Source organism: Enhydra lutris, unplaced genomic scaffold (genome assembly GCF_002288905.1).
Source record: "Enhydra lutris kenyoni isolate GAN:26980312 unplaced genomic scaffold, ASM228890v2 scaffoldscaffold13, whole genome shotgun sequence".
NCBI lineage: Eukaryota > Metazoa > Chordata > Mammalia > Carnivora > Mustelidae > Enhydra > Enhydra lutris.
Window position 1 is genome coordinate 27,622,731 of NW_019154097.1, and position 69,780 is coordinate 27,692,510.

At 50.6% G+C, this 69,780-nt stretch overlaps 3 protein-coding genes across 5 annotated transcripts in view; 1 reads left to right on the plus strand and 2 right to left on the minus strand.

The window, feature by feature from the left end:
- Window positions 1-15,081: 15,081 nt before the first annotated feature.
- LOC111145557 (NADH:ubiquinone oxidoreductase subunit A8) lies at window positions 15,082-29,210 on the minus strand. The gene is made up of 4 exons (XM_022500487.1): window positions 29,049-29,210; window positions 22,676-22,839; window positions 18,998-19,163; window positions 15,082-15,402 (listed from the first exon to the last, which is right to left on the minus strand). The coding sequence occupies exons 1-4, from the start codon at window positions 29,097-29,099 to the stop codon at window positions 15,265-15,267; spliced, it is 519 nt and encodes a 172-aa protein (XP_022356195.1). The 5' UTR covers window positions 29,100-29,210; the 3' UTR covers window positions 15,082-15,264.
- On the plus strand, window positions 27,779-57,158 carry LOC111145558 (MORN repeat containing 5). Of its 3 annotated transcripts, none has more exons than XM_022500488.1 (5): window positions 27,779-28,736; window positions 32,676-32,823; window positions 34,447-34,558; window positions 38,357-38,488; window positions 56,969-57,158. In XM_022500488.1, exons 1-5 carry the CDS (start codon window positions 28,690-28,692, stop codon window positions 57,046-57,048), a joined length of 519 nt encoding a protein of 172 aa, XP_022356196.1. In that variant the 5' UTR covers window positions 27,779-28,689; the 3' UTR covers window positions 57,049-57,158. The 3 variants fall into 3 exon arrangements, with proteins under 3 accessions (XP_022356196.1, XP_022356197.1, XP_022356198.1); XM_022500489.1 differs by lacking the exon at window positions 27,779-28,736 and adding an exon at window positions 29,399-29,445 and having other exon boundaries at window positions 56,969-57,048; XM_022500490.1 differs by lacking the exons at window positions 27,779-28,736; window positions 34,447-34,558; window positions 56,969-57,158 and adding an exon at window positions 29,399-29,445 and having other exon boundaries at window positions 38,357-38,452.
- A 3,318-nt stretch (window positions 57,159-60,476) lies between these two features.
- LOC111146119 (LIM homeobox 6) overlaps window positions 60,477-69,780 on the minus strand; it is a 23,257-nt gene continuing 13,953 nt past the window's right edge. Inside the window, exons 6-10 of the mRNA XM_022501517.1 lie at window positions 69,609-69,709; window positions 69,291-69,386; window positions 68,903-69,077; window positions 65,527-65,630; window positions 60,477-61,160 (exon numbers count right to left, since the gene is read on the minus strand). Coding sequence (XP_022357225.1) covers window positions 61,140-61,160; window positions 65,527-65,630; window positions 68,903-69,077; window positions 69,291-69,386; window positions 69,609-69,709 — 497 coding nt within the window. The 3' untranslated portion in view covers window positions 60,477-61,139. The remainder of the gene's footprint in view (window positions 61,161-65,526; window positions 65,631-68,902; window positions 69,078-69,290; window positions 69,387-69,608; window positions 69,710-69,780) is intronic.

Sequence of the window (69,780 nt, forward strand, 5' to 3'; positions counted from 1 at the left end):
AGGGGCACGGGAGCACGCTGCGGGGTCCCTTGGTCGGGGAAGATGGGGACTGTGTGGTGGGAGAGAGTGCGAGTTTGGGGGGACCAGCGCTCTGGGTTCGAATCTCACCTCTCACGTCTTCTGGCCCCATCTTTGGGCAATCCCCCCGCCCCCTACCCTCTATTTGCCCTCTGGGAGATGTGCTAAGTGCACTCACCCGCAGAACTAGAGGGGCATCAGCAGAAAGGATGCCTAGTGCTAGGATGCTGGGGCTGGGGGAGCCTGGGGGCTGGAGCATGGAGGGGGGTGCTAGGGGAGGGGCCCATCTAGCTTCTTTTATTAAAGGGGGCATGGGACCCCACAGAAGTCCTGTCATTACCCCGACCCCATCCAACATGGGCTGTGTGACACCACTGGCTGTGTCTATGAGGTTCTCCAAAGAGCTGGGCACAGCCCCCAGGCTCCCCCTTAAAGGGACATGCACGCATGCGTGAACTTGCGTGCTTGCTGGTGACAGGGTTTGTGTGCCCCCCGGGGCACCTAGGATTCTGCATCAGCGCATGACTGTAGAAGGGCTTTGTGCCTGTGTGGTTGTGTTCGTGTGTGTCCTGTAACATTGTGTATGCGCGCGTGCACGAGTCCATCCGTAGACACGCCTGTGTAAGTGGGGTGGGCTGTGATTGTGTGTGCAGTTTCTTGGTTCCCCATGAGCCCACGGCGCAGTGTGGCTGCCCCGTGATGGCTAGATGACAGGTACTGAGTGTTTGAGGGAAGGCTGTGAAAACAGGGCTTTGTGACTGTGTGTGTGCTGTGGTGGGCAGCGTTCTGTCTGTCTGTCTCTGGATGTGGGGCAAGATCATGTATTTGGGAGGCCCAAGCACTTGGGAGCTGTTTCTTTCAGGACAGATGACAGCTTCTGTTCTCCCCACTTCCTCCCTGGCCACCCCTCCATCAGCCTCACTCCCTGCAGAGTCAGCCAGGATGCCCAGGCTAAGGAGACGGTAGCTTTTGCCCTACTGGCAGGCCCTGTGCGGTTGGCAGTGGGGCTGAGGGTTGGGGATTGGGGGTCACCTACCCAGCCCCCTCCAATGCTTCCCTCAGACAGTTCTGAGACCCAGCCCCCACGGCCTCCTCCATCAGTAGGACCCCAAGGCCTCCAGAATTTCAGATCCAAATGTTCTAATCAGCTCAGCTTTACATAAACTGCATGTTAGGGCTGGACAGGCCCATTGTATGGATGGGGAACTAGAGGTCTGGGACACTAAACAGGAAAGAGACTTCCCTGGGGCCCCCCAACAAGTGGGGAACAGAGTCAAGATGTGTTGACGTTTCTGATCCCAAAGCAGGGAACAGGGTCCTGACTTCTTCAGACACAAACACAAATACACACACATGTGCCTACACACATATGCACACCCACACCTCCCAGACCAAGCCTCAGGGCTGGCCAAGAGCAGAGGCAGCAAGCCATGGAGCTGTCCCACTCCCTCCCACTTCGCACCCCCCCACCCCCTCCTCCTCCGCTTAAACAGTGCTCTACCTCCTCCCCCTACACAATCCCTGCTCTGCACAGAGACAAAGAATTTGAGGATGTGCCGGCAGCCAACTGAGAGGCCATCAGTCTCTGCCCAGACACCCTCTTCACAGCTCTAGACCCAGCCCGGATGCCACCCCACCCGCTGGTCACCCCCAGCACCAGGCCAGGAAGGGAGGTGGCCGGGGAAGGGGCTGCAGGGGAAGGCACGGAGTCCGGAAGGCCGGAGGAACAGTCTTCAACCTGTGAATCCGGCCGTGCCTGGCCCTGAGGCCTCCCTGCTCCTGCGTGTCTTGTTGCATGACCGGCTGGCTGGCCCTGGCCCACAAGGGACCCAGGCCGTCCGTGAGGCAGCTGCCCTGAGTGACTCCTAGAGTCACTCCTGGAGCCCCTCAGCATGTGGGCGGAGGCCAGAGGCAATGGCTTTGGATGAGGAAGCCAAGGCGTAAAGCCCAGCTCTGCTACCTCCTGGCTGGGCAACCTCGGGCAACTGGCCAGACCTTCCTGTGCCTCAGTTTCCTCATCTGTAAAGAAAGGCTATTTAACTTCCTCAGCACCCACTTGGCACTTGGTGCTTGGAAAAGTCTAGGAGGACAGAAAGCTCAAAGGAAGAGACCCCTTGGGCCAGATTTCGTCCTGGAGCCCAGAGCCGTTTGGAGCTTGCACTGGTGAGGAAGGCTGGCCAGGCTCCCAGCTCAGCTGGATCAGGGTTTCAAAGTCAAAGTCACACAAGTTTGTCTTTCTTGAAAAATGGTCCCTTTCCAAGCCCTGCATGACCCTTCTTAGGAACAATGTGTTTCGGGGCCACTGGGTCGCCTCAGCCTGGGTGGTCGGCTACACTGCTCATTTATGGAGGCAGAACCCAAAGCCTGGAGGGTCAAAGTCTCTTCTCCAAGGTCACCAGCTGGTAAAAAAAAAAAAAAAAAAAAGTTGTCAGGATTTGATCCCATGTCTTTGAGCACCAAGAACAGGGCCTTGCGCCACCCCTACTCCCAGCCCTCTGCTGCCTTGGTGAGAGATGGGCCTTCTGGTTAGGGACACCCAGACTGGCCCCAGGTCAGCCTCTGGAGCTGTCAGGTCAGCACTGGTCAGCAGTCACTGTCCCTTCTGCAGCATCACTGGACTGAATGTGATTCGGGAAGAAGAGAGCCTAAATACAGGTGCATCAGGAACTGCTGGTTTCAAGGTCCTGGGGTCACAGCTCAGGCGGCTGGGGGAAAGGAAGTTGAGGAGGAGGTGAGGAATCTTGTCTCCAGGCAGGTGTAAAGTCCAGAGGTAGGGGTTTCCTTGAGGAAGGCCTTCTGTAAACCCCTCCCGTACCCCACTCCTCTCTCCTGGGGCCTTTACTTATTTCGAGGCACCCCATGCAACACGAGGCAGGGGAAAGGGCTCAGAGGGTTAGCAGCTGAGTGACCTCCTGAAAGACCCCTGCTGCTCTGAGCATCAGCTTCCCCATCTGGGAGAAGGGAAATAGTCTTATAATTGCCCTATTTTGGCCCTACCACCTACCACAGTGCCTTATATATAATAAGTGCCCAACAAAAGGCTGTCACATGACTTAGCAAGTGACAGGGCTGAACCCGAAGAAAGCAGCAGAAAAGGGCTGGGGCTGCCCCAGGTGTTCCCTTCTCCCACCCCCACCCAACCCACTGATGTCCCCGAGACACCTTTCCAGACTCAGTCCCCCCCAGGATCTCATTACTGGGGGGGTGGGCTCACAGCCCAGAGAGCTGTGCCATCCAGCTCAGTAGCCACGGGCCACAGGTGGCTCTCGAGCACTGATAGGTGGCTGGGCCATGCTGAGGTGTGCTGTACATGTGGAATACACACCTGTTTTCCGACTTTGGACCAGAAAAAGCGGGCCAAATATCCCAGGTATCATTTTTATATTGATAACCTGTGAACTGATGGTACGGTCACCACACAGGGTAGGGGGGTGTAAGCTGTGCTCTTAAACCATCACCTATCTCTTTTTACTTTTTACTTTTGAGTTGCTAGAATGTTTCAAATCATGGAGGTGGCTTGCATTTGCGGCCTATGTTATGTTTTGATTGCAAAGCAGTGGTCCAGAAGGTGCCACAGACCCCAAGCCCCAGAGGAGTCAGGGGAAGACCTGAGACATTCAGCCAAGGTGACCTAAGGCTCCCCCCAACCCAGTGCACTTAGGCCCAATCCATGGCTCATGGAGTCTACTCAGTTTCCTTATCTGACCCTCCAATCCTTCATGGTTCCAGCATCCTGCAGCCCACTTGGAATCACCCCACAGCCTCATTCATGAGCTAGAATATCACCTATGTGGAGCCACACCCATCAACTCAGAGGGGGCTGCAGGCACATGTCCACCAACTGACCAACTCAAGCTTCATCCAACCAACCACTTTACTTTGTACATGTCTCTCAGGCCCTACATCTCTCTCCATCCCTTCTGCCACTCTTACCCAGAACTCATTCGTTTGTTCATTCATCCATCCATTCATCCACCCACCCATGCACCCACCCATCCACCCATCCATCCATCCATCCATCCATCCACCTAACCATCCAGCCAGCCAGCCAGCCATCCACCCACCCATCTATCCATCCATCCATCCCCCATCCATCCATCCATCCATCTACCCACCCACCCATCTACTCATCTGTCCATCCACCCATCCTTCCATCTACCCATCCTTCCAACCATCCATCCACCCAACCATCCATCCACCCATCCATCCATCCATCCATCCATCCATCCATCCATGCATGCAGTGAGTATTTACTGAACACCATGTACCAGACACTCATTTTGGTGCTTGATATACACCAGTGAACAAAGCAGACAAATCCTTTTGCTCCTAGTGGGGAAGACAGATAACAAGCAATAAATATTTTAAATAAGTGGTTATGTGTTAGAAAGTAAAAATGCTAATTTAAAAAAATAGAGCCATTAAGTAAGGGAGATCAGCCTCCACCCTGGTCCCCCGCCTTCATTCTCCCATCTTTGACTAAGCCTGCATGGGCCACTGATGTGATCTCAGGTCCTACCATGCTACCTCTCTGCTGCCAAGCCCACTCTGGCTCACCAGTGCCTCCAGCAGAAGGTCCACACTCCTCAGCCTGGCATGCAGACCCCCAAGTGATCCGACCCCACCCCACTTGGTCCAGCCCAGCTGTAGCCTGGCTGCTCTCGAGCGGCTCCCTTTTGTTCCCTCTGCCAAGAACACCTTCCCAGACTCCTTCTGTTCCCTCGCTGGTTCCCATCCCTAGAAGATCTGCTCACTGTCAGGAAGGTTTGCACCCAGTCCCAAGTGGATCTCTGCACCCCAGGCCCATGTGCATGCTCCAACTCCAGGCTCGCTGCTGCCAGAGCTCACTCATGTGTGTGTGGATTCCATGTGAGCCCGCCTGCCACAGACCTGCGTGTCCTCCCCCTCCGAGAGGCCGAGCCAGTGCAGGGGCTGCCCAGGTATGTCTCCACTTCCCAAAGCCTCAGCAGGAACAGTGCTGCATTCACGAAGTCGCCATGGCAACCACCTGGCCCTGGTGCCATCTCCTGCAATGAGCGCTGGGACCCAGCCACCCGCTGGGCTTCCTGGAGATTTGTTCCCTATGGTGGGAGGCTGAGGAGGGGGGGTTCTAACCCTCCCCCTCCTCTCTTCATCCTCCCCTCCCTGCCCCCAGCATAGCATGGCAAGGCTGCCAGGCCGGGACAGCAGAGTGTGGGAGAGGGCTCCCTTGGACTGGAACCAGGGACTGGAGTTCTGGTCTCCTAGAAGCCACGGGTACCTTATGTGGCCTTGGGTAGATTCTTTCTCTGCACCTTGTTTCCTTATCCATGAGATGCCTCCCTTACAGGTAGCTGTGGAGTGTGGGGCAAATGATAAGGCACAAACTAGGTGCTCAACTAATGCTATTATCCGAATGAAAGGTCCACCGCAGCCCCTCACCTGCCCGGGGCTTCAGAGCGCTTCCTCTCTGTTGCTTCACTGCAGCCCTTGAGAAGGATACTTACTGCCAGTTTAACAGAAGAGGAGCCTGAGGTCCAAGAGGTAGAGAGAAGGTTCAAAGTCCCCAGCGCCCGCTGGCTGGGGCAGGTCAGGAATGCTGGGGAGCCCAGGAGAAAAGCAATCTGGGAGGGACACGGCTTGGGGCTGTCTCTTCTCTGCGAGTACAAAAACAGGTGGCTCTGGCCCCCTTCTATTCTCTGACAAGAGACTGACTCTCATCTCCTGGACTGGAGCTGGGGAGTAAAGAGGGGCTTCTCCGATCCCAGGACCCTCCTCAAGCACAAAGAGCCTGGGATTGGGAGGCAGGGGGCTCGGTTCCAGTCCCTACTGGTGCTGTGACCACAGGAGAGGAAACCGTCCGCCATCTATCTCATGACCTCACTGAACCGGTGCTGTAGACTAGCAGGGGCACCAGGTGATCCCCCAAGGGCACAGGCCATTCATCCAGGCTGTGGTTTCCATTCTGTGTCCAAACCAGCCCATGCTACACACAATCCTGGGTGACAGTGACCCGCGAGTTTGCCAAATGCCAGGCACTGACCCCCCCACCAGCCACTGGGCCTGGCTTTCCCCAGCTCTTAGGGAGTTAGGAAACAGAACCGCGCCTTTGTTCTCCCAGCTCCCCCAGAGCTTTGGTCGCTGAACTCGGATGCTGCAGTGTCTGTTTCCCCACCTGACTCCATCTGCTGCCGGAAACGTCCCCCAAGTGAGGGGAGAGGAGCCCAACGCTTGCCTCGTGCCTCGGGCTCCTGTTGTGCCCCTGACCCCGTTTAATTCCCACAACCACTCTGCAAATGACGTCTTCCTGTGCGCATTTCACGGGTGTGAAAACAAAGGCTCAGAGAGGTAGAGTGACTTGCTCAAGGTCACACAGCCAATAAGTGGCAGAAGTCATACTGGAATACTGCTGATTCCAGAGTCCAAGAGAAAGAACCATCCCCGATTTCTGCTTTGCCCAGTCACCTTGTTCCACCCTCAGTGAGAGCTCTGCCCCCCTGAGCTCCTCTCCCTCCTCTTTCTGAGGCCCCAGGTGCCACCCATGGCGCCCCCTCCCCTCATCCAGGCGAAAAGATGCTCAGACTTAGGATTCCAGAGCATCAGAGGTGAAAGTGCCCTTTGAGTTGACCCAGACCAGCCCAACCTCACCAGTTCTGCCTTCATACGGATAAGGAAACTGAGGACCTGTGAGGCAGAGCCGCTCCTAGGGAATTAAAGGCGCAGCTTCCCATCCTGCAGGGGGTGTGGTGGGAGGTGAGTCCCAACCCACAGGACGCATAGGGCTGTGGCCCTCCGAGAGGGGCTTCAGTGGCGCCCTGGAGATGCCTCAGAGGGCAGGCAGCAGCGGGCCAGACACCAGAGTGGGGGTTGGGTGGCCCGGCTGAGCCAGCGGGGGGGAGGGGTCAGGCAGCCTTGGCCTGGCTCCCGTCTCCAGCCGCAGGGCCAGCGCGTGAGGTGGAGCTCAAACATTCAAGCGGCTTCCTCTCCTTGGTCGGGAGTGATGTCGCCCATTTCCTGGATGTCCAGGAACCGGCTTCAAACAATAGCGCTGTCAGGAAGCCAGGAAGGGGCTGCTGCCCTGGGCCTGGGCCTGGCCCATCCCTCCCCACCTCCTGAGACCTGGCCGGGCTGTCCCTTATGCTTATCTCTTGGAGTCTGATGTCTCGCTCTGTCCCCAGCAGGCCGGGTTTCGGCGGGCAGGCCATCTGACTTCTCTGGGCCTCGACTCCCCATCAGAAACTTGGGGGACGTGTCCTTACCTAACAGAACACACACATCGATCAAAGGACATAGTGACTATAGTAGTAGTAGTAGTAGTAGTAGCAGCGAGCGCCACCGCACATGGACGGGACGGGAAGGAGTGCTCAGCACTTAGTAGGCACCTAAAGAATGCGACTTGGACTCTGAAGGGAGGAAATGGTCAACTCACATTTTTCAAGCTACCACATGCCGAGCCTTTCCACACGCATGTGGGATGTGTATGGTGTGTTAAGACTGGTAAAGACTGACAGTTCGAGGGGCACCAGAGTGGCTCAGTGGGTTAAAGCCTCTGCCTTCGGCTCAGGTCATGATCCTGGGGTCCTGGGATCGAGCCCCACATCGGGCTCTCTGCTCAGTGGGGAGCCTGCTTCCCTTCCTCTCTCTCTCTGCCTGCCTCTCTGCCTACTTGTGATCTCTGTCAAATAAATAAATAAAATCTTAAAAAAAAAAAGAGAGAGAGAATACCATTAAAAAAAAAGAGAGAGAGAGAACACCATTTAAAAAAAAAAAAAGACTGACAGTTCGAGAGTCAGACACAATTGGGTTTAAATCCTAGTTCTGTCATTTAGGAGCTGTGCGACCGGGACAATGACATGGTCTTTCTGAGCTTCAGTTTCTTCTAAAATAACACAAAACAGACATCATTATGAAGAATGAATGGGCCAATAAATGTGAAATATTTAGTGTAGTGCCTGACAAAGAGCAGGCGCCCAAGAAATGTTAGCTGTTGTTGGCACTGTTTCCACGCTGGGCCTCCACAGTGCCTCCTTTGCTCACATTGTCCCCTGTCTGCAAACCCTTACCCTGCCCCCCCAGCCGTGACCCACACATCCAGCTCTGCACAACCTTCTCCCATCTGGCTGCAGCCCTTCAGGTAGCCCAGGGTGAGCAAGCCAGAAGTCTAGACTCAATTCTAATTTTGCAGTTCTTGGAGCCCTTCCCATCTGTGGCCCTCAGTTTCCCTATTTGTGAAGTAAAGGGAATTTATTGGTGCCAAAAGTCTTGCCAGTGCTGATGCTCCACGAGACACACCGGTTCCCAGCTAGATTCCTGGCACTGGACTTGGCGAGGAGTGGGAGGCCAGACCTGGCGCGAGAAGGCGTCTGCATCCCCAGTCCACCAGCAGGCTGGGACCCTCCCTGGAAGCTGAGAGCCACTCAACTGGTTCAAGCTGTCTCCGAGCTTGGGAGTTGGGTGGGTACTTTTGTCGAGGAACATGGCCTTTTCATTAGCGCCATTGTCCACCAATTAGCCCAAAGCTGACTCACAGGGAACACGGCGCTGGGGGCTGCCATTCAGGCGGGTATCATGTCCTACTTCTCTGGAAAATCTAGGCTCCGCTGCCAGTCCAGCTTCTCTCACAACCCCACTGGGTTGGGGTGCACCTGTTACCTTAAGAGGGTCACATTCACTGCACACCTACGTGGTGCCAGGTGTTGTACACACTCATCTTATTACTGAATCAGCATAACCAGCTCGGAAAGGAAGCATTGTGGTTGTCCTCATTTCTCGGAGGAGGGAGTGACATCTCAAAGACATGAGGTGTGTTTATCCAGTCCCTCAGAGGCATGAAGCCCTGCATTAGTCACCAGCCAGAGCAGTCAATGGGACCCTGTTTGCCAAGGAAGCCTAGAGCTCTGTGGTATTGAGCAAGTCATCTCCCTCCCCCTCTCCTCTCCTGTCCCTCCTCCTGCCTTCATTTCTAGTCACTCCCCAACTCTAGACTCACAGCTCCATGAGAAGCAATGACCCCAGTTTTTAGAGCTGTTTTTAGGGTTTCAACTTTGCTTCTGTCAGAGATAAAATACACATGGTTTCTGGTTTGGGGAAGCTCAAGTCAAGAAAGGAAGGTAGACCAGTAGACCGATCATCACCATGTAATCATTTGACACGCAAGGGAGCCAGATCTCCTAGAAATCTTCCTGTGGCAACGTAGAGAACCCCCTGAGGCCTTTGCCTGGCCGCCCAGGATCGCACCGTATGGTTCTGCTTCAAGTCATTCGACCCCTCTGCCACCACTGCCCGACATTTGGGTTGTCTCTCTCTCTCTCTCTGTCCATTTTTACAAATAACGTTGCAACGAACATCCCTGTATGTGTCTTAAAACACTTGAATCAGCACTTCTGTCACATACATTTTTACAGATGTGGAATGCTTCATATACTTTGTATTTTGGTAGATGCAGCAAATTGTCCTCCCAACATAACGTATCAATGAATCAGTTTGTGCTCCTGCCCCCAGGCTAGAACACCCATTCCCTCCCTCCACTCCCCTCCCCCCCCATCTGGGGCAATACTTGATTTGTCTGAACTAATAAAATGGCATCTCACTATGGCTTTAATCTGGATTGTTCTGACTACTCCTGAGGTTAATCATCTTTTCATAAGTTTGTTGGCCATTCTGATGTTCTTTTCTGCAAACTGCCTGCCCATAGTTTTTGTAGGTGACTCTATTAGGATGTTTGCCTCCCAATCACGCTGCCTTGGTTCTGTCTCAGTTTATCCCACTTGCTGGCCTTTTGGCTTCTGATGTCCAGTCCCCTCTCCTATTCTGGGTGCTGCTGCCTGTTCCCCCAGGTGACCCTCCCCACTTCCACCCTCCACTCTGCCCCAGCCTCCGCTGTCAGCCAGTCTGAACCACGAGGGCAGGGTGCTTCAGACTGGACTTAGCAATCAGAAGGCAGTCCAAATAGGGGATGGTCTCCAAAGGGTTCCTCCTTCAACTCTTAAGTGCAAAGCCTTCATAATAATCCTCGGAACAAACTCAGCCTCAAATAACAAGTTACAGGAAACGATTTCTAAATAGATGATCAACTCCCTCAGTCTCTTCTACATCATGTCCTTTAAATGCCACTGTGGGTGATTTATTTAAAACAAAGCCTGAAATGCCCTTCTCATTTTAGTGAAATTTCCAGAATGAACTGCTCAGGTGATCAGATCTAACCAATAAAACTCCATCATCTCCCCCAACAAGTTGGCTAGCAGAGAAACAGTGTTTCATATAACTCTTGGCGTGGAAAAGAGCCTGGATACCATCTTAGTCCCATACTTCACTTTACAGCTAAAGAAACTGACTCAGAGGGGAAGTGCTTTGCCAAAGCCACATAACAAGGTCAGAGATGGAGCTAGGAACGGGATCAGGGCCCTCCACCAACCCCAACTGTGCCCGCTGCCCATCACACAGTGATAGAGAAGAAAAGATGCCAAAGGCTTTACTTGAAAGTTCGTGGGGCTGACTTCACTACTGGGAACCGCAGATCCTTGGAACCCAGCAACAAAATGGTGCTGCATGGTCTGCAGACAATCGGAAGGAAGGAAGGAAGGAAGGAAGGAAGCAAGGAAGGAAGGAAGGAAGCCTTTACATCAAAATACTGTCACATCACCTAATACCATAGTTTCAGATGGCAAATGAAAGAAACATTATTATCATCCTTTATAGCTTCAACTCTTCCACCAGAGCAGCAGAATTGATTAAAACAAGGCTTCCAGAAAGGGCATGCCTGCTTAATTTGCATTCAACCCTCAAATTAAAGGAATACCAGCATGCAATTATATTTCTTATTACCATAGCCTAATCTGACCTTTTATGCATTCTCCCTTCAGTTCACAGACAGCATTTTTACTGAGACTGTGAAAGAGATTTCTGTGCTCTTTTAGGGGGGGAAAAAAGGCAAAAACCTGAGGGTTTCCTTCTTTCTCCAATGATGCTAAATCATTACAGCAGAAACCAGCACCCCTCTTTGAACAGAAAACATTCTTATGTTTATTCTGCACAAAGATACACATTTATGAGTAACTAAGCTAATCCCTTTTAGAGAGGCCAATGGGTGAATAACATTCGTCCAAAGAATAGTTATCAAGCAGTGACTATCCACCAGCTGCCGTGACACCAAGTAGATGCTGTGGAAAATGGGATGAGATTCTTGCTCACAAGGGGTACGACAGCCGTCATGGTCAAGGATGCTCTTGAATGCGGAGGAAGGGAAGGTGTGGTTCACTCTGGGGGTAGTTGAGGGATGTTTCACAAAGGAGACAAATTCGAGTTGCATCTCGAGGGGAAGACTCACCAAGAAGAGGTAGGGGAGAACTTTGGGGCAGAGGGCATATACTAGGAAGGGCACGGGAGCCTGAAATGGCAGAGAGCAGAGTCGTGTGGATTGAGTTGGGGGAACAGTGCTGGGGGAGGAAGCTGGCGGTGTCTCAGTCGGCCTCTGGAGAGAAAGAGGCTGGATTCAGATCCAGGCAGCCCAACTCCAGATCCCTTGTGCTCAACCCACGTGTTATATTGTGTCCTGGGAACAAAGGGGCAGGAAAGACCACTTCTGGCTGTAGGAAGGGGACACTTCCTGGGGAAGACAGCATTCGTGTTTGCCTTGAGAGATGGGTAGACTTTCAAGAGGCAGAGATGGGGGAAGGGTTGTTTCCCAGCAAGTGGATGACCGCATCAGTGATGATCAGGAAACCAGAGAACAGTGCTGAGGAATAGCACCTGGGAGACGGTGGGGCACATGATAAGGAGAAGATAATGGTGGGGAAATGGGTTAAGCTAAGGCCAGATTACGGAGTGTCAGAATGCCAGTAAGGATTTGGTCCCAGTCAATAGCCACTCAGCAGCCACTGACGGTTTTTGAGCAGTAAGAAGCACACGCAGCAAGTCAGAGGGTGCACTGGAGCGCGAGGTGGCCGTAGGAGACCCATCCGGAAGCGGTGTTAACAACCCAGGCAAGGGGAACAAAAACAAGCAAGGACAGTGACAGATAAAAACGGAAGTAACAAATGTGGGAGATTATGGAAGGAACTCAACAGGGCTGCGTGTTGGACTGGAACTCGGAGAGGAGTGAGCAGGAGTCAAAAGGTGCGTCTCATGTTTGACTCTGGAAGGATGGAGACACCACTCGCTCAGATAGGGAAGACAGGAACAGGCTGGGCAGAGGAAAAGGGGCAGATAAATTTCCTTTGGAAATGGGAGGAATTAGTCTCATTATTCTCCAGCCAAACCAGCAGGAAGATTCTCTTATTTGAAGCCCTGCTCGGAGATCCTTTGCTCTAACTGTTTTCAAATTGTTCTGTGACCTTTCACCTACTGAAATTGAGAGACGCGTTTGTTCTGAGAGGTTGGGGGATTCTATCTTTGCTTAGATGCTTTGGTCCTAGAAGGCTATGATGTGTAATTCCATCAAGAATACAGGAAAGCCAAATGTTAGTTTCTTTGTCTAAGGAATTCAAAGCAAGGTGGGGAGGGGGGAAAGGCAAGAACTTCTGTCCAACTTGGGCAAAAGTTAAAACATCCTACAATTGAATTTGCAGCCATTAACAGCTCGAGCCTTGTTGCTCTGATTCTAAAAAGGTGAATTATCACAGGGGACCTGGAGCTAGACCCCGCAGCAGGATGGATTCATCAGCTGAAGTTTGTCCACTCAGAAAGATGGTTTATTCCCTTGTTAACCAAAGTGTGGTCCATGTCCAGCAGCCAGCAGCCCCAACATGAAGCTTACTAGAAACCTCAGCACTTACTCCAGACCAATTGAACCAGAATCTTCATTTTAAGATCTCACATGACTTATACGCAGTAATACATACTAAGAGTACGGACTTTGGAACCAGATGTATCTGGGTTTAAATCTGTTTAGCCACTTCCAACTTAGTAGTGCTTAACCTGGGTCTGCTTTATATGTACTATCAGTGACCTATCCCCTGGCTGGACCTTGGAGTAACCTCGAGAGCTTTCAAAAACTCCAGGCCCGGGGCGCGTGGGTGGCTCAGTGGGTTAAGCCTCTGCCTTCGCTCAGGTCATGATCCCAGAGTCCTGGGATCGAGCCCCAAATCGGGCTCTCTGCTCAGCACGGAGCCTGCTTCCTCCTCTCTCTCTGCCTGCCTTTCTGCCTACTTGTGATCTTTTTTATCTAGTCAGATAAATAAAATCTTAAGAAAAAAGTAATAAAAAGAACCCAGGCCCTGGCAGATCAATTAAATCAGAATCTCTGGGGGGCAGTAACCAGACAAAGGCATTTGAGGGTCTCCAGATGACTTGAACTCGCACCCAAGGCTGAGAACCACTGTCTTCAAAGAACAAGCGTGGCCACCAGAGCCAGTCTTCATGTGGCTACCACACCTGCTATTTCTCGTCAGGACCGGGGCTTCTCCGCCGCTCCCTAAGCTAGTGTTCCTTTGTGAAATGGACTGGACAAACAGACTCTTTCAAAACCTGAGCACTGAGAGTTGGCACATGGGAAGCACTGGGCACAATGCACCGTGCTCAACAAATACTTACTCCTCATGCGGGTCCCAGCTTCTTTTGCAGAAAGAATCTAAGAAGCAACACATGGCTTGGTGTCACACAAATGCCAATCCATGAGCATGCTTGTACCTTCCCCACCCCAGCGGTGGCTTCCAACTACTTGGCCACCAACAGGTTAATAAAGGTTGCCTTAGCTGTTTTTAAAATTTAAGAATCTGGGGTGCCTGGGTGGCTCAGAGGGTTGAGCCTCTGCCTTTGGCTTGGGTCATGACCTCAGGGTCCTGGGATCGAGCTGCGCATCGGGCTCTGCTTAGTGAGGAGCCTGCTTCCCCCTCTCTCTCTGCCTGCCTTTCTGCCTATTTGTGATCTGTCAAATAAATAAATAAAATCTAAAAAAAAAATTTATTTATAAATTTTATATTATTTATATAAATAAAAATTTATTTATAAATAAAATAAAATAAAATTTAAGACTCTATTCTTTTTCTACATTAATTTCAAGAATGAGGCAAAGGCAGCCGGCCAGGAACTTTTGCAGAACAAGTGAGAGTGAGGTTCCCCCAAAGTGCTCCCAACTGTGGGGTAGGACTAGGGTAGCGGGGGGGGGGGGGTGGAGGTCAGGCCAATCACACAGGGCTTTGTCTTTGAGCTGTGCTGACACTTTGGGCAACAGGCCCTGTACCTCTCCAATGCCTCCCGGGACTCTCCCTGCCTGGGATCTCTGGAGTGGGAGTTAGAAAGGCCTTTGGAAAGACTTATAGGACAACTCTGCTTTTTAGAGTGCCAAAAAAGGAAACCAAAGCCCAGGGAGTTGCCATGGGCTTACGCAGGGCCATGTACAACTGAAGGCCACGAGCAGAAGGGTGTAGAGTGACCCAGTCAGATGTAAAGGAAATAGCCTGGTAGTGAAAAAGGAACTGAATGAAAGGGAAAATAAGGACATAATAGTGCTTTGAACCACAGCTTTATAAATACTTGTGGCTTTAACCTGCCCAGGAGGTAGATAAGCATGTTGCCTTTAGTTTGTCCTCAAATTCAACCTCTCACAAGAGGTTAAGGAACACACCCAAGGTTGGAATTGACACTCAGACCTCCCGACTTCCTGGCTTTGGAGCTGGGAGTTCAGCCTCCACCTCCCTTGTCTATCAGGAAAAACATCTGGGTTATAATGCTTGAGGATGGGATATCAAGGGGAAGTGGTGGAAGTTTGGTTCTTTAAGAAACTTTGAGCAAGACTGCCTAAAACCCAGCCAGAAGGCCCCTCCCATGGCCTGAGTCACAAGGCTCAAACATTTCTTCACTTCTCCTATCCTAGACACTTCCCTTGTATGACCTTTAGGAAAAGCTATTTGTCTGAGATGTTAGATGGGGAGAGAGGTAAGACTTCAAAATGCGTGAACGCAGACAGGTAAGAGGGCCTTTCCTTTACACAGTCATCTCTGCCTCATTGAATGTGACTCCCCAGCCACACTGGTGAATGCCTACTTAAAGCAAAGAGAGAGATGCAGGGAGGACCACAAGAAGAACAAGCAAAGGGAAGTCATCTTTAAAGGCCAAAAGGTTATATAAAACATAATAAAATACAACTGTTTCCTTTAAAATTTTTAATGGCCAGGAAATGGTATAGAATATCTGCCAAGTCACATAAATTAACTTTTTTGTTAAGTTTGTGATCCCGGAAAGAACACTCTATCGGTCGATGCAAACTGCATGGGAATTTCACCAGTGGTTGTCTGGGCATGTGACTGAGTGTGGGCCACGGAGCCATCTTTACATGGTCCAGAAAAAAACGCGGCTGCCATGTTCGGCAGGCTTCAGCTCCCCTTCGGTCTCAGGGTTGGGCTCTGGTCTTGCTCTTGAGTGATAGGGATTCTCCGGTAAAGGTCGATCTGTTTTCACTTTGGTGACCTGTGAGGGGCGAAGAGGACAGAAGCAAGGCTGAGGTCAGGTGGAACAGTCTAAGACCAAGAACGTACTTCCCAGCATTTCCTCTCTGGTCCTGCTGTCCCAATTAACCCTCTTTTTTCAAACCCTGGCAAACCATATTTAGACTCATTTGACCTTTGAACGAGCATTTAAGAAAGCCTTCTCTGGGGCGTTCCATGTGGTAGAATTTTCAGAAATAGTAGGGAACAAGACACACACTGTCCTCGAGGGAGCCAGACAAGAAAATCAGCCAAGACTTCCTAACCAAATTATCACAACTGAGGCAGGAACTAAATGCTGACACTTAGGATTTAGAGCAAGGACTGTGCACATGTCACCCATCCTGAAGGCTGGGGGCTGGATGATTTCAGAGCGGGTAACCTTTAGCATCATCTTAAAGGATGCCCATGAGCCAGGCAGAAAGATTAGCAGGAGAAAGACATTCCAGGTAATCAGTTTGTGTGTACACAGAGAGGCATATCTTTAGAACGGCAAAGCAAAGGCTGCATGAATAGTGGTGGGAAAAGACGCACCTACGCAAGCGCCCGCTGGAAACGATACTGAGCACCTTATTCCATTTCATTCTCAAACTCCCATGAGATCATCTCACAGAGGTTCCCTGTGGCCACCTGCCTACCAGTGGGAAAACTAGTCCTCGAAGCCAGATCTGCCTACTCCAAAGCTTGTGCTTTTAAATAACATTTTAAATAACATACTACACTGGTTGACAAGGGCCTGACAGTGAAGGGTACCGGACGATGTGCAAAGTGTTTGAATTTGACCCCAGTGGTAACAGGTGCATGGAAGCAGGGAAGCAGGGAAGCAGGGAAGCAGTTCAAGCACATGTGCAGGCTGGAAGGTACGGAAGCTAGATCAGAGAGGGGCAGGATCAGAACTGAGAGAGCCAAGCCAACAGGCCTGGCAGCTCGCTGGAGCACTACACGATGGTAACAGGAGCGAGATGGAAGGTGGTCACATCCACATCAGCCCTGATGGTCACAAAATCTCCATCAGAAACCCACCGGCAATTGTTCTCACTTTAAAGATGAGGAAACACACAGAGAAATGGAAAGACAAGGCCACAGTTATTAACAATGTTGTTATGTAGTGGTCTGATCTTCAAGCCACTCCCTATGATATGACTGATGAATCTTCCCATTTGCACAAATTCAAAAACCATTTACTGTGAATGGAGCTTTCAGGAACACAACAGCACAATTATTACTAAAACCACACTGTGAGACATTATCTGTAGTTCACAGGTGAGGACCAGGGAGGCTAACCCGCCCGTGATCAAGATACACGCTCCGTGTCAGAGTTGGAGCAGGGACCCAAGCCTTCTGTCTACAGGTCCAGAGTAGCTGTTTGCTTGTTTTTTAGAACAGTGTTCTCCTCTCTCCACCACAGAGATCACTAATGGTTCCTTATTGCTTGACAGAGTTCCTCCAAATGCCTCCACCTGGCATGTGAAGCTCCTTTCAGGAATTCAAGATATGTATGAAATAAATCTAAAAACATGTTTCTTAAATTTCAAGTAATGAACAGACCCCTTAAAAGGACAGATTATTGTGGCAAGAACAAGAAAACAACTTCCTCTTCTGAATCATATGGAAAGAGAAAAGGAGCAGAAGCATGTGGTCAAACTAACTGCTGGTTTACAACCTTGGGCAGTCTACCCAATGCTCAATTTCCCATCTCTTGATGGGACTACTGGCTGACAGTGCTATTAGGATACTACACAGTCAGGTGCCTGATGCTTTGCGGGTGCTCCGTAAGTTATTGTCAATGTTAGCCTTCCCAGGACGGTGGAATTATGGGGGAGAGAGAGCAACTGGTTAGGAAGGTTGGAAACCTGAAACAACATTGACATCGAAGCTGAGGGCAGAAGAGTGAGTAGAAACTGGCCAGGGGCACAAAGGGGAGAAAGGCAACCCAGTGGAAGCAGAATGCAGAAGTGAATGCAGCTAAAAGTTAGGCTTTATCCAGCTGGTCATGACGTTTCTAAAAAAAGATTATTGGATTCTGATTTTAAGTATGACTAAAACTGATAATCCTCTTAAAGAAATAAACTTTTGAAAACAAGACAGTATTTTGTAGGTTTTTAAAAACATTAACACAAAGGTTCAGGAATCAATATGCTTTCTTAACAGCATGGTTTGTTAATTCTCCTTTGATTAGAGACAGAAATGAGAAAAGGCTGTTTTCACTGGTAAATGTGTAGGTCCCACCACCTTCCAACAGAGTTATCCACGATTTAAGTGATCTGTGCAGGGCAGCAAAAGAAGATATCGGAGATCCTCAATCCGGACAAAAGCAAAACAAAGTTGCTGACGCGCTCGCCTGCTCACGACGCCAAGCTGAAGGCCCGACTACCCACAGACACTATACATGAAGGGAAGGGAACAAGGGTGAACTGTGGACCTATGCGCCAGGCATTAGGCTGGAAGTTCACAAAAGCTCTTGAGCTTAATCCTCACAGAAAACTAGGGATGAATACTGGTCCTATTTCGGAGATGTGGTAGGACAGGAAACAGTCACCAATCTGCTCAGGATCCCACAGTGACTCAGTAGTACTATCTTCCTCCAGTCAAACCCGAGTTTTCCCTGCCATCCTGCCACCTATCTGTCCCAGAGGTAATGGAGGACAATGAGGCTAAAGAAGCGGGAGTAGGTCAGGGCATCTGGGTGGTGCAGTTGGTTAAGTGTCTGACTCTTGATTTGGGCTCAGGTCATAATCTCAGCATCATGAGATCAAACCCTGTGTGAGAATCCGGAGATTCTCTTCTCCCTCTGCTCCACACCCCGCCCCCTCTCTCAAAAACAAAACAAAACAAAAAAACAAAACAGCAGCAGCAGGGTAAGTCAGATCACACAGGCTCTTGTAAGCTAGAATACTACAAGCAAGGGCAAGCCCCCGAAAAGTTTTAAAAAGAAAGTGATATTTATTTTCTATACAGATCATGTGAAGATGTAATGATAGCCTAAATTCTTCAATTTCAGGTAATACAAGGTCTTCTAAAATCTGAACAGGACCACCCTCCCCTCCCAGATATTTGCAAACCTAAGTTAAGAACTCCTGTTCAAGATGTGGGGACAGTGAGAGGACTCAAAATCATCCAGGAGATGCTTACCTATAGGAACTGATGATTTTTTATAAAGGGAGAAAGGGACATGAAGAAAAAAGACATCGAGGTTTCTGATGTTTCAAGAGATGGTGGTGTCATGACTGAGATAGGAAATACAGAACAGAGTAAGAAAACGTGCTTTTTAAACTACAGGGATACACTTAAAAATCTCAGGTACTGATAAATCTGGCCTGTAGAATCCGGCATACCTTGGTCCTATTTCCTCTCTGAATTCCAGGGTAACTTCAATGCTTTCTAATTGCCAGTGCCCCTAACATTGTGTCTTTCCTCATCTCCTCCCTTCTGTTCTCCAATTAGCTAATTAAACAAAAACAAATCTGCACATGCTGGACAATCTATTTAAAGAAATATTTTTATTAAACTCCTGGATTGTGTATAATCACTCCCTCATTAACCTTTTCTGACCGCCCCTCCAGGAGGAGACTTTTTACCTTGGACAGCTCTCCCAGGTCAGGTCGCACCCATCCCAGCTTGTCCAGCACACACTCGTCAAACTTGGCCTGTTGTTTGCGGCAGCGACGAAATAGCTGCAGGCCAGAATAGTCGATGCAGGTCCAATAGTCTGTAAAAGGCTCCGCACAGTGAAGCTTTATCTGCCTGGAAAAGAGGGCTAGGTTAGGGATAGCTCCTTGCAAAATAATGAAAAACAGAAAAGTAGGGAAAAAGTAAGCACCGACCTCAAAAGCACAGCCTTGCTTTCTGAAAGGTAGGAGAGCAGATGCTCTTACCTCACTTACAGACAATCTGGAGATCCTCAGATTGAGAACCAATAAGTAGAAAAAGATTTCTGAGGAAGAAGACCTCATTTATTTATGCAGCAAAACTAAATGAGTTGAAATGTGAAGACTGTGGTCTGAGGCACATATATTTTACACAGAACACTCCTCACTTAGGGTCTACGTGTTCTTTCCTTTAGATCCAATTCTAAAGATGATCAGTTTAGCAAACTTGGAAGAGGCAGCATAATCTGAGACAGGCACGCTGACAGAAGGCAGCGGTGAGACAATGGCAAAGGAAGAGACAGAATTGTAAAAGACAAATACACAAACCAACAAGCGGAAGATCCTGAAGCATCAGTGCGGAGGCAAACCACCTTACGCTCCTCACAGTTCAGAGCCCTCGCTCTAGTAATGCACTGAACAGAAACAGATTAATCTGTCATTTAAAAAGTTAAATTACATTTGGTGGTCTCTGTTAAGAAGCAAGGCAGCATGTAATTCATTTAGTGGCCACCAAAAATGGCTGAAGAAAAGGTAACTTCTGTGTGTAAGAGATAAGCTTCAATTATTTTGCAAAACTCCCTTCTCTCACCATTCAGCCTTGCTGGTAATCCAATAAATGCCAATTCAAAGAAGAATAAAATGCCATTATTTTAAGTAAAAGCCTTACATGAGGCACTGGAAGAAATGCACAGCACTCTCCTTCCCCTAAGGGAATCATGACTAGAAAGTGCTAGCTTGCTGTACTCTAAGAATCTAGCTACACTCAACACGGGAATCTTACTTCACACAGCTCAGGAAGAACCTCAGAGATGGGATGGAGGAAATACACAGTGAAAAAGCTGCTTTCCATTCTTGCTGGGTTTCCCTCCTAGGAAGCAACCAATGTACCCAGCTTCTTACATACCTTTCCAGGAATTCTAGTGTAACCTGGGGGTGGCAGGGTGTGCACAGGAAAGAAGGAAGACCAGCAAAGCCATATGGAGCTCTTCTGAACGGCCCCTAGCCTCACTGAACAGGATGCCCACAGTACACAAAACCGCACCCCCCTCCACTGAGAATCAGGCTGGTAGCCGGCTACTGTTTCCAATGCCAGTTTTTTAATTCCTCCAGCATGGGACAGCGGAAGAGCTGCTAGCATTACTGGAGTCTTCAGTCTCTTCTGCTACCCTGGTACCCACACCCAACTATTACCTCCTAATGCCTACAAAGAGCAACTTCAGCATGGAGGCAGCAACTCTCATGGAGGCAGCTGGGCACCTCGGGAGCTTGTGAAATCCAAACACTGTCCACTTAAAAGTACTACCTCTAGGCCAAAGCAGAAATTGTCTTCCAAAGTTCTCTTAGAAAAATTTAAAAAGTAAACACGTAAACTAGTTGGCAATCAAACCAATGCAGATTCAAGCAAGAATAAAATATCATTTTGCACCTATCAAATACTTAAATAATACACAATACCGGTAAGGCAAAAAAAGATACAGTGCTGAAGGCAGCATAAAGTGACCCAACTTTTAAGAAAATGACGACTATAGTCCAAGAGCCATAAATAATATTCAAAGCCTTTTTATAGCATAATCTCACTACTGAGAAATTTATGCCACGGAATTAATTAAAAAGAGAAAAAGAGCTACACACAAAGGTAACCACTGCAGATTTATCTAAAACAATCAAAAACCGGGGGAAAAATGATGTTTAATAACAGGAATTGGTCAGGCAAATTAGGTTGGTTTACCCGCTGGTGGAATATTATATAGCCATTAAAAATGATGGTCATGGGGCGCCTGGGTGGCTCAGTGGGTTAAAGCCTCTGCCTTCAGCTCAGGTCATGATCCCAGGGTCCTGGGATCGAGCCCCACATCGGGCTCTCTGCTCGGCAGGGAACCCGCTTCCTCCTCTCTCTCTCTGCCTGCCTCGCTGCCTACCTGTGATCTCTATCTGTCAAAAAAAAAAAACAAAAAAAAACTTTATAAAAAAAAAAAAAAATGGGGGCACCTGGGTGGCTCAGTGGGTTAAGCCGCTGCCTTCGGCTCGGGTCATGATCTCAGGGTCCTGGGATCGAGCCCTGCATCGGGCTCTCTGCTCAGCAGGAAGCCTGCTTCCCTTCCTCTCTCTCTGCCTTCCTCTCTGCCTACTTGTGATCTCTCTCTGTCAAATAAGTAAATAAAATCTTAAAAAAAAAAAAAAAAAAAAAAAAATGATGGTCATGAAGACAATCCAGCAATGGCAAAGAATGCTCCCAATAGTTTCAGGGAAAAATGAATTTTAAGTCACACACTACTACGACTCTAACCACAAAAATATCTTCGCATATGGACAAAGACAGCAGAACCAAGAAAGAAAGAAAGTAGCTATTATGTGAAGGAAATTTGATTCTTCCCTCTCCCGTCATTATAGTGGACATCTGTGGGTTTTGCCTAGCCAGCAGTCAGTCCCCATTCTTCTGTAACATCCTTCTAATTTCCCTTTGGGGAACAATCCCTCCCTATCTCTCAGCAGAGTGGTTTAGCTGAATCTAAGTCTACTCCCCACTTTAGGCCTGACCAAGCACAGCATTTTATCTCCTGAAACACACCTGATTCAAAGATATGCATATGAAATCAAGCAGCCAGGCCAATGAGACTTGGTCCCGGGAGCCCTGCTCACACCACTGGACAACTGGCACGGCTGGTCTACGTGTACTAGGCAAGCAGCACAGCGGTGTGGAGTGGCTGGTGGCCACTTCTGCTACAGCAAGCAAAGAGTCTCTCTGAAAATGAACCTGACAGAGAAAAACAGAACTAAGAGACTGGGGGAGGAGAAGCGAGGCAAAAAGATACGAAGTAGTTATGAAATTATGCAAGCCCTTTGATTCCAGCCCTGCCCAATCCCAGTCCTATTCCTGGGCTTTACAGCTACGCAAGCCAATTCCCTTCAAGTAGAGTTTCGGTCCCTTTTAAGACAGTCTGTCAAAACATTTCTCTACAATTACAATCTGGATTTTTTTTTACTTACAGTATCAAGCACAATGGCCTACTTAATACCTTGACTCTGTACCCACTTTTCACTCCACGGTAACTGAGTGTTCTGTAGTAACAGCAATCTAGTGAATTCCTGTTAGCAAGCAGTGAGCTGAGTTGTTATTACGTACTTCTACAAATTTTTCCTAACAATCCTATATAAGATAACGTAGTATTCTATAATTTGGAAATTAACATTCACAGATATTAAAGAACACACCAAATAATAAAAACAAATAACAAAAATAACTGCATCACTTACTGTAGGCTTTTTGGGTCTATCAGATTTCAAGGTCTTGCATTTCCTACCAAAACTCTTCCTTCACTTAATGTTCACCGGGATACAGACACCTACATGTTTCAGCCCTGCAGCACTGATGTGAAAGACTGTTACCTGAAGAAGTCCAGAGCACACTTGTTGACGAGCCTGCCTTCCTCTAAACACCGCCTGGGGTCTTTTTCTTCCCAGCGGCAGAGCATGAACTCCTTGTTGGGCTTATCACACTGAACTCCATAGTGATGGGCGGCAGCTTTGAGCACTGAAGAACTGACTTTCACCTGGAGAAAGGACAGCAGGAGACAGACCACAGACCTGTGACCAGGATATCACTTCCTCATCTTCACCTCCTGCCACTCAAAACAGAGGAAATACAGGTAGCACTGATCTACCTCCACCACGAAAATTAGACAGGGGCTCCCATAATAATCCCTTGTGATCTCCACTGCTTTAGAAATCGCAAGGCTCTTTCACACGCATGATGTTCTATATACCTTCAGAGTCATCTCATTGGGTTGACATTACTCTCCCCATTTAAGACATAAGGAAATGGCAGCCCTAACAGAACCCTTACCTCTCTGAAAGCAGAGTTCTGAAGGATGATGGAGGGCCCTAACTCTGGGGAGCCTTGATGAGTCTCCTTTTCAGGAATAAAAGTGATAGAACAGATAAATTTCCCAGAAGACTACAGAATCACAGAGGATGAGTCCGGAAAGGATCAGTTAGAGGGCATCTAGTCCAGAAAGTTATTACTAATAATAAAGCACTAAAATTTTTCAATTTTTTACAATTACAGACTATATCCAAGGTAGCCACCCCATAACTATGTCGATCTCTCACTTGCCTCCCAGGACACTTTCCTGAGAAAGCGTAGTTACAGCTCACTCACAGGGGACTGCACACAGACCAAGGTCCCTCTAACTGGGCCCATACCACAACATTTCCATTACTAGAACTTAGAACGTTTGCTGTCTGGGAGGACCACCCTCCTCATCATTCCTCCGTTTCAAAGTCACTTCCGTTATTCTTTCAGAAGAACCCCTTTGTCCAATAATTTGCATTGGAACTGCACGAAGTTTAGTCATGTATTATATCAGAGGGAACAAGCATGTTTACAGTATCGGGTCTCTGTTCAAATTTTATCTCCTCAGAGGATCTTTTTCTACTGACCTCATAAGAGCTATCATCAGCAGTCACTCTGTGTGTGACCACTAGAATATAAGCTCCAAGAGGGTAGGGATTTTTTTCAACAGAGAGCTGAGACTAAAGATGTCAATTCTCCCTAAATGGAACTATAATTAAATGTCATGTTGACCGTGGCTCACCAAGCACCCCAAATAGTGTCCAGCACAAGTAGCTGATGAGTGCTCACTGCGTGCCAGGGACGGGGACCCAACACTCACAGAAGAGACAAGACTACATGAATTATGCCTTCTCACCAAAATAAAGTATGCCCCCCCTCTTCTTCAGGTCATTCTTACGCTCTTTGGTTAAAACCAGAGCTTCAGTCATATAGGAACCTTGCACATTTCTTGTTTAATTTCAGAGTATTTTAACATTTTTCATATATTTAATAGGATTTTTTTTCTATTAGATTTTCAAATTCGTTACTGCTTGTTTGTACACTGTATCTCCTCTCTAGCCAGATCTTTCTGAACTCAGCTCTGATACAAAACTAATGACAATTAAGAGGAAAAACTCCCATTTATAAGTAAAAACTACCGCCCTTCCTCTCTGATATTTGTATCTTTTTTTTTTCCTTTTCCCCTATCTTATTGCTTTGACTAAACTCTAGGATAATACAGATGAACAGCAATGGCAGTAGGCACACTCCGGCCTCTTTCTAGACTTTAAAGCACAGTTTGGTTCAACTTTGTCACTGTTGTCTGGGCTACAGTTCTTCGGATATTCCTCAGTAAGGAAGTTTCCTTCTAATCTGAACTGGCTTTGCTTTACTGTTCTTTCTGGAAAGACTGAAAATTTCAGGTTTTTTTTTTTTTCATTAATCTGTAAGTATAGAGCACTAACAGATTTTCCAAAACTCTCCCATTATAGATAGAATAAAATCTAGTCTGCCATAGTGTATTATGCTGTAAGATATTACTGGATTTGATTTGTAAATATTTACTAAGGATTCTTATGTAAGAATAACGTTATAATTATTTTTATGCTAAAAATTTTATAAATTTGATTTATGTTTTAAAGATTTATTTATTTTAGAGAGAGAGAGTGCACATGGAGGGGAGGGGCAGGGAGAGTCTCAAGCAGACTCCCTACTGAGTGCGGAGCCCCACAGGGCTCCATCTTACAACCCTGAGATCATGACCTGAGCTGAAACTGAATCAGATGCTTAACTGAATGTAACACCCAGGCGCCCCTATAATTTTATTTTTTATGAATTTCACATAGCTTAGGTTAAATTATTAATACAATAAATGGCAAGGAAAGATGAAGAGAGTAATTCATCTACACACTACAGGAAGAGGAGAACAAAGTTAGGACGATGTCTACTAATATTACACTTGCTATAATTATCAAAGCAAAGACAAACTTATGATAAAAGTCTGCATGACAACTCTAATAAGTTTAAAAATCTCTAAGATTTTGTATTACAATTTTTTATAGTAAGAGTTTATTTAGGTTAATTGAGGGGAATACTCTTGTTTGCTGTATTACCTGTAAAGAGCTGAGAGAATAAAAATCAAGACAGGGGCATATAGGTGGCCTAGTCGATTAGGTACCCGACTCTTGATCTTGGCTCAGGTCGTGATCTCAGGATTGTGGGATCGAACCCCATGTCAGGCCCTGCACTGGACGCAGAGCCTGCCTGGCATTCTCTCTCCCTCTCCATCTGCCCCTCTTCCGTGCATACATGCACTCGTGCTCCCTCTCTTAAAAAAAAAAGAAAAATTGGGGCACCTGGGTGGCTCAGTGGGTTAAGCCTCTGCCTTCGGCTCAGGTCATGATCTCAGGGTCCTGGGATCAAGCCCCACATCGGGCTCTCTGCTCAGCAGGAAGACTGCTCCCCCCCGCCCCCACTGCCTGCCTCTCTGCCTACTTGTGGTCTCTCTCTGTGTCAAATAAATAAATAAAATCTTAAAAAAAAAAATCAAGATTCAAATTTTAAAAAACTTAATATATTTAAAAAATTAAGTCAGTTATATTTACTTCCTTGACAAATGCCTTAAAGACTTTTCAAATGCCTTCACAGCTATCGTGCCCAAAAAAGTTACGGCATTCTTTGCCTGACTTTCCTACCAATGTAGAGGTCTTTTCAAAATCCAGGCACACCCATGTTGTTGAGCATATAAAATATGCTCTGTCACAGGAAAATAAAACAGAATAGCCACTCACCGAATCTCTTTCCTGGGGAAAGAGATGTACTCAAGACGACACAGCAGGTCAGTGGCAACTGCAGAACTGGAATTCACACACCGTGACCTTCAGTCAGTCCTTTCTGTCTTACCTTACCTTCACTGAGGTGGCAAAGGACTTTGGATGCCACGATCTCCCCTCACCTGCTTCTTCACGAAGACTGATGAGTTCCAACAGAAACAGCATCTTTTCACAGCTGCTTACTGTGAATACCCTCTCAAATTCATTCAGCTCCCTTTGTCTCAAAGAACACAGAGTTCCAGCATCTTCCTCATTTACCCTCATGACAGCCTCCCCATACAGCAGGTCTATACAATCTGCAGGTGTGGAAAGGGAGGCAGAAAAAGTCTTAAAATCTACAACCTATCTTCCAGTCCGGCTCTCTTCCTTAAACCATGTCTGCACCTCTTTCTACAGTCTTTAATTTATGCTGTGCCTTCCATTTTACTTAATTTGTGGAAAATGGGGAATAACTGTCCTTATTTGATAGGACTATTGAGGATTTCAATGAGTTAACACATATAAAAATATTAAGAACAGTGCCTAGCACATCATAAATATTAGCTATTATTTCTGCTCAAAACTGTCAATGTGTACAAGGAGTTTCCAGCCTAAGCTTCTGAATGCTTCTTCCACAGGGATGTGTTATAACTCCAAAGAAAACGAGGTCCAAAATGTATTTAATTTGTCTATCAAATCTGCTCCCTCTGGCTTCCTCAGCCCCATTGTCAGGTCACAAATCTGACAGACTCCTCAACCTTTTCTGCCTGATACCTAAGTCACTGCTGCATCTGATCACTTCCAGATACATCTGTTTTTTTCCGTTCTGTGAGCAGTCCCCAATTATGCTGAGGTCATTAACAGCCTCCTCATTATTTCAACAGCCACTAAAACTAATCTTGCTTTTTTTTTTTTCCTCTCTTCAATCCATTCTTCACAGAGCTGCCAGAAGGATCTTCCTAAAAGACAATTCTTATCATACTCCATTAAAACAAATTAGCAACAAAGCCCTGGAAGGATTCAGGCTTAACAGCAGAACAGAGCCTAAACTTTTTATGGGGTATTTAAAGCCTCTGGATCCAGCCTTCTCACCCAAGATGCTTCCAAAAAGGGACTTGTTGCTGTCTCAGAACACTGAACTCATGGTCCCCAGAACTCATCAGTGGAGCCCTGCATTTTCCCATCTCCTTACCTTCGCTCAGATCTAACCCTCACTTAAAGCCCATTTCTCCATCTCGGCCTATAAATGCTATTCTTCAAATACCATTTAGCCAAGTCTCACATTATGCCCGAGAAGTGCTTTCTCTCTTCCCTTTACAGCCTCAAAGAAGTATAGCGCTGGAATCATTTCATCTTACAAATAAAATAACTCTGTCTGCAAATACTCCAAGTGACTAATCAAGGTAACCAAGCAGTCAGGCCTGGAATTTAGATCCAACTTTAAACGCTGCTCTCTTCTCTTAAACTACGTCTGCTCCTCTTCCATAGCATTTAATCACTCTTTGTCTTGTATTTTAGTTATTTATGTAATTATCTGTATTTCAATTCAACTGTATAAACACTAACGGCAAATTTATTCCAGATACAGAATATCTGCAGAAGTAGAACCTCGGGTGTTTGCTGAATCAAATTAAAGTTCCCATGAAAAATCCAGCAGTCTCAGGCTAACCCAGCTTCACTGTGGGACAAGAAACCAAAGACTGAATACTGGAGGCCACCACTTAATAAATGTCACTTTAACGTCCCTGAGCATAGCAAAAAGCCCTTCATCTGCGAAAAACAATAGCTGCCATTCTCACAGGCACCTAAGATTAAGTGAAGTCATGAAAGTAAAACCCTTAACTTCTGGGATATAACTTCTGGCACATCACTTTTAGTGTTGCCCTCCTTCTCCTTTTATGCAGCCTAGTTTTTCTACTATCCAGGCCTGCCATGACACTCTTCTGCCTTAAAACCTTCCACCTCTCCCCACCACCTCACTTATAAAATAAGTCTGGCCTTGTAGAAGCTGCTTCCCAGTCCTACCAGTCTGACGTACCTATCTCCAGGTTTAGCAACAACTGAGCTTCCCACAACCCTAGAATCACATCAAAGAGCACTTGTCTCCCAGACACAAAACATCCTGCTAAGCCTTCTCACTCCCTTCAGCTTTTGCCTGCAATACAAGAGTTTAAAGGGATGGGTGTTAAACTCAGACCTGGATTCACAGTCCAGCTCCGCCACTTACTAAACTATATGACCTTGGGCAAATGACTTCTACTCCCAAGGCCTGTTTTCTCACCTTTCACACGAAGAAACCAAGAATACCCTAGATCATAGTGCTGCTGGCAGAATGTGATGAATTAATGGATGTAAAGTAATTAACTGGCATCCTGCCTGACATCTAGACAAGATGTGGCTGTATTGCCAATAATTTGTACATACTGTCTTGTCTCCACTTCATAGCACAAATTTCACTGTACTGTAACTGCCTCTTTATGTCTGTCTTCCTGTTAGATTACAAGCTCCATGAGAACAGGGACCATACCTCTTATTCTCCGGTGTGTATGTATACGGCAATTTTTCAATGATATCCTCCTAAATAAATGAGTGCCTTAAGTGTCCTATAACCAAACACCCTCCCAGGGCTGTTAGCAACTCCACTCTCCAGTATCATCTCCTCTTGCTGCTTCCTTTGCCTAGTTCCACTCCAACACGGTAAGGATGAGGCCACCTGCAAGCGACTGTCTCTCTCGCTCGGCTGCGAGCACCCGGGGATGCATATTCCCTTCGCGGAAAGGGTTAAGTATTACGTGCCATTAAAGTAAGTAAAGTGGCCCTGGCTGGTGCTTAAGAAAAAGTACCACTATTATTCACGTAAATGACAAGTAGATCGTTGGGGGTCAGGGTGGGCTTGGAGAGGAAAGCGCTACAGAGCCACTGCATGATGGGCTTGGGGTGAGGCGATTCCCGGAGGTGAGGAGGGGGCGTCCGGGAAGCGACCTGTGTTTGTGTTGGGGGGCACTGCGTGGGGGAAGCCGGGGCCCACAGTCTAGTGAGACGAAGCAGGGCTGGGCCCAGGCCCGAAAAGTTGCAGCCCTATGCCCCGCTTGCCTGGCTTCCGAACGAGCCTCACCTCCTGCACTTTCAGATCCTCCAGAGTAGGCAGCTCCACTATCCCCGGCATGATGGCGGCAGCCCCAAACCCGAGGAGGCGCCTGCAGCCGCGTCGCCCCCGTCTCCTTGAATTCCCCTTTCGACCGCCAAGGGCCACCTCACGCCTGCGCCTGCGCAGCCGGCCACGCAGGCGCACTGCTCTGCCCAACCGCGAGCCACAGAGCGTGCGCAGTGTGTGGAAGGTTGGCAGGCGCAGGCAGGCGCTGGGGGCGGGGCTTTGCTTAGGCCCCGCCCATCTTGGTTGTCATAGTGAGACGGGACGCACTGAGACTCCGCGATCCCAAGGGCTGGAGGCTAGAGGCTGGCGCCATGGAGTACACAGGAAGCCAATATATTGGGGAATATGTAGACGGGAGGTAAGAGCCTCATCTGATTCACTGTGTCTTGAGTATTTGTGATTGGGAAAAGACGGCTGCCTTTTCGCATTTGCCAAGGGCTTTGTACCAGACACTTTCACAAACTTTATTCCTTTTAACCTTCAGGACAACCCTTCACGTAGGCTTGTTTATTCCCATTTTACAGTTCAGGAAAATGAGACCCAGTGAAGTAAAGTGTCTTGCTCAAGGACACATATCTAATAAGCAGCAGAGCTGAGGTATATTCATTCCATATATACTTATGTGTTTGCTATCTGCCAGTTTTAGATATGGGGATAAAAATATTAAAAATGTCAAGCAAGATCCTTACTGTCATGGAAGTTACAGTCTAGTTGGTGTATTGCCAATAAACAAAGAAATGAAAAGATAATTTCAGATAGTGGCTTTGCCCAAATCTTCCCCTTCTCACAGCAACCCCATGAGATGGGTATTATCCTCATTTTGCAGATGGGAAAAGTGAGGCTCAGAGTAACTGTGTAGCTTACTCAAAGTACTAGTTGGTGTTGGGCAGATCAGGGATCACAACCCAGGTCTGACTCGAAAGCTCATGTGTTTTCTTCTATGGAGCCCTGCTACTGAGCTCCTACAGAGGACACATCCAGTTGGTGCAGTCCTTGAAGGCTTTTGGAGGAGAAAATATTTGAGATGGGCCCTGAAGGTTAGGTGGGATTTAGGTGGGTAGAGATGCAAGGTGAAGAATGTTTCCAGGCAGAGGGAAGAGCATGGGCAATAGTTCAGAGGATTTACAAGTGGAAGAGCAGGCAGTTAGTTCAGTGTGACTGGAGGGTTGGATGTATCTGGAGGAGAATGAGAGCCAGAGCTGGAAGGGTGGGTCTATGTTCTGGCATAGAGAGATCTGAGTACTGTGCATAATTTTATGGGTGGGGAGCCGCTGATAGATAGATTGTTGGTAGGGCTGGGCATTAGGAAATCTAATTTATTTAATTTCTGTATCCCTCTTCATAGTTCATACACTATGTACTCAGTAAATGTTGGCTGAATGAATGAATGAATGAATGAATGAAATTTGAGATATGATAAGTGTATCCTCACTATGGATTGGAGTCTTTATATCTTTGTTCTTTTAAACTACTTTTAATTTATAATGAAGGCTTTTGCCTTGAGCAAATAAAAGAAAAATGGAAGGAAAGACAAGAGAGAGGAAGACAAGGGAGAGAAGGAGAGAGGGAAGCAGAGTAGAGATGGGGAGATCAAGTCAGAGCCCATGGTTGTCCTAGTAAAAGGCAGCAGGACCCTGGACCAAAGCAGAAGCAGGGGGGCTGCAGGAAAGAAAGATGTAGAAGTTTGGGAATTTTCATTGCCAGGACTTGGCAACTAACTGATAGGTTCCCAGTCCCACTCAGAGACTGCCTCCAGTCCCAGCTCAGTGCCTAGCTCTAGGCTTTGAACCTGGATGATTCTGATACCATTTGTGGGAACTGAGAACTCTGAGGAGGGTCCACTTTGGAGGAAAAGAGGATGAATTTCATTTGGGGTGAGCTGGAGATGTCTGTAGAAGGTTTGAGCACTGATATCCAGTTTGCAGTTTAAAAAAAGGGAGCAGCGTCTAATCTCTGAGAAGGGTTTTGCTGGAGACAGAAATGGTAGATGTGATTTCAAGTAAACACATAAAGGAGAAAAGGCATTCTCTTACCTCTCATGTCTTGCAGGAGAATAAACACAACAGTGAACACAATAGAACTCTTACTCTATTTGAGGCATTCTGCTATTGTTTCATAGCTATTATTTCATCTAATTGTCTCAATTAAGAAGAGGAGTGTTGTCATTATCCCCATTTTACAGATGAGAAACTCAGGTTCAGAGAGGCAAAGGAACTGGGCCAAAGTCACACAGGCACGGAGGTGGCCTGTGCTCAGGTTTGGTGGCTGTAGGTCTGCATTGCTCAGAACTTGTTCCACAATGTCTGACCACAACGCTCTTCTGCTCGGGGCCTGTGCCCCAGTGGCATCTTCCTTCATCCCCTCGGTCAGTTCCCTTCACTCCTTATGCAGTAGCTGTTTACAAGACACCTGTTTACACAGAATCATGATTCTAAGAACTGAGGATACCAAGGTCTTCCTCTCCAGACCTTTAATTAAATAGGGAATATGAGAAATACAATTCCAATGCACGGCAGAAAGTGCTAAGCATCCCACAGACGTACAAACAAAAGCCTAAAGAAGTTCAGAGTTAGAGGAGATGACTTCTAGCCAGCAGGGGACGAACAGGGAAGGAATACAGGAATGAAGAAATGGAGGAAAGGATACTTCTTCAGCACTTACCAGATGTCGGCCCCTTTACTAGGAAAATCATTATACATTATTTGGGTTGATCTTGGGCATTAATCTCAGCCACTTCACACATGAAGTAAGTGGTCAGCTGGTCAACCTGGGTTTCCTTGGCCTGGGCTCCTGTAGAGGCCTACTTCCCCCTGCATGGCAATTCCCACATATTCTGCAATTGCTTAATTGTGTCCCCCACTAGACCATGAATCCCCTTGATGGCAGGGATGGCATATGCCTTGATCACTGCTGTGACCTTGTTGTACCCAGCAGACCAGACTCAGCATGTGTGGTAGGTGTTGATATGTAGTAGATGCTCTGTAAAGATTTGTTGGAAAAAAGGAAGGAGGGAAGGAAGGAAGGAAGGAAGGAAGGAAGGAAGGAAGGAAGGAAGGAAAAAAAAAAAGGTTTAAGAAAGTCTCCAAGATAATACATCTAGGAAATGGTGAAGTACGATTCAAACCTATGTCCCCTGTCTGAATTTCATCCTTTTCCCATTACCTACAAGTGGTGTAAAGGGCAGGGGTGGGCTGGTCATGGGGGACAGGGAGGACACAAAACCAGCTGCCAGGAAAACTGGCCCGAGTCTCTGCTTCCCAGTGTTTGCTGTGTGGCTTTGGGCACATCCCTCCCCTCTCTGGGCCTACCAAGGGCTGTGTTATGGGATGTGAGAACCCCAGGACAGCCTCCAGGTGAGGGCGAAGACAAACCAACAAAACTCTGTGCCCCATCCCCCACCATCAACAACACATACCCTCTCATTTTTGAGTTTTTGAGGGAACCAAAAATGTTGTTTTCTAAGAGAATATTACTGGGACAGTAACCCCTGAGGGCCCTGAGAATGAGGTTCCCACTTGCTCTCCTGTTGCCTGCCTGCTCTGACCCTCCGGCTCTGCACAGTCCGCTGATTTCCCTTTGTCCTTGCAGGATGGAGGGCGACGCTGAGTACATCCTCCCTACTGAAACGAAATATGTCGGGGAAATGAAGGACGGCATGTTTCATGGTCAAGGAACCCTGTACTTCCCCAGCGGGAGCCGCTATGATGCCATTTGGGAAAAGGGACTGGTCGTGAAGGTGATTAGCCTGAGGAGGGGAGGCTGCAGAGGGCAAAACCTTGGACGGGAAGAGCCCCCACTACAGAGCACCCTGATCTGTCCATCTGGCGCCCTCCTCCTTCCATTCCCTCTGCTCCCCTCCACCCGATCTCCCAGAGCTCTGGAATCCACTCCTCTGGATCCGGAAGGGCCCCTGGAGAGGCCACGATGAGTTTGAAGCCTAGTGTATCACTAACTGAGTGACCTTGGGCCCATGACTTCCCCTATAAACTGGGGACAATAGTTGTATCTCATATTGCTGCTGTAACAAATTACTATAAACTCGGTGCCTTCAAACAATAGAAATTTATTACCTTACAGTTCTGGAAGCCAAAAGTCTAAAATAAGTCAGCCATGCTGCATTCCTTCCAGAAGCTGTAGGGGAGATCCATTTCCTTACCTTTGCCATCTTCCAGAAGTTTCCTGCATTCCTTGGCTGGTGGCCATGCCTCAATCTAACCTCTGCTTCTATCATCACATCCCCTTCTCTCTGCTTTTGTCGTCATCTTGCCCTTCATCCCTCTGACCCCCTTGCTTCCCTCTTACAAGGACCCTTGTGATTATATTGGGCCCACCCAGGTAATTCAGGAAAATCTCCCCATTTCAAGATCTGTCAGTTAATCACATCCGCAAAGGACCTTTTGCCGGATGAGGTTAACATTTTTACGGGCTCCAGCAAGTAGAGGTGGATATCTTAGGGGGACCGTTATTCCGCCTGCCCCAACACCGGCCACCACCTGGGGCAGTTGTGAGTGTAAATGAGGTGATCTCTCTAAGCACTGTGCTCAGTGCTTAGTACCCAGTGCTCAGTACCCAGCATCCAGCAGGCACTTAGTGTTAGGTCTTAGTACTACTTCCACAACCACTGCTGCTCTCATGACAAGTCCTCTAACCCATCTAATCCCACCTGGGACTTGTGGACCATGCATACAATTCAGGGGGTCAGTGGAAACTACCGCCCCCCCCGGCTTTATATGCCAAAATTTCTGTGTATCTGTGGTTTTCTCTGGGGAAAGACCTATGGCTGTCATCCATTTCGCTAATGCCCACCTTTGAAATGTTAAGGAACATTCCTTGTTTTACCGCTTGGAGAGTCTGAGCCCCAGGAAGGGGATGTGACTTACCCAAGGTCACACAGTGAATTAATAGTATCGGAATTTCCACCTACGCTTCCTGATGCCCAAGCCAATGCGACCTCTACATCCTGGGGATTCCTTCAGCCCTGGGGCAGCAGGGGCAGAATGTACATGTTTGGACAAAGGGCTGTGACCAGTGGCTGTGACTGTTTTAGCTAGCTCTGCGCTAAACGCTTTGCCGGTGCACTGTCTCATCAAATCAACCCCGTAAAATATATACCATTAGGAGGCAGTTTTACAAATGAGGAAACCGAGGGCTGGGTCATCTGCCCCGCATCGTGCAGAGAGTGGCCACAGAGCCCAGCACTATAGCCGTTCCTTCTAATCATCACAGCCCCAGTAGCTGGGTTAGCTCTCACGGCTCCTCTTGGCGATGAGAAGGTGAGAAAGCCACCTCTTGCCATGACACCCGTCCTCCTTGGCAGAAGGGCTTCCTCACCCCTGCGCGCATGCTCCATTTCTTCCAGGGCACGTACACCTTCTCGGACGGGCTGCAGTATGAGGCAGAGCACTGGCATTACTGCGACAGCTGCGATCGCAGGTTTTACACCGAGATCTGCCATGGCTTGAAGCCTGCAGGTACCGGGGCACCCTCCCTTTCCTTCACACCCAGACCGGGAGGGAAACAAAAGGCAGCCTCATGTAAGGGGCCACGGCCCCTTGAAGTCCCCCTCAGATGTCCGCCGTCCCAGCTCCGTGCCTTGGTTTCTCTCCTGCAAAAGGGGTTCCGTAGCATCATCCAGCTGACAAGTGTGTGGTTAGTAAGCTCATGCAGGCAGAGTGTTTCCAGCAGGTCTGGCATGCAGGAGGTGCATGGCCCATCTCGGCTATCCTTGTCACTAGTACCTGCTGTTGCACGGAAACTAAGCAGCACCGACGGAGCGGGTGCCCCGTGCACCAGGCTCCGGCCGAGGCTCTGTGTGCTGCCGGTCTCACAGAATCTCCAGACAACCTCGCCATGCCCGCCTTTCTGGTCCCATGTGGCAGAGGAGGAAACTGAGGCTCCAGACTCCAGACCTGCTTCCTGGGGGTAGAGCTCCCCAGGGGGCCCAGGTCTTCCTTTCTGTGTCCCCTGTATCAACAGAAACCATGTTCCATCGTGGAGGGTGACGTGCGGGCCCAGACTCTGGATTCGGAGAGCAGCCACAGAAGGGGCTCATGCGTTTCCAGCTTGTGTGCGGTCAGCTACACCCCAGGGGCATAGTGGTTGGCCCAGCCGAGACGATACATCCGAAATGACAAATGGGAAAATGACTGTGCAAACCATAAACATAAATCCTAACTTATGACATGATGTGGTGGAGTTGACCAAGCCTGGAGCTAGAAGGTCTGGGTTTGAGTCCTCAATTCCCTCTCAGTAGCAGGATGAGCCTGGGCAAGTCAGCTTCCATGAGGGCAGAAGGCTCCAGAAGGCACCCAGGATGGAGTCAGGCAGTCCTGAGCTCAAACGCTGGTTGTGTCACTTTGAATCAGAGAGTTGACCCGGTGAACCTTCTCTCCCTTTGTCTCCTTTGTCAGCTCCTCTTCCCCCTAGTTTTTAATTTGGGGGTTCCCAGAGCTCTCTGGCCTCAAGCCCTCTTCTGTAACATTCTGTCCCTCTCCCTAAACAAGCTGATTCACCTCTAAGAGTTCATTTATACCATCAGCTTCCAAATGGAGATCAAAATTCCTGAGCCCCAGGTTCCTGCAGCCAGCTTCCCCAACACCCCAGTTTGGCACCCCTTACCTTGTCTGCACGGAACTCATTCCCTTCAACCCCCAGGGATTGTATCCTCAGAGACTGTCACCCCCAGAGACTGTCACCCCATCCACCTGGATGGGCCGAGTCCTGCCTTCTTCTTTCCCTGTGCACAAGCAACCATCTATCTGGTCCTGTGGATTCTTTTTTTTTTTTTTTTTTAAGATATTATTTATTTATTTGACAGACAGACAGAGATCACAAGTAGGCAGAGAGGAAGGCAGAGAGAGAAGGGGAAACAGACTCCCCGCCAAGCAGAGAGCCTGATGCAGAGCTCGATCCCAGGACCCTGAGATCATGACCCGAGCTGAAGGCAGAGGCTTAACCCACTGAGCCACCCAGGCGCCCCTGGTCCTGTGGATTCTACGTCTTAAATATATTCCTTCATGCGTTCATTGAATAATTGTTGACTGAGGCCCCCTATGTGCCATACCGGGCTTCCTTCACCCTCTCTGGTGCTGCTGTGTCCCAGACCTCCATCCTCTCCCCTGTATTACCTAGTCTCCTGAGATCTAGGTTTGACTCGCTCTGGGCCATTCTGCACTCCGTGGGCACTCTCGTCTTTGCAGAACATGACTCTGATTGTCACTGTCCTCCACCCCCACCCCTGTTACCTACCCTTCAGTGCCTCTCCGCTCCTCTCATGAGAAGGTTCCAGATTTTTAAAATGACTTTCATTCTCTGGCTCCTGTGGCTGAGCCTACCCTCAGCCCACACCACCTGCCCTTCTGGGATTTTCTCTCCTCCCTCGCTGTGCTGGCTCTATCTCTAGACCTTGAAAAGACCACGCTCTTTCCTGCTCTTCCCTCTGCTGGGATGCTCTACCCGCCCATTTCACCCAAATAACTCCTTCCCAGCCTGCAGGTCTCAGCATCACGTCCCTTTGTCTGGGACCCCTTCCCTGAATTCCCAGATGAGGCAAGGTCTCCCTGTGGCATCCCATGGAGCGGCCAGAGCTCGTCCACAGAGCTCTGTCCTGAGTGCACAGCATCCCTCTTCCCACGCCAACTGCGTTCCATGAGGGCGGGGGCTCTTTCTTCGTCACTGCTGTGTCCCCAGTGTCTGGCACATTTCTTGGCACCGAGTCAGTGCTCAGTAAACAATGACACAGGGAGGATAATACTGACATCACAGCAGGGGAGATGAGGTGTGGGCGTTAAGGTCATGACATTGGATTTCCTGAGCACCTACTCTGTGTCAGACACTAGCTGGGCCCCAGGGGGACCGTGTCTGCCTTCAAGGAGCCGCCAGTCTAGGTCCCACTTGAGAACCTTGTCTGTGGCCCCTCCTGGGTTAGTTATGACAGGGCCTGGGCTCTGTCACGGGCTCCTCACCCCCAACGGAAGCCCATAGGCAAAGAGAGAGCCCCTGGCCTCAGGCCTTCAGCTGTCACGTGGCGGCTGGTTTTGTCAAAGGTGGGGCTCTGCCAGGCTCATGGGCAGCGCGGTGGTCTTCCCTGCATCCTTCCTTCTGCTCTGGTGCCTCCCAACGCGGCAACTTCATCCTATGTATCCACTGCCTTCCCAAGGCCTGAGGCACTTGGCAGAGCCCAGCAGCTGGGCTGAAGGTTAACTTCAGCCTCAGGAACAGCGAGAAGCTAAAGCAGCCCCTTCTGCTCCTCTCCGTCTCTGAGATGGCACAGGCAGGAGGCTCTGGGGAGAGAATGGCTGGGAAGCGCTTGGCATGGAGTGAGAGCTCAGTCACCATATGCATGTGGTGTCAGTAACCAACAGAGGAGCACCTGTGTGCAGGACAGGGCCCTGCGCCGTGACCAGGGTGCTCGGGGCGCATCCAGCTCTCAGTCCAGAGGACGGGGAATTACAGGAAACGCAAGAGCCCGAGAAGTTATTTATTCCAACCTCGTCCCCCTCACTCAGGCCTCAGCATTCCAAGATACACAACACCCAGGACAGTGTGACCAACACCTCTCAAGCTCCCAGGGGTTCCAACGTCAGCAGCCTGATGTGCAGGTTTCATGGCTGGGTGCCCTGCTGCTTCCTTGCTGGAGAGTCTGGGGCGAGTTACTTGACCTCTCTGAGCCTCAGTTCTCTCATCCACAAATGGGGCCCCAGGGTTGCTGTGATCATTGAAATAGTAGGAGTCAAGCATTTAATGAATTTCTAGGCACAGGATAAACAGTCGGTAAACAGCCACCATTGTAATTTTGGTTAAGAGTCAAAGTTGATCCCTGCCCACCTGACCCGTTTCTTCCCACTGTTCTCCTTCTGCACTCCTCGGCCCCACCATGCTAGGCTTGCTGAGTGAGGCCTGAGGGCTCACGCCTCTGGGCTCACCCCCTTGCATGCCATCCCTCTTCTAGACACGTCTTTCTATCCCCATTGCAAACTGTGATGCTCCCTCATGCTCATTCTACATCCAGAACCTACACCCCTGTCATCGTGTCCCCAGAAACAGAGGATGGGGGTCAAGGGAAGAAGTTGGGGTTCTAGTCCCTAAGACCCGGTTCCCAGAGCCAGTTTCAGGAAGCTGCTGTGGGGCACTGCTCCCATCGCTTGTCCTCCGTGCTCTGAATGGGGAGCATTTTGCCACGGGGACAACCAGGCAGAAGTGGACTTCTGGGGGGCTGGGTTTTGATTTAGTCTTGGTGGTGAGTTAATTATCCATTGCATCCTTTCAAGGTATCTCTCAGCTCACCAATATGGACCCACCTCGAAAAATCCCCGAGGGCTGTTATGACTGTGGAGATGGCTTCTACAACCCGGCCACGAGGATAATCAAGGACTACAGGAATCGCTTTCTGAGAAATGCAGGTATGTCCATTCTGACATGCCGGGATGCCCGTTTTCTCCTCTCTCGCTCACACGTATCTGTGTGCATCTGTGTGCGCACACGTGCATGCATTTGATGAGAAAGAAACTTCTGATAAAAGACAAAAATTATGATCTGGATGGTTCACCGTGGGGAGTTCTCATGGCGGACGAGTCTCTGCGGGATCACAGAGTGAAGCCAAGGACTGTTGTGGTTAGTTGTGATAGCAAAGTGTAGCACTGAAAGGCTTAAACTACAGATTTCTGCATGCTCTCCTTTGGTACTTTGTAAGCAGTGACTGTGTGCCTAAACACTATGCTTGATGTAGGCAGTGAAGAAGGGCAAATGGAGACACACACCCCTTGCTCACGGAGCTTGTGTTTTGACAGAGAGCAGACAAGTACCAGAAAGGCTTGGTTGCATCGTGAGAAAAGCATAACGAAAGGGGAAAACATGGCCCTAGATGGGGGTGGGGAGAGAGGTAAAGGTGGAGAGTCCCAGGGAGGTGGGAGTGATGCTGTGGGAGCACAAAGAAAAGGTACCTCATCTGGAATTGGAAAGTCAGAGAGTTTCAAGAAGGAAATGACAGCTAAAATGAGACCCAGAGAATAATTGGGAGTGGATCACAGGGCATGGGGAGAGGTTTTTCAGAGAGGAAAGAGCACAGGTGAAGGTCAAGAAAGTGCATGATACCATGTGGTCCAAGAATGCTGGCTGGGGATCCAGAACTTCTGTTGGTAAGGGAATGCAAGCTGATCAGACTGAGACTTACAGTAACCAAACTCACAGGAGGCCAATGTACAAACAAGAACAAGATTGTTTTCGTTTAGCATGGTGATTCCTAACCTTTCTCTTTCCTAGAGTCACGGTCCCACAAGGAATAACATTAGAACTAGGCACCCTCTCCCTAGAAAAATGACCACATGTGCACAGACACAAACATACACGTTCACACTCATGCACACGCATGCACATTTTGCATATAGTCTTAAGGGGTTTCTTCTAAAGACCCAGGTCAAGAAACTGTGCTCTAAAATGAGAAGGAAACTGCCAGGGAGCCCAGGAGGCCTGGACTGGCTGATGAGAGCCTCCTCTCCCTACAGGGCCATTTACACCGTAAGTTGGTGGGGATCAGAAAGTTGCCTTTGTGATGCTGGAATCAGAGCAAAGGGGACTGTCAGCTGGTGCTATGTCTGAACGCCAGAGCAGAGAGCTCAGAGAGCCCCGACCCACGGGTGCTCCTGAGGAACATGGCCAGTGCTCACACTCCGGGTCCCCTGGCAGTTTTCTTTAATGACTTCCTGTTTCCCATTAACAGAGTAGACTGTGCAGAGCACTAATTCTTCTGGGCGTTGGTAGGCTTACTATGGAGTTTCTGGATAAGGAAACTGAAGAGATGCTGAGTTAAACAATGCTTAACCGTTTCATCTATTGAAGGGCTTCCCAGGGCCATTCACATGCTAATACACCCTGTACTTTTCCTCCCCAGCACTTATGTCAACTGTAATTAAATCTTCATTTGTGTGAGTAATTGCTGAACGTCTGTCTGTCTCTCTCTCCCCCGAGACTGTAAGATCTATGTGAGCAGGAACTCTTGTGTCTGTATCAGGTAGAGTCCAGTCAGGAAAATAGAATTTAATATCAGGAGATCCTGGAGAACTGAAAAAGCAAAAGGAGGGAGAGAAAGCAGAGAAAGTCACTGCAGGGAGAAGCAACCCTCCCCGCCCCCTTTTCCTGGATGGGAAACACTGAGACTGAGATATTAGAACATAGAGGGTTGAGAGAGGGACCCCCAGAAGGGGTGACCCAGACCTCTGAGCAGAGCCTCCTGCCCAGCATGGCCTCTGGGCCTCACTGATGCTAGGAGCTGGGGGACAACTGGAAGGTGGAAGTGAGTGGGCCTTTTGCTGTCGTGACATCAACATGAGCAACAAGACACACAGAAAAGAATGTGTCCCTTCTGCCTTCACGTGCCTGCCTTGCAGCATCTAACTGGGGGCTCAGCCGGCAAAGCAGAAACGTCAATCGTGTGGTCCCAGTCCAGACTGCAAAGTGAGAAGAGAAGGGCAGATTTGGAGCCAAGAGTAGCTTCCTCCCTGGCATGGTGCCCCTGTCCTTTTGTTGTTGGTTAGTGTCTGTACACACTCTTCTGTCCTGCAAAGATAACACGTCTGTGCCTTTTTGTGTAATTAGTTACAAGTATCTTTCATATGAGTACAAAGGTGCTCTCTCCACTCCTCCTAGGGGGCAGTTCCTGGGGGATGAAGGGCCATTGAGCAGGGGAACTCATCATCTGGTCTAGATACAGGGTCTCAGTCAGGAAAAAGGTACCGTAAGTGATGGGTCTTAAAGAAGGAGCAGGGATTTTGTTAGCAGGCATGTTGGGGAAGGGCATTCCAGGTAGAGGGAACAGCACTTCCAAAGACACAGAGGCATGGGGGAGAAAAAAAAAAAAAGGCAAAGCGTGACTGGGGAATGAGAAACTGTGGCTCCCGGAATCCTCTGGGCAAAAGCCATGTTTGGTAAGAAAATTGAAAATTCATGATGGGATGAACAGATAGTGCACAGGGGACTTTTAGAGCAATGAAGATACTCTATATGAAATTACAGTGAGGGTTCCATGATATTATACACTCATCCAGACCCGTCAAATGTACTACACCAGAGTGAACCCGCCTGTAAGCTTCAGATGACTATGAGGTGTTGGTGTCGTTTCAGCAAATGCACACTCCGGTAGAGATGGTTGATAATGGGGAGGCCATGCAGGCATGGGGGCAGGGGTCATAGAGAAAATCTCTGTACCTTCCTCTCAATTTTGTTGTGAGCCTAAAACTGCTCTAAAAAAAATAGCCTTTGAAAAATGCATCATGAGATGGGAAGGCCATTCTTTGGAGCTTTGGAGAAGGATGGACACTGAGGACTCTTTGGTCAACAAATGTTTATTGACTAGTGGCTGTGGATCTGACCTTGAGTTAGGAAGCATCACAGAATCTTCTCTCAGGGAGGAGGAGAAAGTGGCGATAGATGTAAGTTGCTACAAGGGAGCGTAGCAGGGATATCTAATCTGGAGATCAAGGTCAGCAGGCCAGGGTGGTTTCCTGGAAAGAGCAAGGTAGAATGGGCAGCCCAAAGAGCAGACAGGTGCAGCAGGGTCGGGAAGGGTGAAAGGCAGAGGGAACAGCATGTGCGAAGGATAAGATGGGGGAGAACACTGCACATTTATGGGGCTACAAGTAGTTTGGGAGCATGAGACAACAATATGTCAGGGCAAGAAGAGCAAGAGGGGGAACCCAAGGGATGGTAAGGGGAAGGGCAGCAAGTTTTCACCCGAGGGCAGCAGGGGAGCAAGGAAAGGTTTTGGGCAGATAGAGTAGTAGCTGAGTCATCATTTAGGGATTTCTCAGGCTGCACAGAGAGAAGGGGCCAAAGGAGGTGAGACTAGATAGGAAAGATGGCAAGATGGCAAGAGAGGGCACCCGAAGGGCCCCAGGCCCCAGCGTTTTGTGCCAGAGACCCAGGTTCCATGTCCTGGCCCAGCTCTTGGGCTGCCTACTGGCTGACCCTGGGCCAGCACCTTCCCTCTCTAGGCCCCTTGCTCTTCATCTGTAAAATGAGGGAGTCGGGCTGGATAATTTCTAGGGTCCTTCCAACCTTAAGAGTCTACGATGGAGGAGAAAGGTAACCAAGGGATATTTTGGTCCTGATATTATAGGACAGTTGGAGTTTGGAGTGTCCTGAAAACCACTAAGAGGAGTCTCTGTTTGTGGCCACCTAGTCATTACCTTTGACTCACCTCACCCTCCCGGGGACCGATTCAGACTTCTGTCCATCTCTTGTTTTCTCTGGGCCCTTTCTCCCCTACATTCTGGTCTGCCCCCATAAACAGTGCTTCCTGTTGGCATCCTGAAGGTGCGGGGCCGCTGGCGATGCAGGCCCACGGTGGGGCCTGAGGCCATCCCAGGATAAACAGAGTGGCCTGAGCCACTGCTATTATCAAGTACATGCCACCTGGCCGGGTCAGAGCCGGGGACACTCTTTTTATAGGAGGTCACGGGCTGGGACACCCGCAGAAGGGTCGCCCTTGTTCACCTTCAGGCCTCGCAGGCTGCCCCGGCTCCTCCCCCACCCCGCCCTGACTTCACTCCCCAGACGGAGATGCTTGCTCTATCTAGGCCAGACTGGAAAACCTTAGCCTGCGGAATTGCAGATGGGCCAAGCTCCAAGCTTGCTTGACAAACCCAGCTTTGCTCGGCTTGGGCTTTAAGAACGGCCTTTCTTACCTGGGGAGGATGGTACCTGCTGCCTGGGTTGTGGTGAGAATTTAAATCTGTCCTTCCACTCATCTAAAAGCTTCTGATTGCCAGTGGGCCAGGCTTTGGGGATCCATGCTGGCAAGAATCCTCGCAGACCGTGGCTCTCAAACCTTCTGGAGGGCAGGGACCGTGTGACGACGTCTGACTCGTCACTGGATTCCCTGCGGCTCACACAGGTCCCCAGACATGGAGCTGATTAAATGTTTCTGGAAGAAAAGCAGACAGGCAGGCAGAGGACCCACCTATAAGCCCCTCCTCTTCCTCAACAAAGTATAGTCCCTGACACCTAACAGACAACTTACTATTTCGAATAATAAGTTTTCGAATAATAAGTTGTCTGTTAGGTGTCTGTTAGCTTCTCCGCACCTGTGGGTTTTCAAAACCACTTAAGCTTTGAAAAGCTTAAAAACTTCAGCATTAAGGATCCCAAGCCTGTGACCTTCTGGCCAGATCGGGTCTGTGCCGTTTTGGTTTGGGGAGCCCTATGCTTGGTCCAGGTCCCCACTCTCCCTGCTGTCTGAACCCCAGTGGTGGCCGTCATTTCTGGTGCCTACCCTAGAACTTTTGTGATCATGAGCCGTGCATCCCCTGGGAAATTCCTATGCAGCTGGGGACGGGTGAGGCCAGAGATTAGGGGACTAGGGCGTGCGTAATGAATGACAGATCAGGGAAGGTGAGGCTGGGATCAAACCCACTCCCATCTCCCCGTAAGGTCCACGGTCATGCTACTGCACTTTGCGGTGGCCTCTGTTGGGACCATAAAACCACACAAGGCAGCAAGTCAACGCAGGCAGGATTCCAATCAAAACGGCAGACACAGAGCAAAACACAGACGGGGTTAGGACTTGCCTCCCTTAGGAGGCTAGGAGAGGTCAGAGAGACAGCCTTGTGTGGCAGTTAAAAGCCCAGGATCTGCAGTCTGCACCTCTGGCTGGCCCCTGGTTCCCTGGATCCACCACTGGGCAGCTGTGAGACCATTGCTGGCTGGCTTCTGGTCTCCTTTCTGAGTCTCTGTTTCCTCATCTGTAAAATGGGCCTTCTGGTAACTAATTTAATCTGGAGGAGTTGTGGTTGGGGAAAAATGAGATGAAGTCTGCAGGACACCTGGCCCGAGACCCGTCCGTGTCCAGTGATAGGCAGCTGGGACCATTAGCGTGATGATTACTCCCTCGGGCTGGAGGAGGTGGAAGAGAGAGAGGCCCTGGGATTAGCTGAGGTTTCTCTGGTGCTCCAGGACAAGGAGGCTGCGGGGAGAAATGAGATGGGATAGGCCATGCTGTCAGCCTCCTCAGGGGTTCTGCTTGGGAAACGGAATGCTACTGAATCATTGGGGTCTGCAGACTCTGAATTATGGTGTCTAGAGCCCCCAACCTTCATCCACCACCCCATGTTCCGGCTCAACCAGACCAGCTGCTTCCATTGACAAACACACGTCTGTTCTCACCTGTTCCCCAGCCCAGAGTCAGAGACGATCCCAACTCCTGCCCCAATTCTGTTCTTTCCAGCTTTGTGTTCTAGTTAATTCCTTACTCAGCCATCTCCCTTCCTCCACAGAGCCATGCCTCTTTCATGGCTGTTCCTCTAAAGAACACAGGTCCTGCCCCCCAGGGGGAGCTCAGCGATATTCCCAAATGGATGAAAAGGCCCATTTTAGAGTCTTAAGACAAAATCACCACAGTCCCTAAAATGAGATGCTACCTTATTTGATGAAGGGTCCTTTACATACTGTGGGCCAATAAGGATGCTTTAGACGATATTAGGGATAATTACATTTAATATGGTGGGAAATTGGGAGATTAACCCTTAGCCTCCTACCTGTCCCCCTCATTCTGCTCAGGAGGGATAAGCCTGAGCCGTGTTAGCCGTTGGTACGTGTGTCTCTTCATGTAGCCGTTGCTCGCCTCAACGTTACTGGTAGGAATCATTTGCAAAATAACCGCACCACTAATCCTTACTCCCTCCCTGCAATTAATGACACCCCATGCGAGTGTCTCAGATGAAAGGCACATTATTAATATTCAGAGGAAAAAACCCTCGTAACCATTTTAACATATACAACTAACAATGAACTAAATTTGCTTTGTGGAAGACAGAGAGTGAGCATCCCAAATTAGTTTATGTAAAAGCTGAAATTCTTCCCCGAAAGGTCTCAGTACCATCCTCAAAGAATATCCTGATCATCAGAAATGCCGTCAAGATTCCCGCCAACATTATCCCCTTTGTTGTCTGAAATGTCGAATCAAGCACATCTGGCAAATGTCCTAGAGCTCACAAATCTTTCAAACAGCATATAATTCCCAATGGTTAAAGAGATAACGCCACTGCTTAATCGTGCTGCTCTTCAAAATAGCACCAACTTTCCTTCAATCAGAAACAATGGCTTGGGCTTCTTAAAAATATCGCATACCAGTGATTATTTGCAGAGAGGGCCCCCTTTGCGTTTGAACCTGTGGGTTCCAGACGGAATTTAAAATCAAGATCACCAGCCTCATTTGAATGTATGCTCAGTTCGATGGACAACGGGGGAGAAGGAATTTGAGTCGGGGGTCCAGGAAGAGACCTGGCCTGTGTGATTCGGAGGCTCTGGGAGGTGGTGGATGGCTCCCCCCACCCCCACCCCCACCAACCATGATGACAGTTGACCTTGACTGAGCATTTCCCAGGCACCGGACACCCAGCTACTAAGAGGGCAGGGAGTGTTCCCGTGACCCCTGCTTGACAAACGAGGAAACTAAGCCTTAGAACTAAGACTAAAGGATCTCCCCCAGGAAATGGCAGGAATTGGGATTCACACTCGGGCTTATCTGCCTCCAGAGGTTTTTCCCTCTCCTTTCCCCTTTGCTGGACCAGCTCCGAGGTCGTTCCATCCAAAGAGGCAGGGGCCTGGAGCTTCCAAACATCACGGATCTGCTTCCCACCCAACTTCAGGCAGGTTGCATAGTGAACACCTAGAAATGAAAGACGGCTTGGTCGTCTGAGGCTCTCTGGCATTATTGAGCAGGTGAAAGCTGGAAACATCCTGGATGTCCAACAGGAGGGAACGGAGTAAATAATATGGGGTGTATTCTTTTTTTTTTTAAGATTTTATTTTTATTTATTTGACAGAGAGGGATCACAAGTAGGCAGAGAGGCAGGCAGAGAGAGAGGGGGAAGCAGGCTCCCTACTGAGCAGAGAGCCCAATGCGGGGCTCGATCCCAGGACCCTGGAATCATGATCTGAGACGAAGGCAGAGGCTTAACCCACTGAGCCACCCAGGTACCCCAATACGGGGTGTATTCTTACACGAAACCCGGTACCATCACTAAAATGGCAGTCAGGGAATGGATCCATGGCTATACAAAGGGACGCTCTTTTATTTCAAAGGAGAAAGCAGGACAACAAAAGCAACCAGCATTTACTGAGTGCTTACGATGTTCCAGACCCTGGTCTGAGCATGTTGCACGGTTTATTTTATTTCCCTTCATCTCATGCCCACGGTAACTCTGGGAAACGACTGTCTTCATTATTCCCACTTCACAGATGATGAGACTGAGGTGAGGTGAAGTGTGTTGCCTAGACTTACGTGGGGGATAAGCGGCAGACCTGGAACTCGGCCCTGGGGCCTAGCTGACTGAAGGCTAAAGATGGCCTTTGAGCAGGTTCTGGAGTTCACTCATGAAAGAAAGAAAGAACTGGAGGACCCTCCTCAGAAGACTGCAGCGGTAATTCTTTTTCCCTAGATAGTTCCCCACATTTTTGCTCCAAAACTGGCCAAAGAATGAGACTTTCAATGCTGCCTGCAAACCAAGACTCCTCGAATTTTGAGGGCTTCACCTGACCAGTGAGAAGCCTGAGGCCCACACGGGGCAGATCACGGCCCGCGTGTGGGAGCGTTGGGACGAGCTCTGGCTGCCAGCCTGGCCTCCTTCCCCAGAAAACCCGGGCTGTCTCTCCACAATGCTTCCCTCGCGGTTTTGGCAAAATGGCCCAGCGAGCCTCCTGCACAGGCCCTCCCGCCGTCATCTCTCCGTGACACAAAAGGCAATTTGCCCAAATGTGATAATCACCTGGAGGCTGGCACGCAGGGCCATCCCTGCCTTATCTGTGGTATTGTTCGCAGCGCCGTAATGAAGGCTCTGTGGAGGGATAATATCACACTTGTAACTGCCAAAGAAAATGCCTGCACAGATCACACACCCCTGCCAGCAGACTTGGGCATCTGCTTGAAGTAGGAAGGGAAGGAAGAGAAATGATGAGCTGAAAACCTCTGCTGTGCCGGGGACTCATTCACCACCTCCCAGTCTTTTGAGAAATATATCCTCACCTCTGTGTGGCTGCTGGGGAAACTGAGGCTCGCTGACAGGTGCAGCTAGGGAAGGGAGGAATCAGGATTTGAACCCAGGCCTCCCTGACACCAGAGGCCATGCTCTGCACTGAGACAGGCTGTGGCCTTTTCTGAGTCCTGAACCTCTATGAGAACCTGGGCAAAGCTCTAGAACTTGCCCCAGAGGAAGACACTTGAACCCACCAACAGAATTTTGCCTACAGAGGGCGGAATCAGCCCCGGTGGGGGTCTCAAAGGAAAAACAGCCCAAGGGGGCTTACTGCCTCTCGCCCACATGTCAGAATCGCCCACTGCTCCTTCTCTCCCCACCCCAATTCCAAGAGCCCTGGAAATTTCCCTTCCAGTGGTGTGCCCTCAGATTCTGGTAACAATAAGTCCCCGCCCCCACGGCAGCCTCCTGGAGGCATCCAAAGGACACAGCTTCCCCTTCCGCACGCTGCTGGAGTCAACCCCGGGCTGGCCAGCCTCGTGGTTTGTTTTGTCTCCTTGTATAGAAGTGAATGCAAGGCTGATGGCAAACTGTCCTCAGGCACCCTCCCACCTGCTTTTGATGGGGATTCCAAGACCGGGCGGGAGGCCAGCAGGTCGCCCATCTCTCTCTCCAGCCCTCGGCTTTGTTCCTCATCTTCATCATTTCTTACCCACCTAGAGGCTGGCACCTCTAAGGCTCTCCCCAAACTCGGGTCTTCACCAGGGTGTCCCTGGGGGGCCAGACTCTGCACCTGCCCCTCCAAACCAGTGTGGGCCAGGGGAAGGAGATGAGTACACAGTCCCGGGATCTGGGAGGGGGGGGCTCTCTGGACAGAGCATGGGACCTGTAGGGGGTCTAAGTGTACAAAGACTAGCGAAACTCCTGCCCCACGACGCAGAGTTCTGAAATGAACATCAACCCCAAAAATAAGTATATGAACAGAAGTCCAGCATAATTCTATATTCCTATCATGTTTATGTTAATGTTTAACTGGAAATATCACATATGAGATTCTTTCTCCCAAACACCAGGAGTGCCCCTGCTTTGCCGGTGCCAGAAGCCAGCAGCACAGTGGGCTGGGGAGGTGGGGAGAAGAGCCCGAGTGTGGTTGAGATGCTGTCCTGGAAAAGGTGGTATTTGGCTAGGCCTGCAAGGATGAGGGGTGAGTTTCGCTAATGGAAGGGAAGTAACAAAGCACAGAGAGATGCAGGAACAAAGGGTCCCCAAGAGAGAGCACCTGAGATGGGGTCTTGTGTTGGGGGAGGGAGGAAGAGTCAAGAGGGGTCTCCTTCCAACAGGGATGGACAGACTGGGCTTTGGCATGTGTGTAAGAGTACATCCGGGCTCGGCATTCAAGGCACAGGGACCCAGTGTGGGGCAGAGAGAGCCTTGAGTGCAATCCTTCAGACAGGGAGGACTAGAGGCATGGTGGTGACAGAGAGGTTTTTCAGGGAAGCGTGGTTGGCCGAGGGCTACAGGTCTGGAGATGGACTTGGGTCTGCCCCTGTGCCCACTCACTGACTGGGTGAGCTGGGGCAGATGACTTCACCTCTCTGAGTCTCAGGATGCTCATCTGTGAAGTGAGGATGCTAACAGACTTTGCGAGATTCTAGGCGGACAGAGTTCTAGTCTGCTGGTGCGTTCTGCAGACTCTTAACATCCTAACACCCCTCCTGGCTGGCCCACCGCCAAAGCCTTAATTCAGCCTTTAGTATCTGTCAACTAGAGGACACAGGTCCCAGCTGCCAGGCCTGTCCCCTTCAGCCCATTGTCCACCCACAGCTGGAGAGCAGAGGCGGAAGGGAGCAGTGGTCAGAGCAAAGGCTCTGGGGCCCAGGCCAACTGAATGACCTTGGCCTTGGCACATTGCTTCCCTGATAGTGACTGGGCATCATGAACATGGGTAGTGAACCCAAATTCAACTGTGGGTGCTTGAAAAACAGAAGTGGGGAAGCAAGAAGAAGGGGAATACTGGGGGTGCTGCTGGTCTGGCGGCTTCCTTCCACTTGCTCACGGCGGGGTGTGGGGAGACGTGAATCCCTGGTCTCTGGCCCTGTGTCTCCTGTTGGATGAGCAGCCTGCCACACGCAGGATGGTTCTAGTATTTCAGGATATGCCTTTTTTTAACAAGTCGGCGGTGCCTTTGCACTTCAACAGCAGAAATGACTCTCTCTTCTGACCGTGTCGGAATACCAACTGCCTAGCCCTTCTTGGGATGTCCTTCCCCAGCACGGGGACTTCTTAAGAGATTTCCAAGGGGCATCATGACTCAGGACATTTTACCCTTCACCGACAGGCCGGAGCACCCAAAACTCCTATCTGAACAATACCAGCCGTGCATACGACAGACGCTGGTGAGGACTGCGTGAGATCGGGTGTGCGAGGTGCCCAACTCGGCTCCTGGCACGTTCGTGTGTTCCCTAACGCCGGGTGGCCCTTCTCTCACTCAGACTCACCCCTTCCAGGCACAGCCCAAGTCCAGTCCTAAGTCTGACTCTGGAGGCCTTTCCCTAGTCGTTTCAACATATTAGAACAAAAATGTATCTGCACTCCCACATTAAATATATGTTTTTTGCTGCTAAAACTTTGAAGGGATTTTTAACATTTTGCCTGGTAAATTGTTGGGCTGCCAGTCGGGCTGTGATTTCTAGAGAGCCGTGTGCATATTGGGGAACTCTTGCAAAATGAGGCACGCAAGCCTACAAACTGATTTCAAGTGTAAGAACATTGTTTTGATTTCTAAATTTAATAATTCAGTCTGAATGCATTAACTAGATAACGTGTTAATTTCCGTTTTTGCAGTCTCCCTTTCTGTATTTTAGAAATACCAAAGATTGGTTTGGTGTCCCCAAATCTCTCACATTTGAACAGGCTTTGAAAAGCTGTGGGTACTGAACCCTGCCCCTCTAGTTCCCACGGAGTGAAGCGGCCTGGGTTAATCCACTCTCCACCCACCCCCCGTGCCCACCCCCGAGCCCTCCACCCATCCAGCCCAGAAAACGCTCTTCTACAGAGAAAATCAAGAGCAGCCCCAGGGCTTCCCCTCCTACCCCACCATAGGCTCTGCCCGGGCAACGATCCCTTAGTCAATATTGGCCATGCCATGGCCTTGGCCTCTGGCCACCAGCACTGCCAGCAAAGTTCAAAGCCTCCTGCTTGTCAGGAGCTGTGATGAGGAGGTGAGGGCGGCACCTGCTCAGCTCAGACTCACACAGCCCTGCGTTTGCACAGAGGGTGGGGCTGGGCTTTGAGGGTGGCACTGCCCACGGGCTAGGGCGCCAGGTTTACCAGGCACCTCCCGTCCCCGCCTGGAACCCCAGGCCACACAGGAGCTGTGTGAGCGTCAGTCTCGACCCCAGGAAAAGAGGGCAGCCCGAATGACAGAGCCCGGCCTCGCGTTGTGGGTGAGCGCTAGGCTGTCCCTGAGGGACGGAAGGACCGTCTCACTCAGCCCCTGCTCCAGGACACACTCAGACGCTGTCACACACTGAGTGCCACACACACGCTGAGCACTTGCACACTCACAGCACACACCTGCTCATGCTCACGCACACACCCACACTCACACTTAGGGAGGCTCTCATGCACGTTCACCCAACTGGGTGGAAACACGGCCGTTTGTTGCGGTGCACACACAGCGTGAGTGTGGCTTTTTCACTAGCTCTATGAGTCCATCCCCTCTCCTGAGGCTAAGATGCCTGGTTTCATCTTGGTCCCCTCCCTGTCCCAGCGGGAGGAGCTGCATAGCAGTGGTGACCGCAGGTGTGCTCAGCTCAAAGGCGTGCCAAGAGGTCACAGAATCGGGCTTGTGGGCGCCCGATAACCTGGATCCGCCCGTTTGCCCTATCTGGGCTCGCATGCCCAAGCCTGCCCACCTCACTTTGAACAAAAATCAGTGGCTGAGCTGTGGTTCTTTTTTTTTTTTTTTAAAGATTTTTATTTATTTGACAGATCACAAGTAGGCAGAGAGGCAGGCAGAGAGAGAGAGGAGGAGGAGGCAGGCTCCCCGCTGAGCAGAGAGCCCGATGTGAGGCTCCATCCCAGGACCCTGGGATCATGACCTGAGCCGAAGGCAGAGGCTTTAACCACTGAGCCACCCAGGTGCCCCCTGAGCTGTGGTTCTTGATCTTTATGGTGCTGATCCTTGTATAAAGACCCCCTCCTCCCGCATAGGAACAAGAAGTCCCAGGGTGCTCTGCGAGAGTCCCTTAAGAACACTCTCTTGCAGGAACCCAGTTAGGGAATGAAAAATCCATCAAAGTGGGGATCATAGCTCCTCCTTCCTGGGTGTCATCCTGGTGCTGCTCACCCTGGTTCTGCAGGAGGTCTCGTGAACCCCCGCAACCTCGCCCGGTGCAGACAAGGAGCCCAGCCCAGCTCAGAGAGGGAGAGTGGCTTGTCCAAGATCCCCCAGCAAGTTGGCGCCAGGGCTCAGCGCTGGGACCCAGAACGCCTTCCATTCTATGCTGTGCTGTCACGCACACCCTGGAGTCTCACTGTGCCAAGACAACCTCGGGTTTTCTTTCGTTTTGGAGCATTTCCTGCATGCCAGGCATTGTGCTAAGCACTTTTCAGGAATGACCTCACTCGCTCCAGCAGGCACTTTGTTGGTAAGGGGATGAGACCCACCTGCCCATGGTTTCTGGGCTGGTGGCAGCCAAACTCCAGGGCCTGTGCTCTTGGCTGCCTTTCCGCTGCCTCCCTGCCAACCACCTGGGAGCTCGCATTGCCCCGCATTTGTTGAAAGATTTTTAGGATCTCTTCCCCCTGCACTGCGCCGACCTGGAGATTGCACTAGTGACACGGACAGTGACCCAGCTGGTGGCCTGTGCAGGCCTGCCCGTCCCCGCCCCCTCGCTCACTGTGAGGCAGGCCCCAGACCAGCCGGGGCTTTGAGCATCCTGAGTGTGCTTGGTGCCCCAGAATGAGCCCAGACCACCCCTCGGTTCTGTGCTGTGGAGCTGCTCCATCTGTGGCCTCAAAACACACAAAGGAAACAGCAGCCTTGGCCCTGCACTTGGCTTATCGACTCTGTCCTCTCAGGAGCTCCATTTGCTGAGGGCGGGGAAGAAATTCTTCCCCTTTTGTCCAGATCCCACAGGGTAAGCCTATTGCTTTTCTGTCCCCAACTTTGCATTGCTTTATTCATTCATTAACCAGATACTCATTAAAGACTTTTTAAGTGCCAGATCTGCCCCAGGCTCTGAGGACCAGGAGTGCAGTTGGGCCCAACTGCCCCGGGCTGGTGGGGGCGACAGTGACCTCAGCAGGAGACGGGAAGATGCCATCCAGACAGGGTCCCTGGGGGTGGAGGACTGCCAGGAGGGCCCCGGGACCTAGTTGCCCACACTCGCCAGCGGCCTTAAGTTTGGAGTGTGGCAGCTACAAAAGAAAACCATGTTCACCAGACGCCGCCAACCTCACATTCCCCTTCCTGAGCCCACGGCCTTTAGTGCACCGTGCACTTAACACCGCCTTGAAAGAAATCCTGGAATGACACATTTATATTGCCTTTGGTTGTTTGTGTTCAAAGCATTTGTTAATTACACATGTTTAAATGATACTGCAATTGGTACCCTGTCGTCCAGGCCTTTCTTCACTTTTACATACACTAAGGCTCCGAAATGGCCCTGCCCGGGCTCCCAAAACAGTATATTTAAGAGGCACAGAGGCCCTGGTGTGCACGGGCACAGTGGGGACTCCCCTACAGCAGGGTGAGGTGAGCCGGGTGGGAGGCAGTCTAGAGAGCAGAAGACCAGCCTTGAAGTCCAGGTGAAGGTGTGGGGAGCCTTTCCAGGCAAGGCTTCTCAGCAGGGACGTCCCATAGTCAGATTTGGGGTCTCTCTCCCCGAAAGTTCCTTTTCTTCTCTATAAGAAGCCCAGTTCTCCTAATAATTGGTGAGATTCCTGGTGGGGGGGGGGTGGCTTGGGCAGGGGAGGGGGTTCCATGGGACAGTGAGCTCACTTCTAAAGCTTCAGCCCAGAATAAAGAAATCTTTCTGCCCCAAGGGCAGACAGACCTGAACCTGAAGAGTGTCTGAGTGGAACCTTTGGACAACACCCTCTGCTGGGTCTCAGTTCCCCTCTGTAGCCCCCCTCCAGCCCCCAATCACAGGGCACGGGGCTCATCCATTCCTTCTTCCTTCACTGAACAGATACGGAATAAGGACCTCCAATACCACTCACTGGTTGGGAGTTATGCCCCATCTCCTTGAGGACAGTCTTCACAGAATTTATCTGGAATTCTTCTGCTCAGGAAATTTGTCTATTCTCCCATTTTTACCAATATTTTAATGCTGGCTCTTTTACTTTGTAGAAATTCAAGAACCCCCATCGATGTTTGTAGGAACCTAGGAATATTTTTTTTTCAACTCCCCAAATGCATGAAATTAGCAAGACATTAAGTTGGAGGTTAAGAGAAAAGACAATCGTTTCTTATTTTTTCGATTGTCAGTACACATTAAGAAGATTTGGGAAATACCAAAACAGAAGAACCTCTCCCATCTGTCCCACTGCTCAGAAATGACTATTATTCACGTACAATGTGTTATTTTTTAAATTATTCTTCTGTGCCCGGTTTTTTGCAGATTATGCTGTCAATGTAATTTTGTTTCTTGCCTCTTCCCACCTTTTCATCATATCAAAAACATCTCTATGCTACTATACAGACTTCATAACCCGACTTTTTCAAGAGCTGCTAAATCAGTTTCCCCCACCCCACCCTGCAACCAGACTTGTTGTAGCACAATACCAGGCCTACAGTCCCCGTTTAGAAATTAGCTGTTAACTGAATACACAACAACGTAAGCCTTCTCTTGTTTTAGAAATATAGATTATTTCAATTTCCTTGACTCTAAATAATACTGAAGACAAATAGATTATTCCCTTAGGATCGTGTCCCAGAGTGGAATTGTGGGCCAACAAGGCCCAAACTTTTCAAGATAAATGCACCAAACCAGAAATCTCCCTCCCCTTCCCTTCGGAACCACCAGCAATTGTGTCCAGGGTAATAATTTACAATTGATTAAAGAGTTTGCGGCGTGGTCCCCCCCCCACCTTTTCCCCCCTTCCTCTCCCCCTTCCCTCCTGCCGAAAAGGGGGGAAATTATCCAAGAAGGTGAAGATGTTCTCAGACAATCATATTAACATATTCCAACAATTGCAATTTGCAAAATAGTAATCACAACTCCCGGGCTCTGGGAGGCATTAATCAAAGCGGCAGGTTTAATTCCATTTTAAATATTGATGAAACGTGCTTTGGCGGCCTCACCCTGGCGTGGCGGGGCCAGGGGAGACCGGGCGCCTCCGTGCAGAGGAGGTGGAGGGAGGGTTGGTGAGCAGCTGCCAGGAGGGGAGGCATCTGTGATTCAAATTGGTGGCTGTGCCGCCAGGTAGAGAGCGAGAGGGGTAGTGAAGAGGCTGTTAAGTCCATTGCTGTCAATTTGTAACGATCGGGGAGGGGCCTGAGGGCTGGTTTAGCACAATACCCCCAGTTTGTCTGGTTTCAGGGGTTAGCACTGAAGAGCTTGCAGCTGCACAGATTCGAATAGCCCAGAGACTTCAGAACTGTAATTATCAACCAGGCTGCTCGCGGTGTGGCAAAAGTGGGCTTCACCAGCGCTTAACTCCTTGTGTGCCGCCGCTGTCCCCACCCCCGGGCTTGACAGCCACGCGTGGATTCCCCCAGCAGCCTCCCTGGGAAGAAACCGAGGCCCACCTGCGGCCCCGGGCAGTCCTCGAAGGCAAGAGCATGCCTCTTTCCTGAGGTCACATACAGAGGAATAGCAGGGAGCAGGCAGAGGAGGCTAGCTCTGTGCAGGGCAGCCTTGCCCCCTGGCTCCCTTGTCACATCAACCCCAATCAGCCCCAGGGTGGGGGCCATCTGGCTTTGGAGTCTGATGGGTTTGAATTTCACTGGCTGTGGAGGTGAGGCAAGGCTCATCACCTCTCTCAAAGGGAGGGAACCTCCACTACCCTCCTGGGCTATCGCCAAGACTCCACAAGACCGGTGTTTGCAAAGCATGGAGTACACAGTAGGCTGTCAGTAAGCCTCTGTCTCTCTGATCCTGGGCTGGGTGCTTTCCCAGAAGAGGAAGGGGGCAAGGGAATCTGGTTGGGAGGGCAGAATTGGGGATGACCCTCCATGTTTGAGCTCTCAGGGGGTGCCCTTGGTCTCTGGCTACTGCCACGTGTTCCTGAGGAGGACAGGTAGTCCCATGCTCCCATCCCTTAGGGGGAGGCAGGTCAGGAGAAGCGACAAAAGCCACTCCAGGGTTGTAGCCCTGAGGAGAATGGTGTGAGGACAGGGGTTTGAGCTAGTTCTCTGTCCCTAGGGCCTGACATGGAGGTGAGGCAGGAATGAGGCAGGGACAGCTATGGCACTAGGAAAAGAACTCCGGTTTAGCTGGGAGTCATGAAGTGCAAGCGTGACCCCGAGACCCTCCTCCTCCTCCACGTTCTCCACGAGTCTGGGAAGGAGAGGGCCCAACGACGTCTGTCCCGGCGTGGGAGGTGGCACCCTTGGGTGTCCTCCCCAGGAAGGGTGGATAGTAAACGTCACAAGGAAGCCACTGCAGAGTATTAGGCAGCAATAGGAAGCAAAGAATGAGATGTACATTTAGCAACAAGAATAGATCTTGAAAATGTAGTGTTGAGTGAAAGAAGTAAGACACAATGAAACTCACAGCACAATGCCATTTATGGTGGCAAATTAAAACCACATTCGCACACAAAACAACGGCACACATTTTACAGAGCTGCATGCATGTTTAGGGGCATATATCCCACCATTAAAGTGGGTCTCTGTCAGGGCTCGGGGAGGGGCTGTGTGTGGGTTTGGGGGATAATGGGGGAAAAAGAAGTCTGTCCCTGGAGAGATGACTGGGGTATGGGGGGACCAAAGACTGCATTTCACTCCCTCTCTCTGAGGTTTAAAAAACAGCACAAGCTTTGCAGTCTGACCAACCTGGGTTCACATTCTGGGTTCTCCCGTGCACTAATCTGTGTCTGTGGGCGGGTGGCTTGACCTCTCTGAGCAGCTTGTTCCTCTGCAGAAAGGCAGCATTGCTGCCCGCAGGTGCTCACGAGGGTTAAATTAAGCAAAATCAACGAGCATAGGGCCCATAGGAACATCAGTTCCTCCTCTCTATTCTCCACTGAAAGGCTCGGAGTCAACAGAGGTGTCAGGTTCCCCTGTGGAGCCTTGGATTCTTAGAAGGGTCTATAGTAAGGGGCGCCTGCGTGGCTCAGTGGGTTAGGCCTCTGCCTTCAGCTCAGGTCATCATCTCAGGGTTCCTGGGATCGAGCCCTGCATCAGGCTCTCTGCTCAGCGGGGAGCCTGCTTCCCTTCCTCCCTCTCTACCTGCCTCTCTGCCTACTTGTGATCTATGTCTGTCAAATAAATAAAAAAATCTTAAAAAAAAAAAGGGGGTCTACAGTGGAAAACCCAGGAAGGAAACAAAGAAGAGCTGAGCTCTGGCCCCTGGCATTACCAGCAGGGCCAGTACTGGCTGTTGAGGGGGTGCTCTTTGTGGGCGTCAGATGGGGTGGATGCCCAAGCAAGTTGCTCTCTGGGGGCCCGTCGGGACTGCCCAGCTCAGAGTGGCCACATGACCTCATGCCTGCCTCCACGGGCGATATCCACCATCAGTAAACCCCTTTGTGTTCAATTTCCCCAAGACCAGGCATTCATAGGCAACTGGAGGATTCGGGTTTTAGTGAAAGATTTGTTCCTTCCCAGCACAGAGCTGGCCTGGCCCCCGAAGCCACACCCCTGTGCTGGAATGCAGTCCCAAGATGCCGACTGTGGGTCTCCCTGCACAGAGAAGGCCCAGCAAACCCCAGGCATGACCAGCTCTTCCTCTTCCCCTACAGATGATGACGAGCACGAGTGGATCATCAGGACGTGTCGCAAGGGATGGGATGAGATCGTGGGTCACCGACCCAAGCTGTGAACTGTGCTGCTGGCGGAGGTCTTCTCTGTACCACTGGCCGTGGCTGGCCCTGGGGGCAGCCTGCTGTTCCAGACCCTGACTTTTAGCTCAGGAATAAAGCCTTTCTGCACTCAGTGGCCCCAAGTGTACTTTCTTGAGATGATTTCTTAGGGGATTCTCATTTCACCGGCTTCAGAATCACCCGTGAATTAGATATTTCTGGACCCTACCCTAGACATGCTAATCAGAATCTCTGGGAATGGGGTCTAGCAATGTGCATTCCCAAGTGCCACTCCCTGAAGCATTCTTATTTTCCGTATCTCTCAACATCACCCCCAAGATCATGTGTCAGCTGAAAACCAGAAGAGGAAGGAATGACATGTTCTATGGCCACACTTGGGCCACAGACATCCTGGATCTCTGTATAACCATCCCTCCATAGAGGCTGTTGGATCCAGCAGCCCATGCTACCCCCACCTCCATGCTTTGTCCCTGGCTCTCCAAGAGCTGCCAGGAAAAGATGGGCCTTCAAAGGCTCTGACAAGGGGGTATAGCTCAGTGGTAGAGCATTTGACTGCAAAGGCTCTGACAAGGTCTGCAGAGATAGGAAACTGGCCCTCAAACTAGTGAACTGGAATTAGCATGTAGGCAGAGTTAGGAGTAGAGGGTGGCCTGGGCACACTCAGCTGCTCCATGGAGGGATCCTGGGGGTTACATCCTCCCTTCTGGGGCAATAGGTCACCTCTATAGAATGACAGAGTTGAGCTCCATACTGCGCTTGGAAAACAGAAGGCACATTCTTGTCTAAGAAGCACACACACAAACTATTTCTGAAAGATACACATATATCTAAATCAACATTTGATAAGTGGATTGGAAGAAGGGAGGGGGGAGGGGCAGAAATGGGGCCAGGGATGGTGGATGAAACAACTAATAAAATAAAGACAAGGGCCCTGCAGGGGTGAGGACGATGTACACTCAGAGCTGAGGTTTCTGAGCAACTCTGTGCAAGGCAGGGCAGGGCCACTCTACTCCCTACCTCATTGAGAACTTTGGCTTGAACCAACAGTTCTGCTGCTAAAAGAAAAGTGGCCCAGGAGCGAAAAGATGTTCTCTCTCACTCCCCAGATGGTATGGTGGCTCTGGAACCCAGTGAGATCCAATAGGAGACCCAGTATGTGTCAAAGCTAGAGACTTGTCTCCTTGTCTCCCTGCCTCCCATCCCATATTCCCCTTTACTTCCCCAGACCAAATTCTCCTGCATCTTCCAAACAGGCTCCCCTGCATTTCCCCTTCTAGGCCCCCCAATATCTTCTCCTTTGCACCTATTCTGTTCTGCACCCCAGCCCCACAACATGTCGGAGGGATCTATCTGTTATAGCATTGGCCAGACTGAGAGCTCCTCTAGGGCTGGTGGGCTGGGTCCTTCTCCAAGTCTGCAGAGCCAGCTTGGGGCCCAGCAGAAGGCATGTGTTCAAGAGTGGGGACACGGGACACAGCAGCCAGCACGACTGCCTACCAAGCTTAGATGAGAGAAGAAACTCACCATCGTGCCTTGGCAGCACACAGCTGACTAACTGGGAAATAGTACCAATTGCCCAGGAAGGGAGACTGCAGTGTCCAGCGGCCCAGAACCCTTGGGGGCCGGGGGCCGGAGTCCTTTTTTTTTTTTTTTAAAGATTTTATTTATTTATTTGACAAACAGAGATCACAAGTAGGCAGAGAGGCAGACAGATAAAGAGGAGGAAGGGAAGCAGGCTCCCTGCTGAGCAGAGAGCCCGATGCGGGGCTCGATCCCAAGACCCTGGGATCATGACCTGAGCTGAAGGCAGAGGCTTTAACCCACTGAGCCACCCAGGTGCCCCCGGGGGCCGGGGTCCTTAAGCGGAGAGCAGGAAAGAAACGGAATCCCATCGTGTTCTGGATTTAAGTGCCCGCACTTCTACTTGCATTAACTTTATTTATTACACAAATAGGACATTTACAAAGCACAACATGAAAGGTATGTAACAAAACAGACATTAGTTTTACAAAAAAAAAGTGCTTACAATTTTTTTTCCGTGTGTGTGTTTTCTCCCTCTGTTTTGTATTTAAATAAATAGTCTTGGTGGCCTGTGCGTTCCCAGGCTGCTCTAACAGGCTAGTGGAGACATGTCTGAATGGCAATGTGCTACAGGAACAGACCCTGGAGGGAGGCTCAAGGCAGAGTGGGCACTGGGTGACCCCCAGGCAGGGTTTGGTTGCCCACTTGGCCGTGGCCACATGTGTACCACATGGCTGTGCTTGGGGCTTCAATCATCAGGAGCAAAAATCAAAGGAAGCAGGAGAGCTCCCCAGTCACCAGGGATTGGGCCCCAGCTCCTCTTACGATCACTGGCACCCTGCACAGGGCCAGTACATGCCACTCATTGGATGAGCTCTGAACCGAGCTGCACTGGCCACGTTCTGGTGCTACCCTCTCTTGGCCCTGAGTCCCCCGGAACTGCCTTCGGAAGGGAAAGGAAGCCCGTTCCCTTCTTGGGCTACACCCATGCCTCGCCCTCCTCCAGGTCCCAGAGAGCAAGAAAGGCATATAAGTTTTCGTTTTAAGCGCCAACTTCAAGCCTTTGGATTCTGAAACCTGATCCAGACTCCGAGAGTGATACAATCCATCAGCGATGTCTACCACGGGTGAAAGTGGGGACAGCAGATGCCTGCGTGCCGTGAACATGCACTCCCCATCCTAGAGTCTCCTTCCAGAAGCAATGCATCGGGCTAACCAAAGCAGGAGGGAGGACTTGGGCTAGAACAGGCTTACTAGCAGCCTCTGGTGGGAAATGCATCAGGACACCAAGTAATTCTGAAATTACAGGATACGCTTGGGACAAATGGGCGTCCCCTGAAAACATAAATCATGGTCTTGTGCAGCCCAAGCCCTTTTGTTTGGGGTGGAAGAGTTGCAGCAGAATAGGGTGGATGTGAGCACAGCTGTGTCTGGCCTCCGCTTTCCTGAGGGGGTGGGACTGGCTCCGTGCAGGGCTGGTGGGGAAGCCCCCCACATGCCCCCCTGGAATCCTGGGCTTGGCACACTCACTATGCAGCATGTACCCTCTTTCTACTCAGACCTGGGTCCAGAATGAGCATCCCTACTGCCATTTCCCTGGGCTCTGTTTCTCCAGCTCCCCCTCCATGATGACCCCTCCAAGGAAGACGTGGCCCAACCAACCCTATCAGGAGTCAGCAAGTGGCCACCAATGCTACCCTGCATAAGCGTTCAGAAATGCCATTATGCATATCAAACACCATCTCCGCCACGTCTCCTCTATATATGCTGGATAACTAGGTAGGAACAGAGTCTCCCCCCACAGACACACCCCACATCTTCTCTTTTGTCTCCTTAAAATAGCCAATGCCTCCCCCCACCAGCCCAGCGAGCCACAGCCTTCTCCAGTGGGAGTCCCAGCTGCACCCCCAGCCCCAGCCCCTGCCTATCCGCCCCCTCTTGGTCTGGGCAGGCCTCCATCTCTGCCCTGTTGGGCCTCTCAGTGTTGGTCAGTGTCTCTTCTCTCTCTGAATTAACTTGACATAACCAGACAGATGGAAATGATAAAATTAGAACATAGCTTTCCTTTGGGGACATCCCACAAACACTGTAGAGTTTTCCAGACAAAAGCAACAGAGTGGATAACATTGGGGGTTGTCAGCTATTCAGAATTCAGAGATGGTTGCAAGGAAGTAGTAAAGAAAGGCCAATACGGGAAGAAAGAAAACCTGTAAATTAAAAGGCTGTTGGCGTTGCACGATTCGATTTGGCCTTTTGCTACTGAAATCAGCTGAAGTTGAAGATGACTCCTGTCTAGATGGAAAAACAGGCCAGTTGTTTTCACCCTGATTCCAGATTTCAGGGAGCTCTGCCTTCCCAGAGGAGGACCCTGCAAGTGCTCTTGGCAGGTTCTGGATGTCATCAGGAGGAGGGAAGGCCAGGCCCCAAGGCCCGGCTGGTGGCGGTCAGGAAGGCGGGGGACGGTGGGTATGGAGCAGGTGGATCCCTGGCAGTGGCTCGGATACCGGCTTTCAGCGGCTGCGGGGTGGCGGTGGGGTGCCCGCGGACAGAGGCACCAGGGCCCGCGGCGTCAGTACTGAAAAAGGATGACCTGCAAGAGGAGGGCGCGGGAGGCGGCTGAGTCCCGGCCCTGCCCCACCGGGCGTCGCCCACCCCACCCCCCAGAGGTCCTCAAACACATAGAGAATGCGGGTTGCTCAGGGCCCGGATCTGGGTTCAAATCCTAGCTCCAATACTTATTTGCTGTGAGACCCTGGGCCACTCACTGCACCTCTCTGAGCCTGTTTCCTCATCTGGAGAGCAGGGGTGACAAAAGCTCTCTCTCGGAAGGAGGAGGCTTCAGTGAGATCAGAGAGCAGCAAGACGTGTCTGCGGGGTACTGTGTCCGGTGCCCAGCACCGTGGGAAGGGCCTCACTTATGTTATGGGATGAAAGCCTCAGCCCTGTGAGGGTGCCCCGCGATTATGCCCATTTCACAGAGAGGGTGCTGAGGCCCAGAGAGGTGAAAATCAGTATGCCCAGCATCCCACAACAAGAAAGAGGTGGACCCAGGCCTGGCCCAAGACCAAGCTCTCTGCGTTGTAACACATCGCCTCTGCCTCTGCCACGGGGACAGTCGTCGCAGATGCTCACCACGCCCCTGGCAATGGGCCGAGCACTTCACTGGATCTTCATGAAGCCCAAAGGCAGTCAGGTACCTGACACACGTGGGTGATCAGGAACCGCCTGCCCCTTTCCCTCGCCCTCTTCCACCTCAAGCACCGGCCTGACCTCTCATTGTCCCTGCACCCCCACTCCCGTGCACAGCCAGCTCCCTGCAGGGCAGGTCAAGGATTATGGGCCGGCTGGTCGGCGGGACGTGCCTCGTCACAGTGACATTGTCAGGGTGATCCGGGGACATCCAGCGGGCATGGCCATTTGGCTGTTCCATTTTCGGATCGGGAACGTCCCTTGCCCAGAGTGTTTACTATGAAGAGGAGCTGCAGGAAGTAACGGTGATGATGTCTGTAACAGAATCATGATAACCCGCCTGTTCTGCGGCCCACAGGCTGTGCTCAACGCTTCCCACGCGTCGCTGCACTGACTCGCAGCAACAGCCTTCGGTGGTGGCAACTGTTATTATCCCCCTGCTGTGGGCGTGGGAATGGGGGCTCAGAGAAGCGGACTGTGGATTCGGAGTCAGCCTGACACCAGCGCTCCCACACTACTGTCTCCCCCAGCCCGGGCAGTGCTCTTCTCTGACCACTGGGAGGCCTGGCTTTGGTCCCTTACAGAGAGAAGCTTTCTCAGGAGAGGTAAGACCCCACCCTCTCAGGTAAGACCCTACCCTCTGCGGGCCTCAGTCTCTCTGTCTAATCCATGATAAGATGGCCCTGATTTCTAAGGGCTTTCCAAGCTCTGGAACTGTGGAATCAGGGGACATGACCAAGAAGAAAGGCAGTTCTGGAAACTCTCAGGCACATGTAGCCAAATGACGATGTGGCAGAGTCAGGGGGTGCTCCCTGCCAATGCTCAGAGCACTGTCCTCCTGGCCACACCAGGGCTGGTGCTGAGTGGGTTCTGAGCCTGCCATGGGGGGTACTGAGTCTCCTCACGACTCGGCCACACAAGCCTGGAGGGATTTGGGAGAAAGTCCATACACTCTTGGACTGATCACACACCGCCCACCGGGTCTCGTGGGTTTGGCAAGAGGTGGACAGAAAAGGTCCCCAGGAGCTGGCAGGAAGAACTGACAGTGAGAAGGTGGGAGGTCATAAAGGAGGGAGAGACTTTTTTTTTTTTTTTTCTTTGCAAAGCTGCTGGATGTGACGCTGGGGAGAAAACTCTTGCTAGGCAGCCAAACCCAGGGGCCAGAAACCTTCTCCAGCAAAAGCTTTCAGACCCGAGCCTGGCTCATCCTTCAGACTGAACCAGACGTAACCACAAGCTTAGCTGAGTAACCAGGAGACAAGGCTCGGCTCCAAGTGCTGAGCCCAGCCCGAAACATTTCTGAGGCTCCCCCCTGTGCTGCAGATAGAGCCTAAGCCCCTCACTCCATGGTCCAGGCTCTTCGTGGTGTGACCCCTGCCACCTCATTGGGCCTCGGTCATGTTAATCACCATGTGGTCCCTCAGACCCAGGCTCCTCTCTGTCTCTGGACCTTTGCACATGTTCTTCTCTTGACATGGAACACTCTTCTTGCCATTCCCTGCTTCTCCCTGAGAGCTCAGGGCCCCTTCTTCTGGGTCTTCCAAGGCCATGTTCATCCCTCACTTCAATTGCTCTATCACCCTGCTCACCTCCTGCTCTGAGCCACATGCTCCTTGAGGACAGGGACAGTGCCAGCGTGCCTCTTCTGGCCCTGTGCCAAATGACAGGACAAGTGCCCCCAGAGGAGAGTGGCAGCTCCAAGGCGGGCAGTCCTGGGATGGAGGCCAGCTCTACCCATACTCATGGTGTGGCACTGATGAGCTGCTGCTCTGAGCCTCAGTCTCCTTATCTTTACCTTGAGGATGGCCATCCCCACACCCACAAACATCAATCAAAGTACGGAAAGCACGTGCTGGGAGTGGAGGCTTTGCTGGAACAACATCAGCTCTTGCTGGGAGTGGGGCAATCTTGGGGGGTGTTCCTGGGATGCACTCCCCCCCCCCCCCCCCCCAGATCTGTGGGCTTTTGTACTGCACGCTGCTGTTTACTTCTCAATCCACCTGCACCACCAGGTTGTCCGCACCATATCCCGGCCCCATGGCGCCCAGCACAAAGCCGGGCACCCAGCAGGGGCTCATTCAGGATTAGCAGAGGTGCCCTGCGGGAGTGGCTCCCCACTCCAGGCCTCCCCAGCAGACTCTATAGAGGGGAGGCTGGGGAATCTGCTTCTGTATAAGCTTCCCAGGTGATTCTGAGGCACGCCAAGGCTGGGCTCTGCTGGCCTGGAAGGTCCCTGGAGGCCCTTCCAGCTGGAGGGAACTGGCCCAGTCTTCCTGGCCCACCACACCTGCTGACTCCTGGGGCTCCCTGCCTCCCTGAGCCTGCTAAAGCAATGTCTCCAGAAGAGGCCTCCATTCAATAAAACTAGAAAAATAAAATAAAATAAAATAACACAAAATAAAATAAAACAAGGGTCCCAGGCTGGCTCAGTGGGTAAAGCGTGAGACCCTTGATCTCGGGGTTGTGAGTTCGAGCCCTGTGCTGGGTATAGAGGTGATTTAAAAAAATAAAATCCTTAAAAGCAAATAAATAAAATAAGTAAAATAAAATTCAAAAAGAAGCCTCCAAGGCCTCCCCGCGCCCCAAGACAAAGTACAGACTCCTCCGCCTTGCAGCCCTGAGTCCCCCCTCCTTGCACTGCTCCTCTCAAGCCTGTGCCCCAGCGACGTTGAACTGCTCAGGGCTCCCCAAGAGCCAGGGTGGCTCGTGCTCTCCCTGATGAACTCTGGCTCAGCCTTCAGGCCTGAGCACAGACGTTGCCCTCCTCCAGAGACTCCTCCTTGTGCTTCTCCTGAGCTGGGCCCCTACTCTCCAGCTCCCTGGGCTACCCCATCAGTTTCCTCACACTGTAGTGCTTCTGCCATGTCTCCTCCTCCAGCCTGTGGCCCCCACAGAGTGGGAACCCTGCTCTCCTCACCTCTGTGTTCCTGGCCACTGACTTGGGCTGCCAAGCACAGTCAGTACATAGCAAATGTTAGTGGAGTGGATGAGGGGAGTACACAGGTTCCCATCCAGGTTCTGGGACGGGCAGCAAGCTGTGCCTCAATTTCCCCACTCCTAAAACGAGGGGCTGTCCTAGGACAGAGGCTTGCTAGGCTCACTGAGAGGCGTCTCGGCACAGAGAGGGAAGTGGGGTCCTATACACACTGTGATTTCATCTAGAGCAGCTCTACCTACTTTTATCTGTTTTATGGGTTCTGGAAAAAAAAATTTTTTTAAAGGTTCCGGTGCTTAGAAACAAAGCTTTCAGGCCACTGGCCTGGGGGATGTCTAAGCAGCCTTCTGGATGTTCAGACCTGATGCTTGAGATAACCAGAGATCCCGCTTCCACAAAGGAGGCCCTGCCAGCTGACCAAAGTCCCCTGCTGCCCTGTTATCCCAGGGGTCCCCCCTGATACGGGCGCTCACTCAACAGACAGGGATAAAAGCGAGGAAGGAGAAAGAGCAGGTGACAGGGTGGGATGCAGAGTGGTGTGTCATAGAAGCCTTTCCTGGAACCACAAAATGTGAGCAAAGTAACTAAATTCACAAATCTGGGGAAAACAAAAAAAAAAAAAAGAGGCCAAGTATTGGTGGAGGCCTAGAAGGAGGCCTGTGGAGGGGCTGGGCCCATAGAACACGCGGCTCAAGTGCCTGCTTTGGGGGCCAGGTGGGGGCTGAAGGATTCTGGGCAGAGGGGGTCTGCCACAGAGTGGCATGGTGCCTGCCAGAAACCCATCCCTGGCGGGACAACTCTCCCCCACCATACCCAGCCTGGCTCCATTTACCTTCTCACCCCGGTTGGAGAGCGGCCCATCCATGTCGGCTTTGAGGTGGACGGGGGGTGCGGTGTAAGGCAGCCGGCAGTGCACCTGCCCGCACTGTACCTGACCTGTGGACGAGAGGACGCCTTGGAGCCCATCCCGCAGCCTCCACGCACAAGCCCACGCACCCCATGCTCAGCAAGCTGGCGCCTGGGACCAGTTTCACTTTGACCGTGTACTGGCTGTGCGTGGCCTTGGGCAAAACTTCAACAGAGCTGGTTGTAATGCTTGGTGTAAAAAGCTTTATGGTCTATTAAGTGCTATGTGATAACTGTCCAGCTCACTGACAAACACTCCTAAACTAATATGTAATTCAACACCGACATACCAAGCTCTACCCCATTACCAGTCTCCCCTCTTAATGCCCTCTCCCTTCTTATCTCCCAGGTATCACTCAGGCTTTACCCTATACCTCCTAGAGGACCTTCCACTTGTATGTCACCTTAATGATGCTGTCCCTGGCCACCCTATTTATAACTGCAGCCCAACACCAACAACACTCACCCCTACCCTCCCTGGCCTTCTTCCCAGCTTTATTTTTCCTCCTTCGCACTTTCCATCATCTGACTTGCGGTACATTTTTACTGTTGACTTGTCATCGTCTGTCTTTGCCAACTAGAATACAAGCTGTAAGGAGGGCCAGAATTTTTGTCTGTTTTCCAGACTCTAGATCTTTATGGATTTCCAGCACCTGGAATGAGGCCTGACACCTAGCAGGTACTCGCTGAATATCAGTGGTGTGAATCTCTGTACCTTATTCCAACATCTAAAATGGTGGGGGAAATTCCATCCTTGTATCTGACCCAAATCTCTCATGTTTCAGGGCTTTACCACCACAGGGGAGAAGTCCGTGGCTTCTCTCGTCCCTACCCTTCTTTCTCTCTGGTCACGTGGTCCCAGGGCAGAGCCCTGTACAGTACAGAGACTTATAATTAATATGTAACTTAGGACAAGTCACTGTGCCTCTCTGAGATACAGTTCCCTCATCGGTAGAATAAAGCAATTGTATAAGATTGGGGATTCTTTTTTTTTTTTTTAAGATTTTATTTATTTATTTGGCAGACAGAGATCACAAGTAGGCAGAGAGGCAGGCAGAGAGAGAGAGAGGGAAGTGGGCTTCCTGCTGAGGACCCTGGGATCACGACCCAAGCTGAAGGCAGAGGCTTTCACCCACTGAGCTACCCAGGTGCCCCAAGATTGGGGATTCTTATCCTGGGGCATTCTAGAAGTCCATGAACAGTCTGGGATTACACTGAAAACTATGTGTGTATGTGCATCTTTCTGGGGTCTGGTTCCAAAGCTTTTTATCAGCTTCCAAGCTTGGAGGCCCCAGGGAACTCAGCATTGTGTGACTTTTGTTAACTTCCAAGCAAACTGCTGAGGTGTCCTTCAGTCCTGCAGCAAGAGGTGACAGGTCCAAACACCCTTGACACTTCCAGCCCTATGCTGGGTTTCATCTCAAAGTAAAAAGGAGACGGCACCCTCAGCCCCTTCTCTGAGCATCCAAGACATATCTAGCCTTCATTGACGAAGTCTGTGAGGGGAGTCCTGGGGCCTGACTCTGGATGCCACGGCCCCACTTCCAAGGAGGTCCTTGGTGCCTTTAACAGATGATCTAGATAGTTCTGTGGACTCTGTGCAACCTGAACGTAAATCATTGTTTAGAAAAGAAAGGAAGAAAAGTCCCTCCTCCGGAGCAGATGGTTCAGAAATGACACAGTGCAAAGAGACATGGTTTCCAACTGGCTGCCTGGTGCCAGAGGCAGGATTCCGCACCCCCAGCTGTGTCAGCCAGGACCGCCACCACCACCACTAGGAGAGCAGCTAGGACTTCCCCCCATGGACTGAATGCTGGAGACTTGACGTCAGCGATCTTATCTGATGCTCTGAGAGAAGCCTTCTTATCATCCTCATTTTTACAGATGAGGAAATTGGTTTTCAGGCAAGCTAAGAAGCTTGCCTGATGTCCCACAACTAGTGAGTGGCACGGCTGGGATCAGAAGCCCGACAGTCTCACCCTAAAGCCCACAATCAACCATTAAGGAATACTGGCTCCCATTACTGAGGACCCTGGGTTTCCTCATCTGTGCAATGAGACAGTGATAGCTAATGCTTACACACATGCTTAGTATAGTGTCTGGCCCATGGCAGGGGCTCAGTGAACAGCAAGGCTCTCTCTCTGACGCTCCCTGTTCTCTTTCCCTTTTACTTGGAGCCGGAGAAGGGAGGATTTATGTTTGTGGGTATGTTGTGGCCTCTTCTATTTTTCTGGTCACACCCAGCTTTGAGGAAACAAACAAGTTCAAAGGGAATGAAGATCCGTAATAGGCACCTGCTTGTTAGCAGACATAGAGAACGTCCATTCCCCCAGAAATTCACAAGGCCACTTCCCTCTCTCCTCCAGGTTCCTGCTCAAAGGTCACTCCACCAGACCCATTCCATCATCCCCATGGCATCTCCAGTCCCCACTGACATGCCATCTCCTCCCTCCTTTATTAGCTGATTGTCTCTCCACCCACGTCCCACTCTGGAATGTGAACCCCAAGAGCACACAGATTTGGGTCTGTTTTGTTCTCCGTTGTATTCCAGTGCTTAGGACAGAAGGCACTCAGAGAGTAGTTTGTGAACACATGAGTGGATTCTCACAACCCTGTGAAATAGGCATTATTGATGTCCCAGTTTGCAGCTGAGGATACTGAGTTTCAAGGAGGGTAGGTCATTTGCCCTCAGCCTCCTAGCTCTGGATATTCCTGCCACACTGGCTGCCTTCTGCAACCCCAAAAGCACCCATGCCACAGTGCTTTCTGGGTTATGGCCTGCCTGCATTCAGCTCCTCTGCTGCTGGGCACTTCTACTTCCCCTCTCCTTGTGTCTCACTAATTCCTATCCATCCTTCCAGTCTCCACTTGCTGAGAGGAGGCATCTCCACAAGCTTGCGTCCAGCTCCTTTCCTACAGCAATCATCAGGATTAAAACCATGCTCTCATCTATCTGGTTATCGTGCCACGTTCTCTCTCCCACCAAAACGCAGCTTCCACCAAAACGCAAAGGCTTTCCCCATTCTGTTCTCTCCCTAGTCCCTGGGCGCTGGCACACACAGTGGGTACTTGGAAAGTATTTTTTGAGTGGCCAAATGGCTTTTCTCTACAAAAGGTCCCGTCTCCCTAAGGCAAAGACCGGCACCTTAGCCCCTCTCTCCAACCCCTAGGTCCGAGGGACTGCAGACCCGACGTCTTCACCCACCAGGCTCCGAAAGTCCTCCCCACGCCTCCGCCTCCCGCGCGCTGCTGCGCGTGCCCCCCGCCGCAGACCCAGCAGCCTTGGTGGTGCGGTCACTTACTCTCAATGTAGCCGTGCAGGGTGACCATGCGCGCCCGCTCCGGGCTGCTGAACGGGGAGTAGTGGATGTCCTCGGACAGGGCGGAAGGGAGGCGGGACGGCGGCGCCCCGGAGGGCGGCACGGGATGCTGTGGTGTGTGCTTTTTATGACGCGCCCGGCAGTTTTGAAACCACACCTGGAACGACAGCCTCAGCAGCCTCAGCCTCGCGGGAAAGGGTCGGACGCGCCGCTGGGAGACACCACGCGGGACTGCTTCGTCGCCTCCTGCGTAAGGGCGGCCACGTGCGCCCGGGCCGGTGGCTGGCTAGCCCGGAACACGCTGGTGGGCCCGCCCCGGGCCCCTAGGCCTCGCCCCCGCCCCCAAGGCCCCGCCCTCCCTCGGCCCCACCTGGATGACCCTCCGGCTGAGGCCCGTCATGTCCGCCAGCTTCTGCAGCGTCTGTGCATCGGGGTTGTTGTCCTGCGCGAACTGCGCCTGCATAACCTGCGGGGAGCAAAAGGGGCAGTGAGGAAGGAACGCGCGGAGGTCTCCCAGACCCGGGCCCAATCAGAGAGGATCCGGCCCGGAGGCCACGCCCCAGACAGCTACGGCCCCTCCCCACCATCAGCGGGTCCGGGCAGAAGGGGCGGAGCCAGAGGCCTTCTCGGCCCCGCCTACCTCTAGGGCCCGCCCCCACCTTCGGCCCCTCGCGGCCCGCCGGGGTACCTGCAACTGCTCGGCGGTGAAGGATGTCCGCGCGCGCTTGGCCGGTTTGGGCTGACTGTCCTGTTCCGAGGGCACTGCCCCCTCCAGCGTGAGGCCGTTCCCTGGGGGTGACAGAAGTGGCTGACCACGCGTCCCCATCTCTTCTAGTGGCATCCTGGAAAGGACGGGGGTG

Excerpts from the sequence above, each read along its gene's own strand:
- LOC111145557 (XM_022500487.1), bottom strand. The coding sequence starts at position 29,099 with ATGCCGGGGATAGTGGAGCTGCCTACTCTGGAGGATCTGAAAGTGCAG. Across the intron at positions 22,840-29,048 it reads AGGATCTGAAAGTGCAGGAG|GTGAAAGTCAGTTCTTCAGT; the intron begins GTGAGGCTCGTT and ends TCCTTTCTCCAG. Across the intron at positions 15,403-18,997 it reads ACCTGGGAGAGCTGTCCAAG|GTCACCAAAGTGAAAACAGA; the intron begins GTAAAAAGTCTC and ends CGCCCCTCACAG.
- LOC111145558 (XM_022500488.1), top strand. The coding sequence starts at position 28,690 with ATGCATATTCCCTTCGCGGAAAGGGTTAAGTATTACGTGCCATTAAA. Across the intron at positions 28,737-32,675 it reads AAGTATTACGTGCCATTAAA|GATGGAGGGCGACGCTGAGT; the intron begins GTAAGTAAAGTG and ends TTGTCCTTGCAG. Across the intron at positions 34,559-38,356 it reads CCATGGCTTGAAGCCTGCAG|GTATCTCTCAGCTCACCAAT; the intron begins GTACCGGGGCAC and ends CATCCTTTCAAG.